A 62,260-nucleotide genomic window follows, 5' to 3' on the forward strand; every position below is an offset into this window, starting at 1 on the left:
ATTCAAAAAACAAAAATCATGGCATCAGGTCCCATCACTTCACGGCAACTGGATGGGGTAACAGTGGAACAGTGATAGACTTTATTTTCTTAGGCTCCAAAATCACTGCAGATGGTGACTGCAGCCGTGAAATTAAGACACTTGCTCCTTGGAAGGCAAGCTATGACAAACCTAGACAGTGTATTAAAAAGCAGAGACAAAGACTCTTCAAGCGTCTTAAAAAGCAGTGACTTTGCTGACAAAGATGTGTATAGTCAAAGCTATGGTTTTTTCCAGTAGTCATGCACAGATGTGACAGTTGGACCATAAAGAAGGGTTAGTGCAAAAGAACTGATGCTTTGGTATGGTGGCCTTGGAGAAGACTCTTAAGAGAGTCCCTTGGACTGCAAGATCAAACCAGTCAATCCTAAAGGAAATCAACCCTGAATATTCATTGGAAGTTAAATGAATGATGCCAAATCTGAAGCTCCAATACTTTGGCTACCTGATGCAAAGAGCTGACTCATTGGAAAAGACCCTGATGCTGGGAAAGATGAAGGCAGGAGCAGGGGGAAGACAGAGGAGAAGATGGTTGGATGGCATCACCGACTCGATGGACATAAGTTTGAGCAAACTCGGGGGAGACAGTGAAGGACCAGGGAAGCCTGGTGTGCTGCAGTCCATGCGGTCGCAAAGGGCTGAGCGACTCAATGACTGAACAACAAAAAAGCAACAGGAGATGCCAATATATGCCTACGATTCATTTTATGCGATAAATTTTTTAAAAGAAAACTACATGTGCCTAGAGATGAGACTGGAAGAAAAGGTATCCAACCGTGAGCTGTGCATCTCTCCAGGTGTTGGGATGAAAGGTGCTTTTTTAGTTTCCATTATTTTTCAGTTTCCGAAAAAAAAAAAAAGGCGGGCTATTTCTACCTTAATAAAACAAAAAAAGACAAAATACAGTTGTTATTCTTTGTAAACTGCAAATCTCTGCCCACCCGGCGCAAAGGCCGGGCACACAGCCGCGGCCCTCACGGCAGCCAGTGGGTCACCAGACCCCACAGCGCTGGCCTTTCCGGCAGGCCGAAGCGCCCCCGCGCGGTCTGTCCCGGGCGGCGGGGAGAGGGGTGGGCGCGGAGGGCTGGAGGCGGTGCCCGGCGTCCCCGCGCTTCCCGCGAGATCCCGCTCCGCCCGCTCCGCCCTGCTCGCCGCGCTCCCGGCTCCCCGCTCCCCGCGCCGCGACACTTCCTGTCTTCAGCTCCCGCGCCGCCCGCCCGCGCCCGCGCCCGCGCCTGCCGCCTGCCGCCCACCGCCCGGCGCCGCGCCCGCCGGCGCCCCCGAAGGTGCCCCCGGCCAGGCCGGGTCGCCGCCCCGCCCGCCGCCCCGCGAGCCGCTTTGTCTCGGGCGGGGCGCGCGGGAGAGGCCGCCAGGTGCCCCCCGCCGCGGGCCCGGGCCCCCCGCCCCGGGGTGGCGGCGGTGGCGCCGGGCCCCGGGGCGGGGGGCGCGCCGGGATGGGCCCCAAGCGGCGGCAGCTGACGTTCCGGGAGAAGTCACGGATCATCCAGGAGGTAGAGGAGAACCCGGACCTGCGCAAGGGCGAGATCGCGCGGCGCTTCAACATCCCACCGTCCACGTTGAGCACCATCCTGAAGAACAAGCGCGCCATCCTGGCGTCGGAGCGCAAGTACGGTGTAGCCTCCACCTGTCGCAAGACCAACAAACTGTCCCCTTACGACAAGCTCGAGGGGCTGCTCATCGCCTGGTTCCAGCAAATCCGCGCCGCTGGCCTGCCGGTCAAGGGCATCATCCTCAAGGAGAAGGCGCTGCGTATAGCCGAGGAGCTGGGCATGGACGATTTCACTGCCTCCAACGGCTGGCTGGACCGCTTCCGCCGGCGCCACGGGGTAGTGTCCTGCAGCGGGGTGGCCCGCGCCAGGTCGCGCAGCGCTGCCCCCCGGACCCCAGCGGCGCCCGCCAGCCCTCCCGCAGTGCCCTCGGAGGGCAGCGGTGGGGGTACCACGGGCTGGCGCGCTCGGGAGGAGCAGCCACCGTCGGTGGCCGAGGGCTACGCTTCCCAGGACGTGTTCAGCGCCACTGAGACCAGTCTGTGGTACGACTTCCTGCCCGACCAAGCGGCGGGGCTGTGTGGCAGTGATGGACGGGCACGCAGGGCCACCCAGCGCCTGAGTGTCCTGCTGTGTGCCAACGCCGATGGTAGTGAGAAGCTGCCCCCACTTGTGGCTGGCAAGTCGGCCAAACCCCGTGCAGGCCAAGCTGGCCTGCCCTGTGACTATACCGCCAACTCTAAGGGTGGTGTCACCACCCAGGCTCTGGCCAAGTACCTGAAGGCCCTGGACACCCGCATGGCTGCAGAATCTCGCCGAGTCCTGCTGCTGGCTGGCCGCCTGGCTGCCCAGTCCCTGGATACCTCGGGCCTGCGGCATGTGCAGCTGGCCTTCTTCCCACCAGGCACCGTGCAGCCGCTGGAGCGTGGCGTGGTCCAACAGGTGAAGGGCCACTACCGCCAGGCTATGCTGCTCAAGGCCATGGCAGCGCTAGAGGGCCAGGATCGCTCAGGCCTGCAGCTGGGCCTCATGGAGGCCCTGCACTTCGTTGCTGCGGCTTGGCAGGCTGTGGAACCTTCGGACATAGCTGCCTGCTTTCGTGAGGCTGGCTTTGGGGGTGGCCCTAATGCTACCATCACTACTGCCCTCAAGAGTGAGGGAGAGGAAGAGGAGGAGGAGGAGGAGGAAGAAGAGGAAGAGGAGGGTGAAGGGGAGGAGGAGGAGGAGGAAGATGGTGAGGAGGAGGAGGAAGCGGGGGAAGGAGAGGAGCTTGGGGAGGAAGAGGAGGTAGAAGAGGAGGGTGATGTTGATGACAGTGAGGAAGAGGAAGAGGAAGAGGAGGAAGAGAGCTCCTCTGAGGGCTTGGAGGCTGAGGACTGGGCCCAGGGTGTAGTGGAGGCTGGTGGCAGCTTCGGAGGTTATGGTGCCCAGGAGGAGGCCCAGTGCCCTACCCTCCATTTCCTGGAAGGTGAGGAGGACTCTGAGTCAGACAGTGAGGAAGAAGAGGAAGATGATGATGAGGATGAAGATGATGAAGATGATGAGGAGGAGGATGATGAGGTGCCTGTACCCAGCTTCGGGGAAGCCATGGCTTACTTTGCTATGGTCAAGAGGTACCTCACCTCCTTCCCCATTGATGACCGTGTGCAAAGCCACATCCTCCACTTGGAACATGATCTGGTTCACGTGACCAGAAAGAACCATGCCAGGCAGGCAGGAGTTAGGGGTCTTGGACATCAAAGCTGAACCACTGAGCTTAGCCATGCCCCTGACCTGGATGTGGCAGCACCAGGGCAGAGGACTCTCTGGGCAGCTGCTGTGGATGGAGCCAGAGTGGGGAACCCCACATCCTTTAGTGATATTCTCCTGGCCCTGTGACAGGCCCAGTCACCTCTGTAGGGCCTGGGGCTGGCATCAGCCTCACTGCCTGCTTTTTGCCTCTTTTTCAGAATCCTCTTTCCTCCCCAGTTGCCCCTGGGCATGGGGGACTAGGTGGGGAGGATGGGGAGCTGTCCGGTGCTACCACACCGTGCCATCAGTGGACTAGGCCACAGTAGCAGCCAGGGATGGACCCTGGAAGCTCCTGGCCAGAGAGTGCCTCTCCCCTCTGCCATCCACACCAGGTCTTTGGTGGTGGGGGGGACCCCAAAGCCATTCTGGGAAGGGCTCCAGAGAAAAGTCCAGCCTAGGACCCCACAAGGCTGGCAGCCCCACATCCCTGTCCCCAGGCCACCTTGAGAAGCACAGTCTAACCACAGGCTCCTAGGCCTGCCTCAGCCTGCTTCCCCACTTCCCAACCCCTTCCTCTGGCCCAGTCCATGTTACTTTGGCCCTTGATTTTCTTTCAGATTGGAGGTTCTCAAGAGGCCCTCCAGAGGAGTGATAATGGGCACTTCCCTTGTGGGCAGCTGCAGGCCCCATGCCTCTCCTCCCTCTCTGGCAGGGCCCTATCCTGGGCAGGGGGCCTGGGGCTGGGCCCAGAGTCCAGCCATCCAGCTGCTCCTTTCCCAGTCTGAATTCAATAAATCTGTCTGCCCCCCTTTTGTGGGAGTGGACGTTTTAACAGCCAAGGGTGCATCCTTCATGGTCTGGGCTTGCGTCTGTCTTGGGGACACTTCGTTTCCCTGTTCCGTTTGATCCTTGCTCTGGTGGGACAAATGTTGAGAGAGTGGCTATAGCCCAGGCCCTGACCAGGGTGAGGGACAACATCTGTATTTAAACGTTGCCTAATCTGCCTGCCTCCTTAAGTGCAGGAGACTTAGAGTTGGGTTCAATCCCTGGGTCGAGAAGATCCCCTGGAAGAGGCAATGGCACCCCACTCCAGTATTCTTGCCAGGAGAATCCCATGGACAGGGGAGCCTGTCATGCTGCAGTCCATAGAGTTGCAAAGAGGCGGACATGACTGAGTGAGCACAGGCTTGGGGGCAGGAGGGATCTTCAATGCACCAATGCCTGGGGGTGGGTTTGAGGAAGCTGGGCCTTGCAGTACTTAGAAGCTTTGGGTCAGTTGGCTAGGATAGAAGGGAGGGAGCCAACAGTCCCTGGAGGGCCAAGTTAAGCTAGGTGCCTGGGAACTAGGCTTATCAAGGCCCATAAGAAGATCCTTGCAGGAGAGGGGCAGGAGGGCAGAAAGAAAAGAATGTTGGGGGCAGCTCCTGTGGTCCAGGTTGGAGTTGCAGGGGTATCCCTTGTATGGTGCCTTAAGAGGGGAGTCGTCTACACCTTTCAGTGTTTGGCATCTCCAGTCCTGGTGGCTATCCTTGGAAACAGTGGCAGGGTAGAGGTGAAATTGCTGGGGACACTTTGCACCCTGAAGAGGTTGAGGATGTCAACCACTCCCTGTGTGGTACCCTCTAGAGGGCCCCCCATCCACAGGTAAGACAGCCTGCTCTGCTGATCCTACCTGCCTTTTCTCACCCCTCCCAGGCCCTTCCTCACTGAGGCCCTCAGGCCCCAGTGGTTCCAGTGAGGGGAGGGCCTAAGCTTGAGCAGGCTGGCAGCTCTGGGCCCCAAACCGGTTTTCCCACCTTGCCTGAGGCTGGCACATCACCCCTCTGTTTCCCTGCCCCCACCTCGTTGCAGTTCCTCCTCTCTCCACCCTGGAATGTGGGGGGTGGGGGGCACTTATCCACATCATCTTTTTAAACCAGAAGGTGGAGGGCTGTTCCACACTTTCCCTTCCACACCTCTGGCACTCAGGGATTCCTTCCAGGCCTTGAAGGCTTCAGAACTAAGTGAGAGCAAAAAGCACCTGGGATTCTCATCCCCACCCTGGCCCACGTCTAGTCCCCATCTGAGGTCTGGAGGATGAGAAAAAGAAGCCCAGTCTACCCCCTCGCCTGTTCTGGAGTAAATGGGCGGGAGCAGTAGCCTTCTCCCTAGGTGCCACTGGCCCATCCAAGTCCCTCACCTCAAATACCAACAAGGCAAATTCCTCCATTTGTCTGCTGCCAACAAGAATGCCTCTTGCTGGAACTGAGATCATGTCTTTAATGATAACACCAATCAACATGAATAGGGCTCTTCCTGTGTGCCAGGCTCTGTGCTAAACACTTTAAATACTCACAAAGCTCCTGTGAGGGGACTTACTTCCCTGGTGGTCCAGTGGCTAAGAGCAGGTCTCTGGTCAGGGAACTAGATCCTACAGGCTGCAACTAAGTTTCATGCTGCAACTAAAGATCCTGCTTGCCTCAACGAAGATAGAAGATCCCCCCCAGGCTGCAACTAAGACCCGACACGTCCAAATAAATAAAATATTCTTTAGAAAAGAAACCCGTATGAGGTAGGTAAAACCATGAGAAAACATGTACAGAAAAGTGCCCAAAGCCAAATCACTAGTCTGTGGCAGAAGCAAGCTCTCTTCCCCAGGCTGATTTAAGTGTCCCTTCACTAAGACATTCCTAGCCCTGTTTTCCTAAAGGAGCTGGTTACTGACTCAGTTTCTAACTTGTAGAATAATAGCTCTTGGAGATGAACGGTGTAGAAGTGTCTACAGGAGCTGAAGCTCCCGTTCTTACAACTAACTCCTGTTCCGCCAGTCCCAAAATACAGATCTGTAAATATCCTTCCCATTCTCCCTATTACTCCTTTGGGACAAATAGATGAGAACCATATCCATTTGATGAAGAAAGAAAAAGGGTTAAGGGTTTAAATGACCTGCAAAGACACTGATCTTGAGGTCTGGTTCTCTCCCTGGGAATCTGGGTTACATGTTAAATGCCCCACCAGGACACTACTGGGGGTGGGGGTGTAAGGGGCAGTGGTATGGAGATGGCCCTATGAGCACAGAGCTTTAAGGAGGGACCTGGCAAGGACTGTCACACAGCCTTCCACAGTCCAGATGTGAACCAGCTGGTGACTAACAATGGACCCCCAGATAAAGCTGACAAAACACTGGGCTGCTGCCTTCACTTGGGACTAATTGCTAAAGGACCCTGACGGGGATCCTTGTTCTGAAGACACTGATGCAAGGATTCTGGAGGCCTGGTTGTCTTCGGCAGTTCCCAGAGTGGGCCAGTGTCTGGTCAGCATTTGGCAGAAGTGGTTTCTTGGGAGGCGGGGAAGAGAAACCGCCTTTTCAAAGTGAGGCCTGAAAGGGGTAGCGGCGGGGTGGGGACTACAACTCCCAGAAGTCCCTGCTCCCCGGCGAGTCAGTTTCGGTTGCCATGGTTTCAGAAAACAATATGGCCGCTCCCAGCTGGGACGTGAGTCTGGGTTAGAGACGCGGCGGCGGATCTGGGTCGCAGCAGTGGCGAGAGAAGAGGGTCTTGAGGGCTCATGAGGTTGGCCCTGGACGCTATACAACTGGAACGGCTTGACCTTTCCGAGGGCGCCAATGGCGGGCAGCGTGGATGAGGAAGCACTGCACCAACTGTATCTGTGGGTAGACAACATCCCTCTGTCCCGGCCCAAGCGAAATCTGTCCCGGGACTTCAGTGATGGAGGTGTGTGCTCCAACGTGTGTAAGTGTGTCCGCACGCACGCCTGGGTATGTCCTGCATGTCTTTGTGTCAACGCCTTCTGTCCTGTATGTACGTGTGTACAGGGTCTATGTGAATACATGTCTCTTGGTGTTTGTGTGCTTGTGGCAGAGGGGTTAGATGTGGGGGTGTCCAACTATCTCCTGAGATTTCAATTGTGGACGTGTGCATCTGTGGGAATGTGAACATGTGTATGTCCATATTTATGTATACATGTTCTGTGTTTATGTTCATGTTTATGTGTGTGGGGTGTGTTGTGTCTGTGTATTTGTCTATGACTCCTTCCCTGGAATTTAATGACTAAGATGTGTATTTGTGCATCTGTGTGTGTGTGTGCACGTGCTTATTCCTGAATTTTATATGTCTTGTGGGAGTCTGAGCATGTGTTTGTTCATATGCAAGTTGATATGTTCTGTCCTATATGTAAGAATGGGGGTGTTGTGTGCATGTGTTTCTTTGTGATTGTTTAGGTGTCTGTGTGTTGAAGACCCTCTCCTGGGATTTTAATGACAGAAGTATGCATTTCCCTGTGTGTATATTGATACATATGTGACACTTTGTGTTTCCATGTATATGTGTGTTGGTAACTGTCTCTTGGGACTCTGGTGATGGCCCTATGTGTCTGTGTGTGTTTCTACATCTCTGTATCATTGTGTGTGTGTGTGTGTGTATTTATGTCAATTCCTAGGATGAGGCCCCAGCCTCCTGAAGGTTTTCTTGGAGACTCATTCTCTAATAGGGGACTAGAGACCTTAGTTTTCAGATGCCCTGAGTTAATGGCAAAGAGATGAAGCTCCTCTGGAGAATCTGTCTCTGGCTGATCACTGTTCTTGGTCTCTTACCTCCCCTCCATATATCCTTCCCCTTTCCACATTTCTACCTCTTCTCTTGGCCCCACCACTCTGCCACCCCTGATTCTCCCACCCCACCCATTCCTTCTCCCTCTTCCTTCTTCCTTACCCATCTCTACACCTTCCATGTCTGCTCCCACCTCCTCTCTCTCAGTCCTGGTAGCAGAGGTCATCAAGTTTTACTTCCCCAAGATGGTGGAGATGCACAATTATGTCCCTGCCAACTCTCTCCAGCAGAAACTGAGCAACTGGAGTCACCTGAACAGGTAACAGAATACCTGGGCACACTAGTGGGATCTCTAGCCCCTAGCCTAGGATCCGAGGAAGGGTTGCCCAGCCCTTCTATCTCCTATGGTCTCCACAGTCCAGGCTGGTGGCTGGGGTGGGGAGGACAATGCAGACAGAATCTATCTGGTAACAATATCAAGGGACTCTTCTCTGGAGGAGGTGACAAGGATCCTTGAGACATACATGCTCTGGGCTCAGGTTGGGTGCCCTTCCGTTCCCCCAGGGCTGTGCACTGAAGGGCTACCACTGCTGCATCTCCTTCCTTCCCCCAACCCCTCACATCATCCACCCAGGAATCAGTCCACCATCCCTGTGTCTACCCCCAGGAAGGTGCTGAACAAACTGAACTTCTCTGTACCAGAGGACGTGATGCGCAAGATAGCACAGTGTGCCCCAGGTGTGGTGGAGCTGGTGCTCATTCCACTGAGGCAGCGCCTGGAGGAGCGTCAGAGACGTAGGAAGCAGGGCATCGGCTCCTTACAGGTGCCTCCTTACTCCAGCTTCTTGCACTGTTCTAGTGGAGTTTCCCAGGCAGCAGAAAGCTCTGCCTCAGTGACAAGTGTGGGAGAAGGGTGCCTGGCTAAAGGGAGCCCACAGCGGGAGGGATGTCCTTGGGAGTGGGCAGCCCAAGTTCACTGCAGACTCTGGGTGGTTCTTACAGGAGCTGGCTCCCCAGGATGGCACTGACTACATAGATGTGGGTAAGGTAGCCTTTACTTGCCTTCCCTTCCAGGAAGAGCTTTTCTCCTGTCCTTCCTTCCCGCGGGGGAAGGGGTGGAACTATGGGGAGGGGCAAGACAGGAAAATAGGACTCCTTCAGGGTTATTCCTATACTTGCCTTGTCTCAGGTTTGTCCCAGAAGGCCCGAGGGGAAGGTGTCCCAGACCCCCAGGGACGGGGGCAACTCAGGTAAGGAAGCTGGGAGCTCCTGACCTTACCAAGCCTGATATTCTCTCTACCTGGGAGGGGAGGGTGAGGGTTGCATCTGGAAAGGTAGGGAAGTCAGGGATGAAGGGATTTCAGGGACAGTGGGAGAGAGGGAAGGCTTGGTTGAGCGACACTGAAAGGGTGATGGTGGGGTCTGAGATCCAAGCCTCAGCTAAGCTGCCTCTCACCCCAGGGAGGGCCGACTGCCTGTGCCCCGGCCTCCAGGGGACAGCCAGGCGCTGCAGAGCGACCCGAGCTTCGTCCTCCAGATCGCTGAAAAGGAGCAGGAGCTGTTGGCCTCGCAGGAGACCGTGCAGGTGAAGGCGCACTGGGAGGGAGCCGGGGAATTGAGGCCTGGGAAGATGGGCAGGGGGCAGCAGGCCACTGGGCTTGACTTCTGTGTGGCTTGGCCTAGGTCCTGCAGATGAAGGTGAGACGCTTGGAGCACTTGCTCCAGCTCAAGAACGTGCGCATAGAAGACCTCTCCCGGAGGCTCCAGCAGGCAGAGCGTAAGCAGCGGTGAGCCTGAGAGATGCCCCCTTATCCGCCAGAGCCCAGATGTAGCAACTGACGCACCCACCTCGAAGGGCAGACGAATGGGCGGGCGGAGCCAGTTGCTCCAGTGAGCCTCCTGGGACACAAGCGCCCCCTTGGGGTGTGAGTGAGCTTGGGGGGGCAGTGGGACAGGAACCTTCCAAGCGGAGCCCAGGAACTGAGCCACTCCTTCCACTCCATCTGGGTCAGGAGAATGGACCGCTTTCCAGAACCCAGAAGCCACATGCAGAGACCTGGCATGCACCCCAAATCAGTGCTTGACACCAGGGACTCTGCCTTGGTGCTCCCAGTGCTGGGCCCTAGGGGGTGGTCCTCTAGCTTGGTCCACACCCCTAGAACCGGGTCCCCACCCAGCTCTGGTGACAGCAGTGTCTACATCCAGGCTAGTTCTCTGTACCATGGGTCAAAGGGGAGGCTGTCCAAGACAGCTGAGGGGCTTCCTTGCCCTTCCTGGGCACTCACCTGGGACCCAGCTGAAGGCTGGAGAACACAGCAGCTGAAGAGGAAGGGGTGAGGTGTGAGCTCAGCCATAGACTGTGCCTTCCAGTTGCCCTCCCCTCCCACAGCATATGTTGAGAATGTTTGGGGGATGTGGAGCTGAGTTGTTCCCATTAAAGTTATGGTATCCTTCCTGTGCCTGCTTTCTGTTCTCTGAGGGAAGTGAGTTCCTGTCCCCCTTGTGTTATCCCCACCCCTTAAGTGAAAGAGCCTTGTGGGCCCAGGCTGGGGCTCAACTCTTGGGGAGCTGGACCCTGCAGTGGCCACTTCTTGGTAGGAGGTTGGTTTTGTGCACTAGGACTGCCTGACTTCTCTTAGAAGTCTAACTCTTAACTAAGTCAGGCCTTAGACTGACCCCCAGACTTACGCTGTCTTCCAACATTGCCCAAACCCAAGCACAAATCCAGGCTTCCGATTCTTCCCAAATGTAGCCACAGAGTCACCCTCAACCTTGCTTATGGACTCACCCCTAAATGTGTATGACTTCTGACCCTGCCCACAGACTGACCCCAAGTTCTGTGGACCAAGACCAAGCTTGACTCCCAACCCTGACCAAGATACCATGGCCCTGGTGTGACCTTAACTTTGATCATTACACTGCCAGTAACATTGAAGATTTGAATATCCTGAGACCCCACAATTCTATTCCTAGGTATATATTCAGCATCACTTCAGTTCAGTTGCTCAGTCGTGTCTGACTCTTTGTGACCCCATGGACTGTAGCACACCAGGCCTCCCTGTCCATCCATAACTCCTGGAGCTTGCTCAAACTCATGTCCATCAAGTCGGTGATCCCATCCAACCTCTCATCCTCTGTCATCCCCTTCTCCTCCTGCCTTCAATCTTTCCCAGCATCGGGGTCTTTTCCAGTGAGTCAGTTCTTCACACCAGGTAGCCAAAGTATTGGAGCTTCAGCTTCAGCATCAGTCCTCCCAATGAATATTCAGGGTTGATTTCCTTTAGGATTGACTGGTTTGATCTCCTTGCAGCACAAGGGACTCTCAAAAGTCTTCTCCATATCCAGCATATCCAGCATATTCAGCATATCCAGGGAAAACTTAAGTTCCTGTGTTTTGTGACATGTGTACTGCGATGTTCATATCAACACTCCTTGTAATAGCAGAACTGAAAAGAACTCCTATTAATTCTCCCATTACAAACTTAGTGACTTGAACAGCACACATTTATTACCTCATATTTTCTGTGAGTGAAGAGTCCAGGCATGGCTTAGTTGGAGCCTCTGGTTCAGGGTTTTTCACAAGGCTGCAGTCAAAGTGTTGGCCAGAGCTACCATCTCATCTGAAAACTGGGGAAAGATTGACTTCTGAGTTCAGTTGGTTGTCGACAGTTAAGTTCTTTGTGGGCTGACAGACTGAGGATTTGTTTTTTGCTGGCTATTGACTGGTGGCTGCCCGCATTTCCTTGCCATGTGACCATCCCCAGTATGATAGCTTACTTTATCAAAGCCAACAAGGGAGTTAATGGAGTCTGTTAGCAAGAGGGAAGTTATAATCTTATCTAATGTAATCGCAGAAGTGACATCCATCACATTTGTGGTAGTCCATTTATTAAAAATCATTAGACTGACTTCCCTGGTGGTCCAGTGGTTAAGAATCCACCTTTCAATGCAGGGGACTCAGGTTCAATCCCTGGTCAGGGAAGGAGCCCACAAGCTGCAGAGCAACTAAGCCTGGGTGCCACAAATAGAGAGCCCGTACTCTGCAACAAAGATCCTATGGGCTGCATCTAAGATCCAAGGCAGCAAAATAAATAATTCATTAAGTCCAGCCCACTTTCAAGGGGAGAGGTACACATAGGTGTGAAAATCAAGAGGCAGGGATAACTGGGAGCCATTTAGAAGCTCATGACCATGAAGATGAAGAAACAATGAAAGGATAAAGTCGAGAATAGTGTTATTTCTGAGAGAAAGCAGAAGACTTATTCTATTGTTGATGGACAAATGGGTGGTTTCCAGTTGGGGGCTATTACAAATGATGCTGCCACAAAGATCTGTATGCATGTCTTTTGATGTGTAATTAAGAGTGGAATTGGTGGGTCACAGGGTTGGCATTTATCAGCTCTATTAGATACTGCCAAGCAGTTTTCCAATGAGGTTATATTGTTTAATTTTTATTAAAAAGAATGAAGTCCAAGGAATTCCCTGGCAGCCCAGTGGTTAGGACTCCAGGTTTTCACTGACAAGGGTGCAGCTTCAGCCCCTGCTTGGGGGAACCAAGATCCCACAAGCTGGGCTGTACAGCCAAAAAAGGAAGAAAAAGGAAAAAAAAAAAATAATGGAGTCCAGAAAACCATGTGTTTGAAGCTGGAGTGGATGCTTTACATATGCTCAATCTGTTCTCCTAACCTGGAGTTGCTCATAAATCCTCCCTTGCTGGCTCACCCTATTCTTGGTACACAGGCTGTTGGACTTTGAGGGGGGGCAGTTGGGTACCTTCTACCCTGACTTCCTCCTGGCATGAAGAGTCTCATTTCCTCCTGGAGGCTTTCTGGAACCATCTGCACTTGCACCGTGGTTTTGGGGCCTTCCCTGGGAGCGTGTAATATCCCCAGATATGGAAAGCTCTGTATTGCAGGTCCTCCCAACTGGCCAGTTAGCCAGACTGCCTAGTGCCTGGGAATGTGAGGAATGTTTGGCAGGGACAGGAGATCACAGTTCTTTTTGTCTTTTATTTCCCACCCTAAACTGTAAGTGCCTTTAATTCCAGAGCCTTGCACAGTAACTTGCTAGTCACATACACTTAGTAAATAGTTATTGAAAGGAGGTGACAATTAAAAGTCCCAAGGGAAAGAAAAGAAATTATACAGTTAGGTGTTAGTCTATATGTCTGAAAGAGTCCATACCAGGGATGATTTTCAGAAGCTGACTAGAAAAATATAAAACAGGAAGGCCTTAACCTGGTCTTGAAGGGAGGGTAGTTTTGCCTATGAGAGGAGGGAAGGTAGTGTAAGGAGGGGATCATAAATTCAGATGTCTACATAGACCCAGAGGTAAAATAAATGTCAGGAAATAGGGACTGGTGAGGACTATGGTAAATCGAGGTGTCAGCCTTTGGTGCCAGGCTAGAATTGAATCCATGTTGTTCAGTCAATAAGAGGAAGAGGAAGCAGAGAAGGAGGAAGAATTAGACTTTTTTTCAAGAGTTTAGTTTTTTTTTAATTAATGTATGGCTGCATTGGGTCTTCCCTCCTGTGTGTAGGCTTTTAGTTGCCCTGAGCAGGGGCTACTAGTGGTGCAAGGGTTTCTCAGTGCAGTGGCTTCTGTTGTTGCGGAGCAGCACGGGCTCTAGGTGTGGGGGCTTCAGTAGTTGCAGCACCCAGGCTCAGTAGCTGTGGCCCAGGCTCAGTTGCCTTGAGGCATGTGGAATCTTCCCAGACCAGGAATCGAACTGTGTCCCCTGCATTGGCAGGTGGGTTCTTAACCACTGCACCACCAGGGAAGTCTGAATTAGAATTTTTTAAAGCCCATATGTGTAGGGAACTAGGTATAAGGAAGGTTGAGAAGTGCTTGCAAACAAGACTCTCAACCAGGGCTGAACATTCTTGCAAACGAGATGTTCAGCTAAGAATCCTGTTTGTTCCCATGGGAAAAGAACATTTCTTGCACACAAGGATGTTTCTCTGATTCCTCAAAAGGAACAGACCCAGGGACAAAACGGATTCTAAGTTGATAAGGAAGTTCCCCAAAACAAAGTCTTAGCAGCAGTAAATAAGTCAAGGTAAAGGTTATCTCGCCCTGCGCCTGCGCACTGTATAGTCTCTGAATCATAGTGCTTGGCAGCTTGCCCTGTAGGGGGTTGTGCAAGGGATATAAAATAAAGCAGCTGTAAGAAGCAAGTGTTAAAATATAAAGATTCAAACCACTCTGCAGTGTTGGTGTTTCATTCCATCACCAGCACATATGGACTAAACAAAATATCTATAGCTTACACATTGTCTGCTACCTTGAAGAACAGACATAGGACTGCAACTGAAGGCGGGACAAGTGGGGCACATGGACTGGTGGGGTTGGGTAAAGAGAAAGCATCTGGCAAGAGTAGATGGGCTGAGATCAGAATGTGGAAATCTCCTGATGACGGTCATCTCAAACACCAGAGGGTTCACGTTTCACCCAAAATGACGCTAAGAAGTTTGAGGTTTTTCTGGACACTCCCAGAGCACTGAGCGCTTTGAAGCAGGGTAGGATTCACTGGAAATGATAGCTCAGGAAGATCTGTCAACAATGTGTTAACCAGGGACCAGAAGATAGGTTAGGGGTCACAGGGATCCAGCAGAGGGTAGGAGCCTTGGAGGTTCCCCAGAGGCAGTGACCGCGGTCTTTCTGAAAAGCTGGCCTTCAGCCGCCCATACCATCTCTCTCCTAGTTATGCTGTTAGAAGGGTTCAATCCCCTCGGGTACTTTAGGGACCCTGATCCAGCCAGCGAAATGCGGAGGGGGGTGTTGTTTGTTCAAGGACATGTAGGCGGAGCAGTGGCTAGAACCCTTAAAGATCCGACGGCTACGTTTCTGCTCCGAAGGTTCTGTGCAGGTGCGCACCCTGGGACGCAGAGCTAGGCGCATCCTTCTGACATTGCGACTGCCTCCATAGAGACAGCAGAGGCTGTGGTCCCCGCAGGCGCCTGCAGAGGTTCTCCCAACCCCCACCCCGTGAGGCCTTCTTTGTTCTGATGCATTTCAGGGCCAGCCGGGCGCCCAAGATGTGTCTCAGATCCTCAAGGGGGCATTCCTCCGAGGCAGGGAGATGAGACGGAAGAGGAAGATGCCGAAACCAGAGATCGCAGAGCGAGAATGGAGGGTTCTTCTGCTCCAGGACAGGACCCAGCGATACCCGTATCAACGGCCAGGCGGGCTTGGAAGCCTAGGGGAAAAGTCAACCTTCAGGTGCCCCACCTAACTCTGAGCCCCACCTTATGGCCACTCCAGGGGGCAGAACCCAAGGAACGCCCCTTCCAGTTGGGCGGAGACGGAAAGTGCAAACCCCAACGCTGAGAGTGGACGCGCGTTCAGCCCATTCAAACTTGCTTCTTCCTTCTCTGGCTTCTGAGCGATTCCGGTCTTTGGTTACGGCGAGCTCGAGGGCTAACCTCATCGCGAGAACTTCTCGGGCCCTGGGGCGTGGGCTCTTACAGCGCAGCCGCAGGGCCTCCTGACGCAGAGGCGCATCACCCGTTGGCGGTTCTCTGGCGCCCGCTTATTGGTTCGAAGCGCCCTCGCCCCACCCCCTCGTCGACCAATGGGCGGGGAAGGGGCGTGCCCTGGCGGCGGGTGGCGGCGGCGCGGGGCTCTCTCATGTTCGGCGTTGAGCCCCGGCTGCTGCCGCGGTCTCCAGAGCTGCCGCCGCTGCGGTCGTCCCTGACCGTCGCGGCCTCAGGGTGCTTCCCGCACGGTGAGACTGCTCTTCCTTCTGCCACCTCCCAGTTTCATCCCGCTCACAGAGATCCCCTCCCAATCGAGCCACTGTTCTAGGTAGTCGGTGCCTGGGACCCCTCCGGCTGGAGCTAGAGGGCTCTGCTGTCGGGGCCGGGCCAGGGAGGGCTCCTTGGCACCGGAGCTGGGGAGGTATTAGGCCCCAGGGCCGCAGGTGACCGTTAGGTGGTAGAGTTGAAGTGTTTTCCGCGGGGCGCTGTCGAGGGCACGTGTGACACAGTGAGGGTGGGGGCGTAGGGTCAGCGCCGTCAGCAACTCCCAGCACCCCTCCCCCGCATTGTCATCGCCTCGCTGGTGACCTTGGACGAGTAGTCTCGCTCTGACGTCGTGTGGCTCGGCACCTTCAGGGGGAAGGGCAGTGATGTTGGGGAGTATGGGCTCGCGAAACTACTGCGTCAGCAGAGGTGATGGTGGGACAGAGGATTATCTCTGAGGGACAGAGCCGCCTTCTCGCAGCCCGGGAGGGATGTGATTGGGGTGGGTGGGGTGGGGGCGGTGTCCAGACTCATTTGTCCACTTAGAAGATGAGGATAGGATGGGGATGGAGGGTGGAGAGGATACAGATTCATATACCCAGGCCCCTGATGTCTCTGGGAGCTTGGCGATTACCACCCTATTGTCACAGAGCAGGAGGCCTTCGTTTAGGTTCTGGACCAGTGTTTCTTTTAGTGAGCAGGGATCCTGGTGGACTGAGAAGGGAGACATTCAGCTGCTTTTCCTCTTGAATCTTGGCTTTGGGAAGTGTGGGTAAGGCGTTTCTCTGCCCAGGGAGCTGAAGCAGGTCAGAGGCAGCTGTTGCCCCCTGGACCTGGCCTTGCCTGGGTGGGGATTCAGTCTGGAGGCTAGAGGTGTCTGAGCACTCTCAGGCTAGAGGGATTGTGGGGAGGAGATGCTGGGGAGAGAAAGGCAGCATTTCTTGGGGAGACAAGAGGATGTGAGATGGTGGGGGTCCTTTCCTCAGTTCAGCCCCGCTCCACCCATTTTTGAGAGAGAGAACACCCATACTTAACCCTTGCAACTGGCCTGCTGGAGAAGGAGGAAACGGAGTCACATCCAGACTGAGTTGCTGTAAAACTGCCACAACCACTCCTGACCTCCAGCCTTGCCTTTCCAGGCCTTATTCTAGGTATGCAGGCCCTAGGCTGGGGCTGCTTTCTTGTTGCAGAGCATAGGCTCTAGGCACATCGGCTTTAGTAGTTGTAGCACGAAGGCTCAGTAGTTGCTGCCTTTGGGCTCTATAGAGCATGGGCTCAGTAGTTGTGCCTCACAGTTGCTCCTCAACAAGTGGGATCTTCCCTGACCAGGAATCAAACCTGTGTCTCCTGCATTGGCAGGCAGATTCTTTACCACTGAGCCACCAGGGAAGCCCCAGCTTGAGCTTTGAGGAACAGCTTCTGTGGGATTGGGTGCTTAAGCCAGGATTGAGCCCAGAGTTGGGGGGAGGGTAGGACTTGTATAGTTCCTGGCTCAGAAAATACTTGAACAGGTTGAGAATGAGAATTGAAGAATGAATGAGAAACAAGGGCCCAAGAAGCATGTCCCTAACCACAAAGCAGAGGACAAGCTGGGGCTGGTCCTGTGATGCCTGGGACTTGGGGGCTGCAGAGAGGTGCTGTGAGCATGAAGCTGTGGTGTATAGGGCAAGAGGGTGGCAGGTCCTGGAGCTCTACTTTGCCGTGGAAAGACTGTCTTTGGCCCCCTCTCCAGCCTTGGGCACCAAGTGTGGGACAGTTTGGAGTAGCAGCTAGCACCCTGTGTGCACAGCGGTAATCTAGGGGGCTGAGAACTCTGAGTTTCTGTGTAACTGTCTCTCTGCCTAGCTGCCATTTCCTTGTTTCTGTTCCTCATGCCAGAAGCACCAGTGGACCTGGCTGAGCCCTACCCTGGGTAGGATAACCTCGAAGCAGCTTTTCTCTCTAAAGCTGAGAGGGACCTGAGCTAGGAGCTCTCTATTTCCCAGAGAGAAGGTTCTAACAGTTTCCCTGAGAGAGTAACTGAGAGCTGAAGAAGACCCCCAAGGCCCTTATTCCAGCTTCTCAACCCTCCCCATCCCATGACTCTCTGTGGTACCACCTCTGACAGCTCATTTAAAGAGGGGGTGTCTTTTTTTTTTTTTCTGGAATGGGGGGAACTTCCCAGGATATATATTCTTCACATTTTCTTTATAAGTCCTTCTGGTTGAGGGAGGTGGACAGTGAGCTCCCAACAGTCTGCTCTCTGGCAATCCCTGGAGAACTTGCTGGCCTGAGAGTGGGGGAGGGGGAAGGCAGATGATGAAAGGGAGAGAGAGGCCCTTCAACCCTTGAGCTGTTTTCTAAGAAGGCTAGAGCCTCGGGCCTGCCCTGAGGGCCATTCCTGACTGTTCAGGATTGGCTTGAAGTGCTTCTTTGATGCTGAAATTGCTGTTGCTTCAGAAAGCAGTCCTTTGGGTGATTTGTTCTACAAAGGTGGGGGCAGAGTGGCAAGTGCTGTCACAGAGCTTCAGGCACCAGCTGCACCAGACCCACGGAGGAAGAGGTCATTGCTGATTTATTCCTATGCTGCAGGTGAGGAAACTGAGGCACTGAGGCATGAAGTAACTTTGCCATGCAGCCTGAATTTAAACCAGGTCTTTGGGGCTCTGCTGCCTCTTGGGGGCTGAGCTGCTTGGGCCACGATCAAGATTTGGCTGGCGCAAGAGGAGGCCTGGGGCTTCAAGCGTGCCTGGTGTTTCTCTTTGGGAACAGCTGCTGCAGGAAGAGGCCTGATGCCGATTCTAATGAAGAATTGTGTGTAGCTCAGGGTCTGGCTCACAGGGGACAGCGACCAATGAGTCTTTCTGCTGGGAAAGGAGGTTTTCCAGCCTTCTCTGGGCCTTCTCATTCTCTGTTCTCAGTGCTCAAGGGTTACAAGGCAGTGCCTGAGTGCTTGCTCTATACTGGGCTCTGGGCAGTGCAAGAGACACAGGTCCTGCCCTCAGTGACCTTCCATTTCAAGGTTGGTGATGGCAGTGGGGAGGTAACAGCTGACTGTGGCCAGGCTAGAAGATGCCCTGTGGGAAGCACCACTCTGAGATGGGGGAAGAGGAATGCCTTCCAGCGCAGGGGTTGCTAAGAGAGCAGAGTGGGGAGCTCTTCTTCTGAGAGCCTCTGGGCTCTGATGTGCTATGTCTGCCTAAAGGGCCCACTGAGGCGCATTCTTGGGCTCTGTTTAGTTTGGTCATTCATTCATTTAATGAATATAAACCTAAAACAGCTGCTCCCTGCCAGATGCTGGGCTGGGTGCTGGGGATACAGGGTTTGGCAAAAGCACAGTCACTACTCTTGTAAGATGGGAGACAGAGATATTAAATGATTCCAGAAGTGAGAAGGAATTCTTTTTGAAGATTTTCAGGCCTATCCTGGAATGGGAGGGGTGAGAATGGGTTGTGCTGCCTTGAAAAGGGTCCCCATGCTGAGATGTGGATGGGAGAACAGAATTATTCCAGGCAGATGGCCTGGGTGAAGGCAGGCAGGCAGGCAGCAGGCAGCGGACAGGGGAGGAAGACAGGTACAGGACCCTGCATATCAAAGCCCTAGGAGCCTTTGCTCACCAGCCAGTTTCATCCAGGCTTCCCAGGAAGTGTCCTGGGAAGGAAGCTGTTTCCCACTCCAGGGATCTTCCCAACCCAGGAATCGAACCCGCATCTCCTGAGTCTCCTGCATTGGCAGGTGGATTCTTTACCACTGCGCCACCTGATAAGCCACAAAATTATGATTGTTGTTGTGTAATCACCAAGTCATGTCCGACTCTTGTATGACCCCGTGGACTGTAGCCCACCAGTTCCTCTGTCCATGGGATTTCCCAGGCAGGAATACTCAAAGGAGTTGCCATTTCCTTCTCCAGAGGATCTTCCTGATCCAGGGATTGAACCCACCTCTCCCGTGTCTCCTGCACTGCAGGCGGATTCTCTACCGCTGAGCCACCTGGGAAGCCCAGGAAATGGGGGGAACTTGTCATTTTTCCTCTGGCTATAGAAATGTGGCTGGAGCAGCCTCTGTGCAAGGTAAGGGGAAGGCCTGGTCCCCTTGCTCTTGGCTGTGTTTCACAGGCTCTGAGTCCACAGCTTCAGGGGGTGGCTGGAGTGGGTAGGTAGGGCAGGCTTCTCTCCAAGGGCCAGACTTTCTGGAGACAGCCTTAGGGGCTGCCCTTCTGGGACTGACCCAGAGTGCTGGCCTGGGGCTGTTCCTGCATTCCTGAGACTCTAGCTTTGCCCTTCCCTGTACCTCCTGAGGCTTCCAATGGGGGTGCTCCTCATACCCAAGCTGTTAGCCCTGCCTTTGAGGTGGGGCTTGAGCCTTGGTGGGCTTTTGCATTGGGAAATGGGGAGGGAGGTAAGGCCTGCTGCCAGGGTAGCTCAGAACCTGAGGGGCCTTGAGGTCATGCCCTCCACAGGCCCAGCGCCAACTCTGAGGCCACTCAGTGGTTTTTCCTCATTCCCTGGACCAGCAGAGGTCATTCATGCATCACTCATCTCTACTGTAGGGTCTATCTCTGACAGATAAGGACACGTGTGTGCATGGGCGCTCAGTCTGTTGTGTCCAACTCTTTGCGACCCCGTGGACTGTAGCCCACCAGGCTCCTCTGTCCATGGCATTCTCCAGGCAAGAACACTGGAGTGGGCTCCCATGTCCTCCTCCAGGGGAAATAAGGACATACTTCTCTACATAATCAAATTCCATTATCTCACCTAGCTGATCAACTCTTATTTCTTAATGTTGTCTAAGATCCAGTCCTGTTTATTAACATTTCCCAAGTATCTCTCATGACTGAGCGACTGAACTGAACTGCACTGAACTGAGAAATGCCCTTCTACATATATTTTTCTTTTTGAAACTGATGTGGTGGGAAAAACCAGGTCAGTTGTCCCATTGAGTATCCTGCCTTCTTAGCCTCTTTGTGTATTAATTTAGCAGAGCATTTGGCAAACTTCTACTGTGAAGGGCAAGATAGTAAATATTTTAGACTTTGCAGGCTATGTGGCCTCTGTGGCAACTACTCAGAGTAGTTTTAATGTGTGTGCTCAGTCATGTCCGACTCTTTGCAGCCCTGTGGACTGTAGCCTGCCAGACTCCTCTGTCCATGGAGTTTTTTTCCAAGTAAAAATACTGGAGTTGGTTGCCATTTTCTCCTCCAGGAGATCTTCCTGAACCAGGGATTGCTTTAGTGCAAAAGCAATTTTAGGTGGCAGTCCAATGGTTAGGACTTTCACTGCCAGGCTTTAATCCCTGGGTCAGGGAATTAAGATCGTGTAAGCCGTGAGGGCACAGCAAAACAAACAGATAAAAGCAGTTTTAGACAACATTAAACAAATGAGCACTTGGTTGTGTGCCAGTAAAACTTTACAAAAAAAACAGGAAACAGTGGCAGCCCGACAGGCTGTAGTTGGCCCATCTCCTATCTAAAGCAACTTCCTTCTTTTATTAAAATTAGGTCACTTGTCTTGCAGAATATCTGGCCCTCTGGGTTTGTCTCCTTGCTTTTTTGTGGAGCCATTTAATTGGTTCTGCTTGCAGGCTAGACATTTGGGGCAGAACTGCCCAGTCAGCGGTGCTGTGGCTTGGTGCCACTTCACATCAGTAGGCATACTTGTGCCGGTGTCCCATTCTGAGTGAGAGGAGACTGACCAGTGCAAGCCTGGCTAATACCACTTTGCTCCATGGCACACTTGTTCCCTTTAACCTGGGTCATCTGTCAGTGGTACTTGTGCATCTGTGAGCATCCATGCCTTCCTGGTTTAGGACCCACTGATTGGTGTTGCTTCCAACATTTGTTTTTGGGGGGGTTGCAGAATTATTTAGCATTCAGTCATTCCTTTGTTAAGGAAGAGCTATCCTTTAACACCAGGGCAATTTGGCTACAAGAAAGACCAAGAGACAGACTGAATTAATTCTCTTTAAGATTGCCAGTTTTCAGAGCAGAGAGTTAGGGTGTTGCTATTGTCGGTAGTGACAAATGAGGGTTTCGATTTGTTTTGCTTTCTTCCTTTTTTCATAATCACTGTGAATGCTCTGATTTTATATAGTTCCATTTGTTAATATTCTCTTTGATGCTGAGATGGTCCCAGCCCAGTGTTTCAGAGCTGTGCTGCTTACACAGACTTCCTGGGGGTACTTGCCATTGCCTCTGCCCTGAGGCTGCCCTTGGGGAGCTGAACTAGAGGGCCTGCCAATCAAGCCAGAGTCTGAACTGTGAGTTCTGATGGGTGGCAACCCTCTCATAGGTGCCTGTTCCGTGTATGGCCCTGTTTGATCATCAGGAGGGAAAGCTCTAAGAACATGTCTTATTATATAGTGAATACTGAAGTCGCTCAGTCATGTCCGACTCTGCGACCCCGTGGACTGTAGCCCACCAGGCTCCTCCGTCCATGGGATTCTCCAGGCAAGAATACTGGTTTGGGTTGCCATTTCCTTCTCCAGGGGATCGTCCGTACCCAGGGATTGAACCCAGGTCTCCTGCATTGCAGGCAGATGCTTTAACCTCTGAACCGTCAGGGCATATAGGCCCCCGTATTTCACCCCCTCGAAGCCTACTGTTAATTCTAACCTGGATTGACTTGTGCAGCAAGAATACTGTGACCTCTGGATGTATGATGGTACAACCTGTGTGTCTGGGCTGGGCCAACTCTTGGGTCACTAGTGCCAGAACTGGCCCCTGGAAAGTGCCAGTGAAGTCCCCTTCCTTTGCTGGCTGCCTCTTCCCACCAGCCTCAGGTCTGCTGGGCACTAGAGTTCTGGGCTCTTGCTTTGACACCCAGAAACTGCAGCTCAGTACATGCTGGCCGGGCTGTGGGTCAGTAGTGTGTCAGGCAAGGGTGAGGGCTCTTGGCAAATGTGGAGTGGGTGGAGGAGTAGGGGGCACAGGTACCACTTGGGCTACTGAGAGCTGCAGGGGTTTGGGTCCTTCCTAAAGGGAAACCTCTGCTCTCCCACCAGCCACAGGCCCATCAGTGGCCCTGACCCTTGCCCTCCCCTCTGCACTCCCCACCTGTCAGGCTCCTGCTGGTGTCCCTGGAGCATGGGCGGCTGCTGAGTGTGACCGGTGGTGTCCGGCAGGAGCTGCGTGTCTCACCCTGTGGCAGGGAGGGCGTCCATGGCTGCAGCCAACAAGGGTGAGTGCCTGCCTGGTCTGCTGGGGTTTGTAGAGTCTTACAGTGCACCCTGGTGGGAAGGGGTATTGTTGCATGTGGGATCTGTGTTGGCTGTGTGTGTGTGTGTGTGTGTGTGTGTGTGTGTGTCTGTCTGTCTGAATGTGAGGTATGAATTATATTACATCAGTAATTACACCAGTGTTTGTGCTGGGGACGCCCAAGCCCTAGCAGGGAACCTTGGTTTGCTGACCTGTGGAGGTGTGCTGCCCTCGTGGCCCCATGTCCCAGTCTCCCAGTTCCACTGTGGAGGTTGGTGGCACAAGGGGCTTGGTGTAAGCACTGAGGCTCTGAAGTGGGTAGGGCTACAGTAGGTTGTGGAAAGGAATTGGGGTTTCATTCAGAGTCCAGAAAGACTCATAGAAGGTTTTAGGTGAGGTAGGATATGAGGGTTAAATCTGAGGGACTCAGCAGGGAAATGTGGAAATGCCAGGTTGACCCCTTGGGCCTCCATTGAGTCTTCATTGTGTGCAAAAACCCAGGCAAGGACTGGCCCAGGCCCTCACCAAGCTCCCACTAATCTGCCTGCCTTAACTCCCTGACTGCCTGGCCTTGGAAAACCTGATCCAGTGAGGGACAGCTCCATGTGAGGAGTTAAGCGGAGGAAGGAAAGGTGTCTCTGGGAGGGGTCCTGGAGCCTCCCCTGGGTTCTTCTTACCTGCCAATGATCAGTGGTGAGGTTTAGAGGAAGCTGCAGCCCCTTCTAGGAGGGCTGAGTGTAGTTTTTGACCCTCTTTGTTTCTCCCACCCCCAGGCAGGTCCCATAGAGCCCAAGCCTATTCCTGTCTCTGCCCTTTTCCCCTCTCAAGGGGGTTAGCAGCAGGGGCAGGCAGAGGGCCTCAGGACTGGCAGACCTAGAAGAAAAGGCCTGAGAGATGGGGAGCTTGGAAATGTGAAGGAGAGCACAGGGCAGGGTATCCTGAGCACTGGGGCTGAGTCCTGCACTGCCCAGGGTTTGGTTAGCATCAGGACTGTCTCTTCCCTGTCAGCCCCATTCCCTTTAAGTGAAGAGTCATATTAGTTAATCCCTAAATCCCCCCATACCCTCTTTGAGGGTGTGCATTTTCTGTGGGAAGACTAAGCAGGCAGGGGCAGATGAGAATCTCAAGCCTTACGATCTCCATTGTCCAGTAGGATGTGGCCTTGCTCAGCAGTGGATGTTGACTGATATGAAGGGGCAGTCACAGGGGCAGGGCAGTGACACGGTGGAGTAGTTTCCTGGGGCTAGGAGAAGGCAACACCACTGGAGCTCTCTCCCACTCTCTTGTAGGCAGCAAGTCCAGAGTCCGGAGTATCCGCTTCGCAGCAAGCCACGATGCAGAAAGCTCCCAGAGTCACGTCCACTTTGATGAGAAGCTGCATGACTCTGTGGTCATGGTCACCCAGGAGAGCGACAGCAGCTTTCTGGTCAAGGTATGTGCATACCTCCCCCCATAGTCATCAGCCTTATTCCCTCTACCTTCTCCCTGGCCCTGCCCAGCTTCCTGGGCCTCTTCCATTTCCTCTAAGCTGGCTCCATCTTTGTCCTTCCCTGGGCCTTGGTTTCCCCATCTGTAAAATGGGAAGTGTGAGACTGTGATGAGATGAGTGCACTTAGGATATTACTTGAATGGGAGTGGAGCTGCTGTTATCATCAGCATCACCCCAGCCATTGCAATTGGAAGGCAGATGTCCAGGCTTTGGTGTCACAGGGCTGGGTTCAGTTCTGGGCCTCCTATTTTGGCTCTGTGACCTTGGGCAGGTCACCTCGGTTTTCCTTCTCTGAAGTAGAGACAAGTGACACCCCAGAGAACTGGAAATGGAAGGGCGTATGTATGTGAGGCTAATTATATTGATAACATGGTGTGACTTTATTTACTCTGCTTTGCCAAACCTTTGGCTGATTGAAGCTCTTTGCAGTAGTATTTATCACCCCTGTGATTTTCCCTTCTCCCTCTCTTCTAGTGTCCATACCTCGTACACCCTTGGCTCCTCCAGCTGCTGGGACACTGTTAGATCCCACATCCATTTGGGAGGGGCAGAAAGAATTCTTTGGAGGGGATGGATTGGAGGGAAACAGGGAGTGAGGCCTTAAGGTTAGACAGTATACCAGGGCTCCCATGTTGAGCCCCAGAAGGCATGGAGGTGAGCATGGTGGTTGGTGTCTGACCTATTGGGACCACCCTGAGGAGGGGCCCAGAGTCATAACCATTTCTGTCCAAGTCTAAAACCCTTGCTCCTTCTCCAAGAGCTGACAGTTTCCCCAAGGGAGCAAACAGAATGAACCCAAACTTTCAAAAATAGCTCCTTGCCTCCCATTGCAAAATCTATTCATGTCCATGGTAGAGAAAATTTGGAAGATAGAGAAAACTATAAAGAAATTTAAAAGTATCTGCAATCATACTATCAAGAAATAACTATGGTTAATATTTTGATGTTATTCCAGTTTCCTTTCTAGCTTTCTTTCCAAAAATGAAAAGCTGGTATACCAGTGTACACACTGTTTTTGGTTGCTTCTGTTGTGATCCATCTCCTGTTTGTTTCAGTAAATAATTTTCCATGAGATTTTACAACTGCCTGATATTCCACTATATCTGTCATCATTGATTTAGCTGGTTCCCTGTTCCTGGTGTTAACAGTTATTTCTATTTTGTACTGTTATAAACAGGGCAGTGATGAGTTTTGTTTTTTTTACATCTGAGTATTTCTCCAGGGAAATACTGCAAGTGGTGCAGCTGGATCACAGGGTACAGCCAGTGATTAGCAAGTACAGCCAGAAAGCCCTCTTGAGAGGTGTGCCCTCTTTTAGCAGAGTGTTGGAGCCATAGGGACTGAGCTTTATCACACAGTGACATCATCCTGATCCTACTGAAAGGCTAAATGCTGCCTCAAAGGACAGGGCCATCCATTTCCTGAAACTAAGCAGGAGAGCGTATGCCCTGTGAGCTGTGGATACGGCACCCACATTGCCCTTCCTGGACTGGCACTCCAGTCAGCCTACCTGCCCAATAGCTACCCTGGCCTGTGACCCGTCACATGACTGAGTTTCTGAGGATGGCAAAGCTGTGTGTATGAACAACAGTTTCCCAGGCTGTGAATCAGGGCTGTTGGACACAGTGAGCCTTTGAATGGACAGGCATTCATGTTCATGTCCCAGCAGGGCAGGCTGGATTCCAGGTTCCATGACTGGTGCCAGTCTTGTGGGCCAGCCCTGGACAAAGCTCGTCTATAGTCTGTTTTTATGATTCTGACCCACCCTGCATCTTGTGCTATCTATGTTGCCTGGTGGCCCCACCATGAGTGACCAGAGGACCAGTGTCCCTGGGCACATGCTGATAGTGGTGGGGGCAAGTGGATAGCCTGTGTAGTGGGGTTTTGAGCCTTCCCTGTAGGCAGTGGCTGGTGCCTTGCTGTGTGGCAGAAGTAGCCAAGAGGTACAGGGAGGACTATAGCTCAACCACACTGTGGCCTTCAGCCAGTCATTTCCTGGCTTCTATTTAATCATCTATAGAATGGGCCACCAAGGAACTTCAGGGCCCATGAGACAGATATGGGACAAGTGATAGGGGTGGGGTCCTTGAGGAAAGGGCCTGGAGCTGCCAGGCCAGGGGTGTGAACCAGCTAGAATGATGGAGGGAGTCAGAATCCCCTGGGATTGTCAAGGACGCAAGTGGAGGGCCCACAGGATCACCAGTGGTACAACCCGGGCGGACCCTGGGGGAGACTGTAAGTGAAGGTGCCTCCATCCCCTACCCCTCCTGCTGCAGGTTGGCTTCCTGAAGATCCTGCACAGGTATGAGATTACCTTCACTCTACCCCCAGTGCACAGGCTGAGCAAGGACGTCCGAGAGACACCTGTCCCCAGCCTGCACCTCAAGCTCCTCAGCGTCATGCCCATCCCAGAAGGTGCGTCCCCTGCTTGGGGTGCTGGAAGCTTGCCCTCCTCTAGTAGAGCCTGGGTGTGAGTAGGAGTGACAGCATGGGTACTTCCTTCCCCCTATCAAGGGCTGATGCGTGGCTCAGAAACCAGAAGACATGATGCCTCTTTATAGGCCTGCTGTGTGGCAACTTGGCAGGTCCCATGCCCCAGCCCTCACTCCTGGACAGAAGTCCACGGGCTCACACAACTGACCTATGTCTGTTCACAATTGACCTATGTCTGCTCACCGCCTGATGGTTACTTCAGGGGGATGGTGGGAGCCCTCTGAGGAACTGCTCTGGGCCTCTAGCCCTTCCTTTGCCAGGGGAAACCTACTGGAACCTCAGGAACTTTGGGCAGCTGCCTCCCAGCCCCCACCAGACCTGAAGTTGCTTTTCCATACCCTGCCACCTTCAGCACCCCTCCTCCCAAAGGCTAGCGAATCAGTTTCACCATTTACAGAAACCCCAGCTTCAGTTTCATGTCTCCCCTACCTCCACTTCATGACTTTGCCCTTAAGTGGGTTGAGCAAGCCTCCTCAGGTCTTTGCCTCTTGCCACCTGATCTGCTCAGTCCCTGCTCTGCTCCTCCCTCCCTCCCCCATCACCCTCTCTCCCTGCCTGTGTTTTTGGGGAATCCCACCTCTTGCAAGCCTGAGTTTGACTTATGGCCTACATGTAGAGCTCATTGAAGAATGGCAAGTTCCAGAGGCCTGTGTACCCAGCCCTGGGGGCAGGGGTGGAGGGGAGTTTGGGCCATCCTTGCTCCTCTAGAGGTCTTGGTGGTGGGTGGGGAACCAGTGAGTGCTGGGGGGCAGGAGGCCACAGAGGTGCTGATCGCCCCGGGCAGGTTACAGCGTCAAGTGTGAGTACTCAGCGCACAAGGAGGGCGTCCTCAAGGAGGAGATGCTGCTAGCCTGTGAAGGTGGCCCCGACACCTGCGTGCGCGTGATGGTGCAGGCACGCGTCATGGGTGAGAGCTTGAGGCCTAGGTCTGGCTAGAGGAGGGAGGCACCAGCTTGGCTACAAGGAGTTTCCACCCTCCTTGAGCCTGAAAAAGGGATCCTTGTTTTGGCCCATTCCCAGTCTCCTTGGTGGGTGCCTTTCTCCCCATCCTCTAGCAGAGCTGGGAGGGAAGGTAGAGGAGTCTCCTTGGAGTAGGTGGGGCCAGGGTCCACCCTGGCATACTGACTTGTCGCCTGTCTTGCAGACCGACACCACGGCACACCCATGCTGCTAGACGGCGTCAGGTGCGTGGGTGCTGAGCTAGAATACGACTCCGAGCATAGTGACTGGCGCGGCTTCGACTGAGGCCCTTGGTGCCACCTGCCTCAGGGCCCTCGGCCTTAAACCCAGCCTCATCCTCCAGATGCTGCATGACGGTGCGGCTTCCTCCCCCTTCCCCAGGGTGGGTGTGCAGGCGGAGGGTCCATGGGCCTCTACGCTAGAGCCTTGCCCACGCCTCTCACCTCATTTAATGTGCCACCTCCCTGCCCCTCCAACGTCCTCTTCTCCCACTTTCTCCTGTGTGCCTCAGCCTCCTGCTGGAAGAAATGGATTGAGCCCCCAAGGAGGCTATCTGAGGAGGGCCAGGGGAGGGCCTGGGGTGGCTTGTACCCACCCCCACCCCAGCCATAAGGGCTCCAGTCAGAGCCTAGGAGAGGAGGGAGCTGGCTCTGTGGTGGAGCTGCCCGTTACTACTGCTGCTGTCTCGCTTTAGCCACCTCTCTTGTCTACTCCGTTTTTTCCACTGCTGTCCACGGTGAGGAGGGAGATGCAGTTCCCAATCCCTACCCCCTAGGTCTGTGTTGTTTTTAAATGACTGGTTGGGATAAAGTCCTGAAGAAATAAAACTTCCAGTGGATACCAGAGGCCAGCAGGGTGTTTGTTCTCCAGGGCCCTGAGAATGCCCAGTCCTTGCAGATGGGCCGAGGAACAGTTTTGGCCCAGGGTTACTTTGGAAGCAGGGTTACTTTGTGGTATTACAGCACCTAGCCCCAAAAAAGGTATGTGCGGGTGGTGGCGTTTTAGGCCTGCCAAAATGAGAGTCTGCACAGGGAGGGGTCTTCCACCCAGGTCAGAGAGGTCTTGTGGAATGGGTGTTCAGTTTGGGAGGCTTGACCAGAGGCAGCAGCACTCCTTTCTAGTCAGTTCCCAGCCCCATGCACAGCTGAAAAGCTCCCTTTGTAGAACCTAGCCACCCTAACCCTTCCACTACTCCACTATTGGAGTCTCCCCTGTGAGGTACCAGAAGGGTATGGTTTCACCTTGAGTTTTATTGTCACCTTAGGGTTCTCAGGCAGGTGGGGCTGCTGCATGTCATGGGAGGGCAGGTACACTAAATTGATGACAGAGCTGGGACCAGTGCTCTTTCTGTCCTCCCTACCCTCTTCCCTCTCCATGGTTGGATCAATATGTGGGTCATTCCCAAGCTGCCCCTGGGGCCTTCTCAGATGGAAAGGAAAGCCCCCCTCAGCATGTTATCCCACATCCCCCTCGCCTGTACCCTTCTCATAGCCTGCTACTGCCCTTTCTACAATTAGCATTCATACTTGGCTGGTCAGTACCACACGCAGGAAGGTCCTGCTGCTTCTGTCCCTCTCCTGTCAGCTCCAGTCCTTGTCCTGCCTGGCTCCCTATACAGGCTGAGCCAGTCAGTCTGTGCACTCTGCCCTTCGGCTCCAGACCCTGCACAACCTCCTCGCTCTTGCTGCCCTGCCTGCAGCTGTACCCCCACCCTCACCCCCAACTCCCACCCTGGCCCCTACTTCAGACCAAGGGTCAAGCCTTCTGATGCAGTCTGCTTTCAGGACCATGTGCTCCCTATGGGGAAGCCTTTGCAAACCTTTTAAGTCTCCTTGGACGTGCCCTTCAGCCTTTCAGTCAGAGAACTGAGGCCCAATCCCAAAGCCTGAGTTTCTGGATGTGTCCCCACCCATTCCTCCTGCGACCTTACCTCCCCGGGCAGGATGGCAGGAAACAGGGTGGATTTATCTGCCCCAGCCCTGGGCAAAGAGTTCTGTTGGGCTGGGGGTGGGGGGGTGCTGGCACTGTGCCCTCAGTTGGAAAGAAAGTCGATGGCGGCGCGCACAGAGCGATTGGTGCTGACATCGATGGCGGTGACCTTAATCTCAGTGTCACCAAACTGCATGGCAGCGCGGATCTCGCGGCGGCCGGGGGGTGCTCCGGCGGCGTCGGGGCCTCCCTCGGCTGGCTCGAGCTCGAGGCTGAGCGCGCCACACTTGCGCACTCCTGGGTCGGTGATGAAGCGCGCGTCCTCTGCGGCGCAGCAGTACAGGTTGATGAGCACTCGCCGCTGTCCTGGGCGTGCTGGGCAGTAGCTGCGCCGCACCTCCTCGCCCAGGGCCACCGATTGTTCGGCGGCCACGAAGCGCTCAAAAACGTCGGTGCACCAGCGGCGACCGTCGCGAACCAGCAGCTTGTCAGGCGGGTGAACACCAGCCACGAAGCGGTTGAGCACGCCCACGCCGTATGTGAGCGGTGATCTACGCACCCGAACCACTCCTGGCGCCTGCCCAAAAAGCACTGCGCCTTTGAGGATAGTGAGGGCTACGTCGTGCGGAACCACCACACGCAGGCCACGGGTGCCCAGAGCTGCCTGCACCGCGTGCTGCAGCATAGCCGACTCGGCGAAGCCGCCCACCAGGAACAACAGCTTGACACCCTGCACCTCAGGGCGGTCCAGCAGTGCTTCTGCGGGGACGGGTCGGGGATCGGGTAAGGAGAACGGACGGGGGAGTGGGCCACTGAGGCTACCGCTGCGCAGCTAGTGGTGCTTCCCCTCTGCCCTCCCGTATCCCTGGGGCAACGAGAAACTAGCCATTTCACTATAAAACCTTAGCCTGGCTTGGATGAAGAACACAGAGCACTTTCATGAGGGACTCTGCCATCCTCGTAGCCTCTGCTTCCTCATCACTATCTCACTTTCCCACTACACTGTGGAGGGCTTGAGTAAGGGTGTGAATTTTCACGGATTAAATGCCTACTGCGTGCAAGACATTGTGTTCACTCTCTAGATACTTAAAGTCATTTAAGTCACTGTGATAACATTTGGGGGGGGTGGCCTAATACTACCTGGGGAGTCAGCCACTAGGGTTTCTTTAACCTGGCAAGACTACACGTCATCCTATTTCTTAATCCCCATGGCACTACATCCTCCAGGTATTCCCAATGATTCTGGGTCTCATTCCAGTGTATGGATTTGGGGAGGTTTCCAGGTACTAATCGGGGGAAATACTCTCGCATATGGGTGTGTATGCTAAGGTGAATGAATGACCCAAGCTTAGGCGCTCACCTATATGCTGGATGATCCCGCTGACGGTGGGCTGAAAGAGTTCGTTCATGGCCTCACAAGACATCCTGAGCATCCCATGTGAGGACCACTTCACGAAGTTCACACTGTAGATGGTGAAGGAGGCACAGGCCGATGGGTCAGGGTCCAGGTCCTACCTCTATTCCAGGCCAGAGTACCTGGGCGCATTCTGTATTGTGCCAACCACACTTATAGGGGCTTTAGACTCAAGTCTGTTCCAGGTCCAAACATGAGGTCCCAGGAGAGGAGCCTCCTTTTGCCTCAAACAGAGGAATACAGACCGGTTGGCTGGCAGGTGTGTGTGTGTGTGTGTGTGTGTGTGTGTGTGTGTGTCTGCAGGGAATGTGTGTGTGTGTGTGTGTGTCTGCAGGGAATGTGTGTGTGTGTATGGCTGCAGGGAATATGAGGTGGATATTGGCCTTTCCGGGTTGGCTGGCAGGTGTGTGTGTGTGTGTGTGTGTGTGTGTGTGGCTGCAGGGAATGTGTGTGTGTGTATGGCTGCAGGGAATATGAGGTGGATATGAGGTGGATATTGGCCTTTCCGGGTTGGCTGGCAGGTGTGTGTGTGTGTGTGTGTGTGTGTGTGTGTGGCTGCAGGGAATGTGTGTGTGTGTATGGCTGCAGGGAATACGAGGTGGATATTGGCCTTTCCGGGTTGGCTGGCAGGTGTGTGTGTGTGTGTGTGTGTGTGTGTGTGTGTGTGTGTGTGTGGCTGCAGGGAATGTGTGTGTGTGTATGGCTGCAGGGAATACGAGGTGGATATTGGCCTTTCCGGGTTGGCTGGCAGGTGTGGGGGTGTGTGTGTGTGTGTGTGTGTGTGTGTGTGTGTGTATGGCTGCAGGGAATATGAGATGGATATTGGCCTTTCCAGAGAAGGCAATGGCAACCCACTCCAGTGTTCTTGCCTGGAGAATCCCAGGGACCGGGGAGCCTGGTGGGCTGCCATCCATGGGGTCACACAGAGTTGGACACTGGCAGGTGTGTGTGTCTGTGTGTGTGTCTGTGTGTGTGTGTCTGTGTGTGTGTCTGTGTCTGTGTGTGTGTCTGTGTCTGTGTGTGTGTCTGTGTCTGTGTGTGTGTAGGTATGGCTGCAGGGAATATGAGATGGATATTGGCCTTTCCGGAGAAGGCAATGGCAACCCACTCCAGTGTTCTTGCCTGGAGAATCCCAGGGACCGGGGAGCCTGGTGGGCTGCCATCCATGGGGTCACACAGAGTTGGACACGACTGAAGCGACTTAGCAGCAGCAGCAGCATTGGCCTTTCCCTGAGGGCTCAAGATTCTCTTGCTTCCGTTTGGGCTGCACATTTCAGCTGGGGTACTCATGCCCCTCCCCCTGCCTCCACCTGGGCTGGCATGACTTGTGCCTGGGCCAGATCAAGTGGATCCTCTACTGCCTCCTGGAGCCCACACCTTTCCCTATAGGGGCGGTCCCCCGCTCACCTGCTCTTGCGCAGGGCCGTCTCCACATTGTGGCCTCCCTGCTTACGGTAGAAGTCAATGAAGGAGAATGGTAGGGAGATGTTGACCGCCCCTGTACGGTGCGGGCCTGCAGTGCGTTTGCGGGCCTCGAAGGCTATAGTCAGATCCACCCAGGCTGCTGGACGCTGCCTTTTGAAGGTGGTGATGAAGTCCTCACCGAAGATGCGGCCCAGCAGCTGCTCGAAAGCCAGGTCCACGCCCACCGCGCCACAGGGGCCGCCTGGTGTCCAGCAGAAAAGGAAGAGGGCAACAGTGCTCATTCCGCTGCCAGGAGGTATTAGCAGGGCAAGGGCTCTGGGCACCAAGGGCACTGACTGGCTACTCACCAGATGCCTTGTAGAGCTCCTTGAGGGTGCCATGGGGCTGCTCCAGCTGGTGCACAGTCAGGTCCACTGTGCCTCCCCCACAGTCTGCCACCACATAGCGATCTCCTGTGGGGGCAAGCATGAGCACACACTTGTGGCCGTTTAGCTCTAGACCCTCTGGAGACTCAACCAGTCTTCAGCCCTGCCCCAGGTCCTGAGCCCTATCTGCAGGGCTATGGGAGTTACGGTTGAAAGGGGCTTCAGGTCACTGGGTAGGGGCACAAGGTGTGAGGGAAAATTATCCCAGGGCTCTGCAGCTTCACCTGCAGAGAATCCCCTGGAGGAAGGGGTTAGTGGCATGGCTGTGAGTGGGGGGTTGGAGTGCAGGTGATGGTGAGGGGGACTACCAGCTTAGGTACAGCTGATGGAGTTGGAAAGGGCAGGGTTCCTAGAGGCTAGAGCTGACTTTGGGACTGTTTACCCACCCTCAGTATCTGGTATCCCGCAGGGCCCAAGGAATATCCCTCCATTGCCCCTCCCTCCCCCACCTGCTTGCATATCAGCCCACAGCTCTCCAACACCCGACTCCACCAGGAATGTCCGGCTGTGGCGGGATCTTCGAAGCTGCTCTCGGGCTGAGTGTTGAGGGACAGCAGGACAGTCAGGTCAGGAGGCTGCAAAACCTTGCCTTAATATAGAGGGGCTCAGGCCATGGCAAAATCAGAATTAGGAAGGTCTAGAGGAACTGGGGAGGAGGGGAGATCCTGAAACCTGTCCCTATCATAGAAGGTTGACACAGCAGTCTCAGTGCCTAGTCCTGGCAGCAGGAGCCTGGGGCTGGTGGAGGTCGGGGGACAGCTGACATTCCAGGAGGGGAGGGAAAACTGATTCAGTGCTGTTTAAGGGAAAGCTGAAGACCTCCACCTTCAGCTTAGAGTATCTTTGTCAGTAACCCCAGCACCTCTTCCTAGGGTAGGCTGTCACCACCCCTACCACCCCTAGCCCCACCCCCACCCCTGCTCCCCACCTCAGATTCAGGGTTGGATTGAGTCCTACCATCCTCAGACAGTGCTACTCCAGGGCACGGTATAGTCTTCAGTGCCTGCCTCCAAGGTCACCACTAGGCAGCACCCCTGGGGTTGGCTCACCCTGACGGAAGCTGGAGTCAATGGAGCGGCGTTCGCCCAGGCACCCTCTGCCTGGAGCTCGGCTACTCAGATCCACGAGCTGGTGCAGACGCAGCTTGCGGCAGTAGACAGAGGCAGCCTCAGGCTCCAGGGCGATGAGTAATTGCTCTGCATCCTCTCTCGACACTAGTCCAGCCTGAGGACGGTGGTTGGCAGGGTTGGGGAGCATCGTGGACCAGGCATCACACTGAAGTGGCACCTCAGTGCGGGCAACCAGGGCCTGTGGGGCTCCTATCTCCTCCCCATTATACTGCAGCCATGCTAGGCCTCTCAAGGCCCTTCCATGCTGCACAGATTTGGAGCTGTCTCAGAGCCACCCTATGACCAGGCTTGGGGTGGGAGGGATGGCTGTGGCCAAGGATGCCATGGGGTTGCCCAGCAGGGAGGGACCTTAGACTGAGTGAAAACCTAGAGCACCCGGGATCTGCCCCAGGCTGCCCAATGTGGCCTGGGCTGCAGGAAGGTCCCCTTCACAAGTCCTGGGTTGGCAGCTGACCACTGGCTGAGGGGGTTAGTGGAGACTCCAGAATAGTGTATTAGGGGGTATAATGGCCAGACCAATCAGAAGGGATGGTGGGGGAGTCCCCTTTAGCTTACTCAACTCCCTTTCTTCACTGGTAATGGACAGTGGCCATGGGCTTCCCCACTCTCTTGAGAACTTTGTTCTCAAGCAATGTGATATAGAAGAAAAGACACTTAAAACAGTGAAATTTCAGGTACCAAGGCAAGCAAGCTAGGGGGGAAAAACACTTTCTGTTACTTCCTGCATCAGGACAGGGGATCCCCATAGGAAGCACTTTATGGTTTTGTGGCATTCCTCAGATTCTGACCAGGTGGGGGGTGGGGATGGATGGGTATCAAGACTTCCTGCCCAGGGCCAGCCCTTTCTGAACTGACAGCCCGGCAACAGTGTGGGAGGAAGCAGGGTGGGTAAACAAGCAGGGGGCTACTGGGGTGGGGGCGTTTGTTTTGGCTGGGAGAGGCCATGCTTTCATTCTGGTCTCTGAAAGGGGGATGGATGCCCACTGACCTTGGGGTTAGCTCCTTCCAGAGACAAGTGAGGGCACCTGCGGATTTGACACCTAGGAAAAGGTATGTTTCTGGGGGGTTGAAGGTTCCGGTTTCTTCCAGGGGAGGGTGCACTGGAATTCCTGAGACTGCTTTTCCAACCTTCCCATCTCCACTGGGGGTGGGGCGGGGGTGGGGGGAGGGTGCCTGAGCTGCAGTCTCCCTTTCTCCAGAACTTTGGGCCTCTCTTATGGTAGGAAGATCAGCAAACATAGGCCAAAATCACCTCCCTTCATAGTTCCATAGTCTTCTTTCCTCTGCTCAAGAACTTAAACTGGTTGGAGCTGTGGTGAAAATACTGATGCTGGCTCAAGTGGACGTTCTTGGCGTCCTGCCCTGCTACTGTCAGTGTTACCTGCTATCAGCTTCCCATTGCCCCTGCTCTGGAGAACTGCCTTCAACTGAATGAGAACTACTCACTTGGCGGGGCTTACTCCAACCAGTTACCAATGACAAACTGATAACGATGGACAAAAAGCCACCCCTCTTGCCTCCCTGTGGCTAACACTAGGGTACAGTCTCCCTCCAGAGCTCTCCGTGGGATCAGGCTGAGGCTAGACTCCAGATGAGACCCATCCCCGTGCAGCTGTTTCTCCTGTCCTGCTTTCCTCACTCCCCTTTCACCTGAGAGTCCTTCTTCAATACACCACATGCACAAGAATTCCCATCTTGGACTCTGCTTCTAGGAAACCTGCATTAAGACAGTGGTTAAGCGGGCCTGGGCTGTCCCTTGTCCCTCAGCTCTCTGTTCCTGCAGGCCCACCCCCTCTCTTGGTGGCAACAACCCTCGAAAATACCCAGCAGGGTGGGGCTGGCAGTCCTTACACAAGGACTCTGTGGTCCCAAGGGTGGTGTATGAATGAGGGTATGGAGCCACGCCCGGGGCCCTTCCGAGCAACACCCACACTCTGCCTGCATGTTCTCACCAGGTAGGCAGCCTCCCGCATGAACTGCTTGGCTGGTTGCTTCCAGATGGCAGGCACGGTCAACACCCAGCGCACACTGTCCTCCTCCAGCAGTGACGGGCACTGCTCCCTCAGCTCCTGGAGCATGATGGGGCAGTGAAGGGGAGGGCTGGCTTGGTCTGGGGGGTGTGTCTTTATAGGAGCTGGAGGAGCTAATCAGGCCTGAGGAACTTCCCAGCTGACTTGGGAGAATCTTAACACCCCCTTTCCCACCACCACCACCTCCCCAACCCCTGACGCAGGGCTACCAGATAGGAAGGCAGAGGACTGGAAAAGATGACCTCTGTCTTCTGACAGTGGCTACTCAGTGGATGGGCTGAGGGGAAAGGATAGGCATGGGGGTTGTCCACCCCAGTAAGCAGAGATAGGGTCACAGCACACCTGAAGGGCATGCTCCTTGAAGAAGCGCAAGGCATGAGCGAACACCTCCAGGGCAGGCATTTTCTTTCCGTTTACTGCCTCTAGCTGGGTCTTCAAAGTGAGATCCTGGGAGGGACATAGGGCAACTCTATAGGAGGCCACAGCTCTCTATTTCCTGACAACCGCTTCTATTTACCCCCATTTCCTGCACTCCCCTCTTTGCTACTGTCCCACTCTGGCTCTAATCTTAGGTCAGTTCCCCCCAGCCCTTCCCTTACCCTATCATACCCCGTGGTCAGGCCTCCATCCCTCATGTGCAAACTCCGCCTCCAGGGCCCCCTCACCTTTCAGCTTTGCCCACCCTCCATGAGGCCGCCCTCCCTGCTTTCCCTCCTAGCCCTGCCTTCCTGGCTGGAGCTGGGCCCTGAGCCAGAATGTGACTCACGGTGGTACTGTGGATCTTCATCTTGAACTTCTCGAAGTAGAGCCAGTCACGAGCCTCCTCAGGGTCCAGATCGTGGTAGTAATCGCGGGCTGTATAGCCAAAGCTGTGAAAGGCACCCTCTGGGGTCAGCAGCAGGCAGGTAGGGGTCTTCTGGTGGGCCACACCTGGGTCCCCACCTTCCCATTTCCTGTGGAGGCAGGAGGCTGTCAGTGTGGTCCGCAGTAATCTTCCCTTCATGGGGTTGGGTGCTGGCTCTGGGACCAGCTGTGTGACTTGGGGCAGCTCACTTGGCTTCCCCAGGCTCCATATGTAAAACGGGAATGATAACGGTACCTACCTTTTAGGGTTCTTGTGAATATGGTGCTTGGCATCCACTTAAATCTCCATAAATGTTGCTCATGGGATCATCTCTATCCATGGAGCCATGGGTCCCATTCGACATCCTCAGCTTCTGCTCCCTCCCATGAAGTACACCCTTTGACTTCACCTCCCTGTCCTTTTAACAAGTAGCAGCAAGCCATCATCCATCTGCCTTGTCTGGCCTTCTGATGAGTCTCTCCAGGACCCTGGCAGAGGCCTTCTCCCAGCTGGCTGGTTGTCCTCCTCTAGGCCACGTTCCACATAGCTAAGCTCTACGATCATTCCTGTCTGGCCCACCTCAGCAGCTACATCCCAGCTGACTACACCTTCAACAGGCCCCCAAACCCTGAGATTCCAAACTTCCCTGTATGCAGTCATCATCTGGACCTCTACCCACAACTCACTGCCCAGGTCATTGGCCTGGCAAATCCTTCTTCCCTTTCCTCTGCCTTTTCTGATGCCCTGACTACTCTAGGCCAAGCTCACCACTGCATCCATTTGGGGGAAGGAACTAGGAATCCAGGAAGAAGGAAGAGCATGTGCAAGTTTATAGAGGTGTCAAAGAGTGGGGAGAACTAGCTATAAGCTGGCTCAAAGCAGCAATGTTAAGATCAACTAAGGAGTATCAAATGTCATATCAGAATTCTGTCTTGGTGGGTTTTAAGGGAGTGAAGAAGCATGACCACATTTGCCTTTAGAAATGTCTTTGGTTCCCATGTAGCAACAGAGTGGAGGAGAGGGAGGGTGGAGAAGGAAAACCAGGGAGGATATTGCAGCCATTCAAGTGAGAGAGGGTGGGGCTGAACTCAGGGGTATGAGTCGGGGAGAGAAGTAGATGGGTATTACAGAGATATCAGGGAGATAGAAATGATGGGGCTTGGTGGCTAGTGGGAGTAGAAAGGGCTTGGGAGGAGGCCAGAATGTCCCCCAGTCACTCCTGTGACTGTTATCTCCATAGTATCCCTTCACGTGTCCTCAGCCCTAGCAACAGGCCCAGCGTGGCCTCAGCTGTGTGTGCTGACAAGCTGGAATGCCATTCAGCTCCTAGAAAGCTCTAAGGTCCTAGGGCCTTTGTGGCCTCAGATGGATGTGGAGGGAGCAGAGAAAGGGGAAGGACAGTCCACATTCATGCAGGTCAAGTCCCCTGTATCACTGGGGCAGTGACCCTTGGCTGTCTTTCCATATAGCCTCCCAGGCCCTGGTGAAGCCTGCCAATCCTCCATCCCAGTCTGAGTTGGGAGCTTTGGCATCTTCCACCTACGGCTACAGTCTCACTAAGATACATTCAAAGGATCAGGGTCTTGAGGCCTGAAGGGAGGTATCAAACAAATGTTTTGTTCAAACAAAACTCAACAAACTTCATCAGAATGGATTTTTCAAACAGCTCTTTCATGACAACTGTGTGACTTGTCAATTCAGCTAACCTCTCTAGTCCTTCATTTCCTTGTATTTCATTTGCAATATTGAACCTAGGACTGCCTCTAGGAACCTACCACATAGAAATTCCAGCACAAGTTTCCAAGGAAGAGTATTCATTGCAACACTTTTTGTAATGGTGTAAGCTTAGAAGGAAAAACTTCCTCAAAACTATCAATAGAATGAATACATTATGATACATCTGAACTGTGGAATACTATGCAACAATGTAAAGAAAATGGTGGCTCTCTCCATATTCACATGAAACATCTACAAAATAGTGCTGAAAGCTTAAAGCAAGTTGTATGTTTTATTTTAAAACCACGTATTTGTGCATACATGTGTGTCCCTATGACTAGCCCAGAAAAAAATAATAGGAAATTTACAATAAAAAATGAAGCCCAACATTTTCTTGCAGAGGTCAAAGGGCTGCCCCAACTGGGGCTGAGGGCCCAGACCTGGGTCCCATCCTCCAAACTTTTGCCCCAGTAGGGAGCCCAGACTAGGGCTGGAAAGCTTCTCTGAGAAGACCCCATGTCTCGTGAGTGACACTACTTCCGGGACTAGGTCTCTCCCAGGGTGTAGGCCTCCCCGCAACCAATCTCCCAGTCCAGCCACTCTCACCTCATCATGTGGATGGCCTCAGGGTCACTGGCAAAGCTGAAGGCATAGCCACTGGATGTGGTGCCAAAGTCAATAGCCACTACCACGGAGAAGGGGGCCTGCTGAGGGCCTCGGGCCTCGGGCTTCTGCAAGTGCAAGAGCTAGTCAGGGAGCGGCCAGAGGGCTAGGCTGACTGCATGTGGAGGTCCTCCCCACCCCTGGCTGTGGTCCAGACCAGCCCTGGCCCACCCCCACCTACCTCCTGCCTGACTTCTCTCCCCTCCTAAGCTCCTGACTGAGCCCTTGAGATGCTAACTGCTCAGAAAGCCCAAGGCCTCTCAGGTAGCCCCATGAAGTTTTGAGCTCAAGTTCCTAACTCCCTGCCCTTCTGCCTGGGCTGCCTTAGCCCCACCCCCATCTTACATCATTTCCAGCCTGGGCCCAGCTGGAAGCAGTTCTGCTGCTCTGAGCAGCTTCATAGCACATGGACCTGTGTATGAGACCCTTCTGCTCTTTGTGGCCACAGTGAAATAGCCCAACTCTGTCCAGGTTTGTGGCAGAGAAGAGAACCCCATGCATGTGCCTCAGAGTGGTCCTTACCTTCTCCCAAGCTAGGCCTGGGCTCCCTGAGAACAATGGGGTCCCCAGGTTGGATCACTAGGGTGAGGCCACCCTGGGTAGGGTGACTTAGGAAATTTGGAGGTGATGGTTATGGCTTAGATATTTCAAGCTAGCAGTTACCAAACTATTTTTTAGCCATGTGTCTCCTCTTCCCTAGATATATCTTTTAATAAGGTGGGGCTGTGGTTGACAGGAGGGGAAGCAAGTCTGGGAGGCCCAGTGCACTGAGGACCTACCAAACTAGTTGCTCAGAAGTACACCTGCCCAGGCAGGCTAGTTGCAATGGTTCCCGGATGTCATCCTGGAGGGGGCTCATCTCAGTAAACCTGTCACTCCTATAGTCCAAGGTCACCTAAGGCTAACCCATCTGGGGAGAACATGAGTGTACAGGGGCAGGAGGCATGGTGGTACTCCCAGCCCAGACCTGCGGGCTCTTCTAGACACCAATGCAACCCTCCCCACCACCTGGGCCCCCCACCACCCTGAGCCCTGCCCTAGGCTTACTGGAGACTGTGAGGGTGTGAGAGGGGCAATGCCACAGCTTTCCTGGGTCCTTGGGGAGGCAGGTGGGCTGGGCACTGGAGACCGCTGTGGGCTGGAGCCTGCAAAGAGAGGATAAATCACTCTGGTACAATTAGGGTAAGGGGCTGTGACTAGGTCCCAGATGTGGGGGTTCCCCATCAGTCACTGCTGGGCCAAGGTGAGCAGTACCCTGCTGGGGAAGAAGGACTAGGGAGGGAAGGTAGGAAGGACAGGACTGAGGTGGGGGTGGGGGATACCTGGGCTCAGGGCCCATTATCAGTTAGAGGTGACCTATTCCTGAAGGGTGACTCATACTTCATCTAGGGACTCACTGTCTTCCTCAGCACCCGTCAGGCATGGTGGGGACGGGGAGGGATAGGGAAGCATTGTGGGGGTGGGAAGGACTGAGCCCAAAGATAGAAGGGCAGGAGAGAGGGGCAGGTGAGCTCCTGGGTGAGGATGGAGAAACCAGAAGAGGTGTGGGAACTACAGACCTGAGTGGGAGGTGGACAGCTGCTCTTCTCCCCGTAAGTTCAGCCTCATGTTCTAATCAGGACCTGGGGGAACTGCCTCTCCTACCAACCCTCTGCCCCCAAGGGTCATGGACAGGCCCAGCCCTGCCCTGAGCAGCCCTGAGCTGAGAGGTGTCTAACCACAGGAGGAAGGCAGAATACAAGCTCCTGTCCCCAACAACACCCACAGACCTGAAGCCAGCATTTGTGTGAGGAGGCTCCCTTGAGACCCTCTCACAGGCCCAGGATGGAGCTGGACCTTTGGTGGGAGGAAGCAGTGCAGCCCGCAGAAGGCAGCTGGCTTGGAGGCTCAGGCAGTTCAGGAGGCAGGAGGGCCTGCCTGGCTGGACATCCCCCAGGTGTGGGCTGATGGCTCAACACCACCACACTGGGCTTTGCTGAGGCCCCTGTGCAGAGCACTGGGGCTGCCCTGGGATCTGTGTGTGGGGACGGGAGGCTGGCCAGGGAGATTGGTGGGGTCTGGCATTTAGACACACTGGAAAATCAAACAGACCTGTCTAGCTTTAGGCTGAGCCAGGGCTGGGGCCTCGACTCCCTCAGCCACAGCCATGGGGCCCTGACAAGTCCCAGGCCACCCCAGCCTTGGGGTACCCTTGGAACATATGTGAGGGGCGGGGCATGAAGGGGACTTTAGGAAGGGCCTGCACAGGGCTGGCATCTGTCTTGCAGTGCTGGAGGGGCAAGGACACGGTGGTCACACTTCCAGAGGCCGTTTTTCTTAGCCAACCGGTTCAGGCTTGGGCCAAGCTGCTGTGGTTTGAGCCTGGGAAGGGAGGCAGGAAGGAAGGCCCAGCCCACCAGGTCTTTGTGAGTGGACTTCCTGAGGCGTGTCTGTCCTGCTGCCTGGCCTCCCACCCCTGCACAAAACCCAGAGCCTGCTCCCAGACCAGGCCAGACATGCATGCACAGAGTTCTGTGCAGATATACACACACCCTCACTTGAGACCCTGTGCCCAGAGACCTGCCCTTAGGCAGACAGGCAGGGACACACACTCACACATACTATATACACACCCTGCACAAAACACATGCACACCCATACAGCCCTGTGCACACAGGCCTGCCCTGCATACACTTACTTGTAGACACTCGGGGGTCCCATGAACAGGCTTGCAGAGTGTGCACACACACACACACTCACATACATAGTCCTGTTGCACTAACCCACCCTGTACACACACACTCACAGAACAGCTCTCAGGAGCCTCTGCTGAGAGAGGCATGTGGACAGACTAGGGGTCAGTCTGAGTGCTGGGGTGACAGGGGCAATGGGCCTAGATGGAGGTGAGGGGGCAGGCCTTACCAATGTACAGCCCCTGTAGGTCCATCTCCGGGACAGCCAGCATCCTTGCAGGCCCTATAGCTGTGAACAAGAATAGACAAGCAGAATGGCATTTATTTGCTCCTTTGTTCCCTTACTGAATAATTATTTATTTACTTTCAGCTGGAGTCCTTTGAAGCAAGTCCCAGACGTCATGTTGCTTGACGTATAAATTCTTTAACATGTCTCTTCAACAGATACAGATTTTTAAAAAGACATTGCCACAACACCACTATCATGTCCAATAAAATCAATAGTAATTCCTTAATCTCATCCAGTGCTCAATCCCACAGTCCTAGTTTGTCTCAAAAATGTTTTTTTTTTTTTTTGGCTGCACTACCTGGCTTGCTGAATTTTAGTTCCCTGAGCAGGGAAAGAACCAGGGCCTGCTGCAGTGGAAGCAGAGTCCTAACCACGGGACTGCAGGGAAGCCCCTCAGAAATGTCTTTTTTTAACAGTTGCTTTGTTGGAACCAGGATGCTCCTAAGTGTTTTCAGGTGCCCATTCTCTGCCAGATGCTGTGGGACACTGTTCCTGTCCTGGGGGCCCATAGCATGGTGGAGAAATTGTTCCTAATCAGATAATCATGTACCTGAATCTGAGATTACAAATGGTGCTATGACGGATACAAGCAGGGCAGAAAGGGTAGCATGGCAAAGCTGGAGAAAGGGGTTGGGCTTGGCTTATCGTGCAGACAGATCCTGGTGGACTCAATTTTAAACCTGGTTTTATATGAAGGACGAGCAAATCCTGCAGGGTTTGAAGTGGCAAAGTGGAGACAGGCGCATGACTAAATCTGTTTTAAAAATCCCACCTGGCTGCATGGAAGTATGGACTGCAGCAGGACAACATGAAACAGGGGCCAACAGTGCTCCAGGCAACAGATGCTGACTGCGTATCTTGAGACATAAGTGCACACATGTACGTTAGAAGTTAAAATCAACAAGCCTGACAGAAGTTGGCTGGATTGGACTTGGGAGATTAGGAAGAAGGTGTTCTTCTTAGACTGACTGACCCAAGCAAGGAGATGGATGGTCAGATGGAGAATCCTGGAGCAGTGCAAGCTGGCAGGGGGAAAGGGGCAGTGTTCCGGGTGCAGTTTTTGAAACTGCTGAGAAAACAGACCAAGGAGTCAGGTGACATATGACCTAGAGGTCAGGGAGAATTCCAAGGTGGAGATTTGTGTTTGGTGTCATTGTCACAGGAAGTTTGGTGGAGAGTAGCGTGGGGGAAGGGAAGAGAGGAGAAGCTCTGAATAAAGGTTGACAGGAGGAAGGTTGGCTGGCCAGGGAGACAGGGATGCCTGCTATGGTTTCATGAAGATCTCGATAAGAGAAGGCCGCGAAGCTAGATCCTTCAGAGATTTTTAGATGAAACTGGAAACACCAGATTTAATGTTTTAAAGGCCCAGGGCATTTTGGTGGAATGAAGGAATGGGGTGGGAGTCTGGTAGGCAAGGAGGGAGCAGAGGATGAGAGAACAGAGCTAGCACTTCCCGCTAGTGCAGCTGAGGTCAGGAGGTGATGTGCATCTTACCTGGAAGAAAATAAAGCTTGAGGAGGGGAGGACAGGATTTTGTTTTCTAAGATGAGAGGAACTTGAGCTTCTGTCCGCCAGCTCCCAAGAGCTGATTCTGTGCATCTCTTCTCAATTTTGCATTTATTGACATCACATTTGATAGTTTGAAATCAGCCATGGTGATTACACCACACAAGCTGGCAAACTGCAAATCAGGTTTTTCTCCCTCTTGGGGAGCAGACTGAAAAACATTTACCAACAAAGACTGGATCAAGGCCACAGGAGAGATGATGGCAGCCGTACTTATAAGTCGTTTCAATTCATCAGCAAAAACATTGAACACTTCTTCCAGCCAGGTTCTACAGCTAAGTGCTGGGGAAATACTGCTCAATGAATGGATTTTCTCAACCAAGGATATTGTATTTGGAGCAGAAACAATCTAGAATAACCAAGAAAAAGACTCAGGGGTTGTCATTCTAAGTTGATTCCTTGTCCAAACCATTGTCTATAATTACCCCAGCTCTTATCTCTGAGCCTGTGATACACTGAGTGCTCTGATACTCAGGGCTGACAAGGGCCTATTAGGCACCTTAAGGACACCTGGCTGGAGTGCATCCTGTTGCCTCTCTGCGCCTCAGTGCCCTTTCCTGTAAAACAGATCATGCAGGTGCTTGTGAGGATCAAGTCCAAGGATGGAAGGTGGTTGGTAAAAAGGCAGATGTGAGCGGTGTTCTTTCCCTTCATGATGTGGATTCTGAAGTTTTTCTTGTCAGAATTTTTGGTCTTATTGAAACTTTTATTCTAGTCATTCTGAGTTCTTTAGAGAAGGAGGGAGGCCCTGAATCAATTTGTGTTAATAAAGGAGGATCCTGCTGATTCTCTGAGAGATGGAGTTAGAAGCAGGTGGCAGCCACACAAGCATGCATACATGCCCCATATTTCTTTGGGACATCCTTACCATGCATACACACCCGTTTACCAGAAACATGTAGGGAGAATGCTGATCATGGGACTCAGGACAACCTCCACTCCCAAAAGCTACATCTGGGCAGGGTCTGCAGCTGGAAATGGGGGGAGGTAGAACCCTGCCCCAGGGGTCCACTAATTTCAGACTGGTGATGCTTATGGGTTTGAGAATAATTGAATGGGCCAGTTTGGCTTACACAGAAAGTAACCATTTCCTGGCTACAAGAGCAGGCTAAACCCTGGCCCCAGCCTGACCCCTGCCCTACCCACAGACACTTAATCCCACCTCCGGTCTGTCCCTTAACCTCACCCATGGACTGACCCATAGCCCTTAGCCTCATATTGACCTCTGATCTTCAGCTTTACCCTGACCCAACAGGCCTGACTGGGGACTAGGACAGGGTGTGGCTGAGGAGGGAGTTGAAACCAGAGATTCCCAACCCACAGTGTTCCCCAGACTACAAAAGCCCAGGACTTTCTGTCCAATGGAGAGAAATCTCCAACGATCTTTTCCTCAGTTGGGCGTGATGAGGCTGGGTCCTTGTGTCCCTTCCCATCCCCCACCAGAGCACTTGGACATGTGGTGCTGCTGGTGTTGCTGGGCTCCACACATACCCATCTTCTGCCCATGAAGGCAAAGAGCCCACCCAACTTTACAGCTCACCTCCATACCCCCACAGGCCTTTTCCCTGCACCCTGCCTCTTCTATCCACTGCTCTCTCTCATCATCCTGCCATTCAGCAAACAAAGACAAGCCACGGGCATTTTTCCCAAACCAGAGACTGAGCCAACCTGGGCCCAAGGGACAGATCAGAAATGGCACCCAAAGGGCTGCCCCCATCTGTCTCTGGAGAGGCGCCCTCAAGGTGAGGGACCAGAGGGAGGCTGTGGGGTGAGAAAGCTGCCTTCTCCTGGGCTGGGGCAGGGAATGACAGAAAAGGCCTCCTGCATCCCCTCCCTGTCCTCCGCTTTTCTTTCCATACATCCTGCCCCACCCCCATGGGTCCCCATCAAGGGAGCAGCCAGCTCACAAACAACCTCTGTCCCACAGAGCCTAGGGCCTAAGCCCCTCCCACCCTCTCGAGCGGTCCCTCATCACCTCTCTTACCTTCTGGGGATCCAGGGCTGCCTTCACTCTCGCAGGGAGTCCATATTTTAGAGCTTCCTCCCTCCCAGTCCCTCTCTCCCATACGAGCTATGCCTCCTGGCTCCACAGCCCCCACAGGGAGCCAGACCCCACTCCACCTGGATCCCCACACTGGCCTCACAGAGAGAAACCAGAGGTCCCTGTTCATGAGGCCAGCCCACAGTCTAGCACTGCAGCACCCCAGCCACTCTTGAACTTCTGAGCCCACAGGCCCTAGGAACTCCCCCTGCAGGCACCCCCAAAGTACACACATATTCAACCCCAGGGTCTCCACCTTCTGGCCTAAGCACCGCGTCCCTCCACAAACTTGCTCCCCTGGAGCAGCCCCCAGCCCCACAGCAGACGCCCAGACACAGAAGTCTCTCGAGCCCCACCCTCACCAGTGTAGGGTCCCAAAGCTCGGATGGGAGCCCTCAGTCGCTGCCCCAGTTGCCTTCCTGAACCCCAGAGCCCTGCTGGAGACAGGGGCTTGCAGCTCTGTGCCAGTCCCGTTCCCGAGGGTCAGGAAGTTTGTGGTGGGGTCTCAGCCGCCAGCCCGCGATGAAACCGCAAATCTTGGCGCCTTTCTCTCTAGGAGCCCAGCAGCGCCCTGCCCAGGACTCACCTCTGCCCTCCCGACAGCTCGACCTCTGTGCAGACGCCTGGAAGCTGGGCCCGCAGCCGGTGGGGTGGCCGTGCCCTGCCGCGGCGGCCACAGCCCTCGACGTGCGTCCAGCCCCGGCCCCGCTCTCCGCCCTGCAACGCCCGACCCCTCTCCCTTCCCCTCCCCCTCCCCCAGGCCGGATGGCCGCGCCGCCGCGCCGCCGGGTGGGCCAGCGCTCCAGCCCAGATGTGCGAGGCCGGGGCGGGGCCGGCAGCGCGGGCCTCCACCGAGGGGCCCCGCCCGGCTCCAGTCCACAGCCCCTCCCCGCGCCCCTCCTGCGCCTCCCACTTCCCAGCCACCCGGGGGGCCTTGAGGGAAGAAGGTTGAGGAGGCGAGGTAGAGGGTAGAAGAGAGGAATTTCAGAGCCCCCCTAGGCCTCCTGCAGCCGGCTGCGGACGGGCCCTCTGCTCACCTCAAGGCCACCGTGAGCCAGCTAGAAAGCCCACCTGCCTAGAGGGAGGGCCCTGCCCCATACCCTCAGAGCCCCTTCACCCAGACACCTACCCCCGCACCACATCCCCACCAAGATCCCTAGCTTGGTCTCCAAGGATCAGAGAAAAGAAGCCGACCTGAGGATGAGCACAGGCCTTCCAGCCCAGACCGGGCCCTAGGTCTTTCCCTGCTGAAGTCTGGGGCAGGGAGGGAAGCGTTCTCACAATCTGGGTCTGCCCTCCTAGCAAAGGGAGCACTCAGAACTCATTCTGCTTCGACAAGGAGCACATGGCCCCTTTCCTGTGAGGGCTGGTGGCCTTCTTTCTAAGCTAGCCTTCTGTCCTAGCCCATGCTTTCGTGAGGGTTTGGGGACCTGGCCTCCAAACAGAAGATTGAAAGAGTGGAGATCTGGTTGCTAGGCCCTTCTAAGGCAGCTAACTTCCCATGCCCTACCCCCCACACCTCCTGGTTCTGGTAGGACCTGGGCCTGACCCATTTCCTTCTGCCCAGTGTGTCCCCACAGAGGCTTAGGCTGGTGTGGGTGGAGTAGGGCCAAGAGTTGCTTCTTAGCTTGTCTCTCTGTGCTAGGGGCGCTGGCCTCTTGTCTGTTCCCTTAGTCCCCTCCTCAAAGAAGGCTTCCATAGTTCTTTAGGTATCAGTTGCCACCACCCACCCCAAACCTTGACATGGCCTATGTTCCCTCCCTGGAATATTCTTTCCTCCTCTCCGTCCATCTGAAAGGCTCCTCAGCTAAGGTATCATCTCTTCCAAACTTCTGGCCCTATTGTCAGGGCCACTGCTCTAGAGGGCTCCCTGCAGTGAGGCTGGGGGTGAGGGGTGTACAGCACCAGTTTTTGATGTTAGCACTGGGCCAGTAAGCCAGCAAGGTATTCAATCAGCAGCCTCCACTGGCTGCTCCAGATGTGTAAGAGTGTGTGTATCTGTTGGTGTGTCTCTGTGTGTGTGTCTGTGTGTATGAGTGTGTCTTTGTGTGTCTGTGAGTGTGTATATATATATGTGTGTGTCCATATGTCTCTTGGGATGTCTGTGTGACTGTGTCTGTGCCTGTGTGTCTGTATGTATTATATATGGGCATGTCTGGTGTCTTACGTCTTTTTGTGTATGTATTTGTCATATTTGTCTGTTTGTGAGTGTGTGACAAGTATGTGATGGGGGCTGGCAGGCCTTCATCTCATTGCAGAGGCTGAGAAAAGCCAGGGAGTGTTGAAGTGTGGCTGTGCATTAGGGGGAAGGGGCACAGGGTCTAGCCCCTTAAACACACCTGCTTCGTGTTTGTTTTTTTTTCCTCTGCTCTAGGTGTTCCTCCACCCTCACCCCCAGCTTCACAGGCTGGCTCATTCCTAAGGGCTATGGCAGCAGGCTTTGAGCAGGAATGGAGAATCGTGGGTGGGGGGTCGCTAGCTCCTGGTGCCCTTCTGCTTAGCAGTCTTCTGTTCCCCCCTATTTTAGGCCCCTCAGGTGTTGCAGTCACCCTTGGGCAGCTTCCAGTCAGACACAAGAGAAGGACGGCAAACAGTCCGTGAATCCTTGCCCACTGGGAGATTCAATTCAATTGCCACCAGAAGATTTGGACCAAGATAGGAATCGAGAAGGCAATAGCACCCCACTCCAGTACTCTTGCCTGGAAAATCCCATGGACGGAGGAGCCTGGTAGGCTGCAGTCCATGGGGTCGCTAAGAGTTGGGCACGACTGAGTGACTTCCCTTTCACTTTTCACTTTCATGCATTGGAGAAGGAAATGGCAACTCACTCCAGTATTCTTGCCTGGAGAATCCCAGGGACAGAGGAGCCTAGTGGGCTGCTGTCTATAGGGTTGCATAGAGTCGGACACGACTGAAGTGACTTAGCAGCAGCAGCAGGCATCGATGAGGGTCCCACAGAGCCCCCAAGGGACCTCTCTGAGCCCTTGCATTCCCTCCTCTCCCCTCCAGTGCCGTGGAGATGCACCCAGTGACCTCACTGGCTTCCTGCTTCTCCCTGGTTGGGGAGGAGGGGGGAAGGATCCACTTAGGAGCAGCCTCTCTCCAGGCCTTGCCTCCCTCCTCTGGCCTGCACTCAGGATCTCCCTCTCTCCATTCTGTTCCCGGCCCTGCTCCTCTAGTTCATCTCTTTCTTGCAACTGGAGGAGACTTTCAAAAGTGCAAATCTGATTCCACTGCTTCACCATTCCAACACCATCCCTTACCTACAGGAGAAGAGCCAGTGATCCAAGGCTTGGACTGCCGTTGGCTGACCTCTCGAGCTCCCTTTCCAGCCCTAAAGTTCAACCCCATCTGCTGCCCTTCAAGCCCAGCTTGCCTTCTCTGCTTCCAAACCTGGGCCAGGCCCCAGCCTGCTGTGCTCAGCAGGCAGCATTCTTCCTCCCTTGGGCTCTTTGGGAAGAACTGGCCCCTGGGAAACTTTTGTGGGTCATGTGTCTGCTCAAAGAGCCCCCAGCCGTGGCCACACCGATCTCGGGTGGCCTTGGCCTGCAATGGCTTGGAACAGGGCTTAGGTTCCCAGCGAGAGATCGGGCTGGGTTGCAGCAGTGAAAGCACCAGTTCCTAGCCACTAGGTCAGTGGCCAGTGACAAGGGCCCTGGCCCTTCAGCTTTGCAGAAAAGAATTCCCACAAAGACAGAAAGTAACAAAGCAAGTAAAGTATTTATTAAGAGAAAAAAGAGTACAGTACTTGTGGAGAGATTCACGGGCAGACTTAAAAGGAGAGTCCCTAAGTTGTGCTCTTGTGATAGTTTGAATTACTTTTGTGGGGTATTTCTTCCCAGTTCCCTTTGGCCACTCATGTTGATTTACCTGGTTCACAGTCCATATTTGGGATATCTCAGGATCCTCCCATGTGTGCCCACTCATCTCTTAGCCTAGATGGATTTTACTGAAAAGACGTATGGTACCCTGGCATTAGTTAGCATTATTCCCCTTTGACCTCCAAGGAGCTTTTCTGTGTATGTATAGTCGAGGAGGTCTCCTGACTTTGAGAATGAGAAATATGTGGTCTGGGCAGGACCCAGTGAAGTGAAAGTTGTTCAGTCACGTCTGACTCTTTGCAAACCGATGGACTTAGCCCTCTAGGCCCCTCTATCTGTGAAAATCTCCAGGCAAGAATACTGGAGTGGGTAGCCATTCTCTTCTCCAGGGAATCTTCCCAACCCAGGAGTTGAACCCCGGGGTCTCCTGCATTGCAGGCAGGTTCTTTAGCGTCTGAGCCACCACCAGAGAGGGCCCAAGAAGGGGCCAGTCTCCTCCTTTAATTGTCCTTTGGACTTTCAGTCAATAGGGAAGGAATCTCCAATTGCTTTATCCTGGCGGGGGGCCCATCTACCTTCTGCCTCAATACCAAGTGGTTTTTAGGAAAACTCTCTGGGTTTGGAAGACAAGAGCAAGGCTCCTCTTGTCTGGTGTCTGAAACGCAAACCAGCAGGCAGTTTTAGGGCAGAGGGCATGTCTGCCTGTCTTTGGGACATGTCATTCCCCACCTAAGCTTATGTGTACTGAGGAGCTGTGGAGAGAACTTCTGTCTCTCCTCCCTTTTGCCTAAGTCTGGCTGCTTGCTCCACCCCAGAGCAAGGCAGACAGACACATCACAGACACACCACACACACACATGCACACACGGCACTTACCACATATACCAGGGGGAAGGAAGGTGTTCCTGCCTTGGGAGTAGAAGGTGGGCAGAGGTTGTTTTTTTGTTTGTTTTTTTTTTCTCATCAGTACCCTGTTAACTGCACCTCTTGGTATGCTGGTGCTACCTGCCATTTATGCTGCCACAACACTGTTGGTGGGGAAGGACTCTCCATCCTCATTCTACAGAGGAGAAAGCTGAGGCTTAGAGAAAACAGGACATTGTCCAATTCAGACCCCTGTTGATTCAGGGCACAGATTGATTCAGTGGGCTGTCTCAGAGTTCGTGCTCTTGCCAATGCCACATGTTGCAAGAGACTGATGAAGGAAAGATGGTATCTGGACACTCAGAGTCAGGCTTCCTGAATAGCTGTCCAGTCCTGCCTGCCCCTCCCTGGGGATGGAAGGTGGGTGGCTCCTGGGACAGAGGGCTCTGGAGTGTTCCTCTACAAGATTCCTGAGGTGTGAGCTTCCTTCCAGGAATGACTTTGCCTGCCCCACCCAGCTGGACTTCCTCTCTGTGGCCTGCTGCCTCCGTCTGCATCATTTCCCTTTTTGGAAATGGGAGCATGGGAGGCCCAGTGTGTTCCTATCTCAGACCTGGTGGCGCTCGGCCTCTGCTGTTGCATGGGCAGCTGGCACTTTCTCCTACATAAAAAGAAAGCCCTGGGGTTCTCCCTTCATGCTGAGCCTCCCTAATACCCTGCCCTAAATGACCCCCAAAGCACCAGAATGGGCCTGGTCTCCCAGAACTCTGCACTGACACGGCTCAATTTGCAGCCCCTTCTCCAGCGTGATGTCATTAGGGCTCCAAATGGGGACCTTGGAAAGACTTCTTGGAGGTGGTCTGTGTCCTGAAGGATGACTGAGAGAGTTCTTGATGTGGAGAGGCAGGAAGGGCCTTCCAAGGGGGAGGAAATTGCAAACAAAAGCATGGAGGGTAGAGTGAGCAGGAGACAGAAGGGGATCAACAGATTCAGCACTGGATGGGGCTGGGTGTGTGTGTCCCTGGTGCTTTCAAGTACAGAGAGACCTCCCTTGTCTCCTTTCCCAGCAGGCACCTTTGTTCTTTGCTCAGGAACCTCAACCCCGCTTGCTCCACTTGGACATCTTCTGTTTGGGATCTTTGACCACTGGGAGTTCAGCTTCATTGCACAACTCTTTCTCTGCTCACCCCTTCACTTTCCTTGAGTGACACCTCCCCTTGTCGACCCCTGCCCCATAGAATAGCCTCTCTGCTAGAGTATAAGGGTACAGAAAAGGACCAAGACTCTAAGGGAAAAAAAGATGTTGAGGGAGAGATAATACTTTCATTTCAGCCATGTCAAGTTGGAGGGAAGGCCATAGGCAGTGCTGGATGCCCTTGCCCTATTACCTAGTCTCCTTTTCTTCATAATAGAATCTTTTTTCAGCTATGCTCATGCCCCAGCATTAAGAATATATCTCCCAGCCTTTCTTGCTGCTAGATGTGGCCTTGTGACTGAGTTTTTACTAACAAGATAAAAGCAGACATGTTCCATGGCACTTTCCAGCCTTTAAACATTGCTGTTGGCTCCCCACTGTCCATGTTCCTTATCCCGCTTTTCTGCATCTTGCCTGGAATGTTGATGGGATGATGGAGCTCTAACCATCACGTTGGACTGTAAGGTTGACAGTCACACCCCAGTGATAGCAGAAAACAACTGGCAAGGAGACTGGCACTCAACGGTAGGCCGTGCCCATCCAGGGCTGTGTACCTGCAGATGTTTCAGGGTGAAAGAAGGAAACTCTTTTGTTTAGGACCTTGTATTTTCAGTCTATAGAGCTGGTCTATAAAGAAAGCTGAGCGCCAAAGAATTGATGCTTTTGAACTGTGGTGTTGGAGAAGACTCTTGAGAGTCCCTTGGACTGCAAGGAGATCAAACCAGTCCATTCTAAAGGAAATCAGTCCTGAATATTCATTGGAAGGACTAGTGCTCAAGCTGAAGCTCCAATACTTTGGCCACCTGGTGCAAAGAACTGACTCATTGGAAAAGACCCTGATGCTGGGAAAGATTGAAGGCAAGAGAAGGGGATGACAGAGGATGAGATGGTTGGATGGCATCACCAACTCAATGGACATGAGTCTGAGCAAGTTCTAGGAGTTGGTGATGGACAGGGAGGCCTGGCGTGCTGCCGTCCATGGGGTAGCAAAGAGTCAGACATGACTGAGCGACTGAACTGAACTGATTTTCAACCTCTGTTACTCATAGCAGCATGTAATCCTATCTTATTTGACCCCAAGGAAAAATGTTGACTAGGCAGTGGATAATGGTTCTGAAGCACAAGCAGAGTCTGGAGTTGAGGGTAGAAATTTGGCAGTCATTCTCATGGAGCTATGAATTGAAGCCACCAGAGTAATGAGATCACCCAGGCAGAAGTATGCTGGGTGGAAGAGCCAACGAGGCCTTCCCAGGAAGCAGTCCGCCCCTTTCTTGCCCAGAATGACTGTTCTGGCTCTGTTGCTCAGTTTCATCCACCCTCTTCCAACACAGATGTCACTGCATGAGGAGGGTTCTGCCTCCTCAGCAGATTTCTTGGCTTTTATGACACAGAATCTGGATGGCAGGAGGCTGAGGGAGGACAAGAAATGTATGAACTAGGATTAGGGGAAATTGTTTTGAAGAGTTTTTGGAGAGATAATTTTAAGAGCAGCTATGGTGTGTGGGGCAAAGTGGATTGGAGAAGGAAAAAAAGCGGTCTTATAATGTGTTGTGAAAACCCCTTTTGTGGTATTCAAGGAAACACACAACTTGAAATGTGTTGAAATTACTTTTTGGTTGCTAGACTGGACCTCATCTGTTATAGCATCACCTGAGACTGGTCCACCTGGATGATGGCTTAAGAAGTGCCACCCAAGTAATAGAAGTCCATTAAAGTGGTGTAAGTAAAGGAGAAACTCACGTCACAGACACGGGGGTTTGTATATTATAGAATCTGGGGGCAGAGGAGTGCAGCTGGGCTCCACAAGAGCCTGGAACAAGGAACTGGAAATAAGCCAGCAGCAGAGAGCTATCGCCCTGGCCACTTTCCTCCTTCTGCTGCTCCCTGTATATCTGCTCAATTCTTCCCTTGCAGCAGACTGTCCTTTAAAACAATTTAGTAGATTTCATTTTCAAAACCAGTTTGAGATTCATAAAAATACTGATCAGATAGTAGGTAGTTTCCATCTATCCCCTCTCTCACACAATTTCCTCTATTAATAAAATCTTGGATTAGTGTGATATATTTGTTACAGTTCATAGTTTACATTAAATTTCACTTTTTTTCTGTTGTGCATCTGTGGGGTTTGCCAAATACATAATATCACATATTCACCATTACAGTTTCATGCAGAGTAATTTCACTGCCCTAAAAATTCCCTGTGCTTTACCTGTTCTTCTGCTGAACACCTTGTGACCACTGATCTTTTTACTATCAATAGTTTTGCCTCTTTCAGAATGTCAAATACTAGGCTTCTTTCACTTAGTAATATGTATTTAAGATTCCTTCATGTTTTTTCATGGATTGACAGCTCATTTCTTTTTGGTACTGAATAATGTTATTCCATTTTACATATGTAACACAGTTGATTTATCCATTCACCCACTGAAGGACAGCTTGGTTGCTTTGGCAATTATAAATAAAGCGTCTATAAACATTTGTGTACTGGGGTTTGTGTAGACATAAGTTTTTAACTTAATTGGGGATATATCTAGAAGTGTGACTATAGATCATATGGTAAGACTATGTTTAGCTTTGTAAGAAGCCACCAAACTATATTCCAAAGTGGCTCTACCATTTTTGCATTCCCACCAGCAGTGCGTGGGAGTTGTTGCTCCACATCTTTGTCAGCATTTGGCGTTGTCAGTGTTCTGGATTTTCACCATTCTAATAGTTGTGTAGTGGTATCTCATTGTTGTTTTAATTTGCAATACCACACATGTTGTTTTAATTTACAATACCACAATGAAATGTGATGTTCGACATCTTTTCATATGCTTATTTGCCATCTATGTCTTCTTTGGTGAAGTATCTGTTCAGATGTTTTGCCCATTTTTATTTATTAATTTTTTAATTTTTATTTTTGGGGCTATGCCTCACAGAACACAGGGTCTTATTTCCCTGGCCAGGGATCAAACCCAGGCCACCTGCATTGGGAGCCTGAAGTCTTAACCACTGGACCACCAGAGAATTCTCTGCCCATTTCTAAATGGAGTTGTTTGATTTCTTCCTTTTTTTAAAGGATTTATTTATGATTTTTGTGTTTTTGGCTGTGGTGGGTCTTTGTTGCTGAATGCAGGCTTTCTCTAGTTGCGATGTGTGGTGGGTTTCTCACTGCGGTGGTTGGCACACGAGCTTCAGCAGTTGCAAGACGTGAGCTCAGTAGTTGTGGCTCACAGACTGGAGCACTGGCTCAGCAGATGTGGAGCACTAGCTTAGTTGCTCCAGGGCGTGTAGTTCGTCCCAGACCAGGGATCTACAGGTGTCTCCTGTACTGCAAGGCAGATTCTTTACCAATGGGCCACCAGGGAAGCTGTTTGATTTCTCATTGTTGAGTTTTAAGAATTCTTTTTGTATTTAAATGCAACCTTTTATCAGATATGTTTTGCAAACATATCTGATAAAACATATCTGTATCTGTGCTTATCTTTTCATTCTCTCAATGGATTGCCTTTTCTTTATGTCTTTTTTCCTTCATGCATATGATCATTCCACAGCTCCTGAGTTTATTTGCCTTCAATTCAGCTACAAGCAGGTGCCAAATAGTGTCTCTTAGTCCCAGTTCCAGATTTTTGGGAGAGACTGTTATTTGACCAGTTTGGTGAAGTGGAAAATTAATTATGGCTGGATGGTGTGGTGACTTTAAGGTAGCTGGAAGGGGATCTGAGAAATATAACTTTAGTTTTCTAGCCTTTCCTCTGCAGTACAGGAAAATAAACCAGAAGGAGGTGGGAGGGGAGTGGGAACCCTCCACGTAAATACAGGAAATAGAGCCTGGTGGGTGGTTGGCAGGTTGCTGCTATGGTGCAGTAATTGTAGGTAAAGAAACTCATCCGATATAGGAGACAAATCGAACAGCAAAATTTCCCACAATCAGTTCCAATCCTCAGAACTTTTTCTATTTTTAGATATTCCAGAGTTTTCACATCATAGTTTTAAATAGTATACTTTACCTTGGTTTCTCAATTTAGCAACTCAGAGAATATCTAATAATGCCTCATCATTAAAGCAAGAATTTAAATCACACTGTCTCTCATCTGAGTCTGAGTGAACTCCGGGAATTGGTGATGGACAGGGAGGCCTGGCGTGCTGCGATTCATTGGGTTGCAAAGAGTCAGACACAACTGAGCGACTGAACTGAACTGATCTCTCATCTATCCATGTCTGCTTTCTCAATTGTGTTAGCTATATTATTACTGCAGTCTTATTTTTTGTGTTATTCAAGTTTTAAATACTCTGTGTTTGAAACTTATTTCCTTTCTCATCAACTTCGGACAGAATTTCTTGAGCCCTGCCCTCTAAGCCGTCTGCCATCTTCCTTCCCGCCTCCTTCTAATTTCTGGTGGTTTTGTCTTTGCATTTCCATGGTCAAAGTTTATAATACTTCTATTCTGTATTATAATTATAACTAAATCTTCCACTGTTTATTTTCAAATTGAAAACCAACCAATTTTATGATTATATAAGCATTATTTACTGCAGATTTAAGTAATAAGATAACTCTGCTGAGAAGGAAATGTATAGCCATTTCCTCCACCCTGTGCTGCTTGAGGCAGAATATTTGCTGCCTCAAATCATGCCTCAGATGCGTTTGCTTCATATTTTATTCCTGGAATAGATTTTGTTGTTTCTGTTTTTCTAATTGCCTTTTTTTTCCTCTCTCTCTTTCTGAGGGAAGAAACAGATGTTGTCTCCATTACGTTACCACAGTCTACTGGCCATAATCACTGTCCCATGCCAGATCCTTCATCTGGGTAGTGAGATGTGGTAGCTGTTGTTGAGTTTATCCAGCATTCCATTCACCTCTCCTTTCTTTTGGTGAACTGCTGCTCCCCACTCCAATGGTGTGACTTGGAGTTTTTTCCCCAATTGCAGTACCTTCAAGGGTGGGCTGTACCCAATGCCTGGCAGTTCACCTTTATGGTGACTGATGAGGGTTGAACACACAACTAATGTGACAATAACTGGAGTCCAATGGAACTTGGTCAGTGGCTATTGAGAATGAGAGGCACTCACCCCTTTAGCTTCAGGTAGGGCTTGACCCAGGAACTCTAATGGTGTCATCAAGGGCCCAGAGTCACTGTATCTTTCTTCTGCTCTCCTGTTTTCGCCATTCCCTGGCTCCCAGGTGGTCTGCCAGGAGCAACATGTTTATCTCATGTAGCGAATGTGGGGGTTGGGGAGTCAATCTCATCCAATTCACAGAACTTGAGAATATAGGTGGGAAATCAGTATTTTTGTTTTTTAATCAAAAAAGAGAATGAATTCATTTTGTACACTCAAACCACAGATGTTCACACTCTTTTGATTGAATTTCTTTTCATTTCAGTGATTCTAGCTTAAATTTCCAAGTATTATTTCTTACTTTATTTTCACAGCTTCCCCTTTTTGGTTTATAAATGTAATAGCATTAGAATCTTTTTATAAATTTTCTTCTGTTCCTTATCTATTTCCTCTGGGATCAGTTTTTCACCTTTTATTTAATTTATTAAAGAGGCAGAACAGTTGAATGATTCAGAGTATAGTGCAAGAAACAGGCTGCCTGGATTCAGATTCTATCTCTCTGCCCTTTACTAGCTAGGTAAGCCTCAGTCAAGTTATGTTGCCTTTTTGTGACTCAGTTTCCCAGAAAGTGATAATAGCACCTAACTCAGAGGGTTGTTACATGAGTTGCATGCATGCTAAGTTGATTCAGTCCTGTCCAACTCTTTGCGACCATATAAACTGTAGCCCGCCAGGCTCCTCTGTCCATGGGATTCTCCAGGCAAGAATATTAGAGTGTGTTGTCATGCTCTCCTCCAGGGAATCTTCCCAACACAGGCCAGGAATTGAACCTGTTTTTCTTACATCTCCATTGGCGGGTTTTTTTTACCACTAGCGCTGCCTGGGAGGCCTCATTACATGCATACTAAATGTAAAATGCTTAGACCATGGACAGGTCCACAATAAACCCTGAAAAGGTATTTACTATTCTTTTCTTTATCTCTCTTTGTTTCCCCACCACCACCACCATCATCTCCTTTCACTAAGAATAATGACAAGGAAACAAGAATTCTTCTTCCAGTCAAATACACTTCTGCTCCCTCTTATTGATATTTTTATGACAACTGCCAGGTAGTACAGAATACATTCAGTTGGTTCCACCCAGATATGTGTCCATTTTATGACCATATATTGTCACCTTGCTTATTTAACTTATATGCAAAGTACATCATGAGAAACGCTGGGCTGGAAGAAGCACAAGCTGGAATCAAGACTACCAGGAGAAATATCAATAACCTCAGATATGCAGATGACACCACCTTTATGGCAGAAAGTGAAGAGGAACTAAAAAGCCTCTTGATGAAAGTGAAAGAGGAGAGTGAAAAAGTTGGCTTAAAGCTCAACATTCAGAAAACTAAGATCAAGGCATCCGGTCCCATCACTTCATGGGAAATAGATGGGGAAACAGTACAAACAGTGTCAGACTTTATTTTTTGGGGGTCCAAAATCACTGCAGATGGTGATTGCAGCCATGAAATTAAAAGACGCTTACTCCTTGGAAGGAAAGTTTTGACCAACCGAGATAGCATATTCAAAAGCAGAGACATTACTTTGCCGACTAAGGTCCATCTAGTCAAGGCTATGGTTTTTCCAGTGGTCATGTATGGATATGAGAGTTGGACTGTGAAGAAGGCTGAGCGCCGAAGAATTGATGCTTTTGAACTGTGGCGTTGAAGACTCTTGAGAGTCCCTTGGACTGCAAGGAGATCCAACCAGTCCATCCTAAAGGAGATCAGTCCTGGGTGTTCTTTGGAAGGAATGATACTAAAGCTGAAACTCTAGTACTTTGGCCACCTCATGCGAAGAGTTGACTCATTGGAAAAGACTCTGATGCTGGGAGGGATTGGGGGCAGGAGGAGAAGGGGACGACAGAGGATGAGATGGCTGGATGGTATCACCGACTTGATGGACATGAGTTTGAATGAAGTCTGGGAGTTGGTGATGGACACGGAGGCCTGGCGTGCTGCAATTCATGGGGTCGCAAAGACTCACACACGACTGAGTGACTGAACTGAACTGAACTGAATGATCCAGTTGCAAGTTCATTAAGATGGGTATATGTGTAGATAAATATAGTGGATACATATATTTATATATGGCTCATATCTGGATAAGGGTTTGGGACGGTGCAAGACCTTAAAATTATACATGCTCAAAATGGGCTCTTTGCCCAGTGCTATTCTTCGTTAATCCTTCTCCTTTTGTTGGTTTTTCTCAGTTGTCTGGTAATACTTGGTAATACAGTGCATCTTTATGACCGAAGGGCAGGGCTGATCGGTATTGGCATTGATGTAGGGTATTTCCCCTGCTCTGGTGCGTAAGCAGTGGGCAGGGTGATGCAGAGTGATCCGTTTGCCACTCACCATCCCTTTAAGGGATGAGGTCTCCCATGGTGGGTCCACTCCCACTTCTGTGCCTGCTTGTTCCTTTGGGGCAGCTTTCTCTCAGAAAGGCTTTGACGATACTTTCCTCTGCCCCCATCTGTGCCTTATTGCAATCTACCCTTCTATCTTCCAGAAGTAAATAAAAATCCCTGGACAGTTGATCTCCCACCTCCAGCCACCAGTCCTCAGGCCTTTGATGGATTTGCTTCCTTTTCCCTTTCTCACTCTGCTTTTGATTGTATTTGAAGGACTAAGAGTGGTAGGGACGTATTCTCAGCCCACCATCTTGAACTGGAAGTTGGTATAGTGGTTTAAATGTTTCTAACTCCATCCAACTCTAAACATATAGGGTCCTTTGGGGCCTGCAATTGTTCACACTGGATGTCCAGACCCTGCACAGGAAGGAAAAAGGGAGAGATAACTTGGGTCTCCTAATTTTCTTGTGAAGCCTCTATGGGCCTGTTGACCTCCAAGCCAGACTCTCAGACCTGTGGCTGTTTGGGGAGGGAATGTGGCCCTTCAGTTTCCCTAAGAACTCCAGAGACTTCAAACTCTCAGGGAATAGAAGTGAGTGAGTACAAGGTGCATGTACTGGGGAGGAGAGCCAGAGGGACAGACAACAGACTTGGAGGGGTGCTTGAAAGACTGAAAGAAAGTCCAGGGTGTATGACTAGAGTGGAAGGCATCTTGGGGGGAGTGGAGCACAGCCTTCAGTCACTCCTACTCTGCACTCACAGAGCTCTTCCGACAGTCCAGGCCCTGTCAGAAGCTTTTCCTACAAGCTCTCGGGAGGCTCTGGATTCTGAGTGGTTTGAGTGACTTCTCCATGATTGCATAGCTGCTGAAGGATATGTTATGGATTTGAACTCAGATCCACACAGGGCCCTGGATCCCAACTACTGGGTTACATGACTGCCATCTGCCCCAAAGCTGACCAGAGCAAGGTCTGAAGGATCTCTCATGGGTCACTTGGGCTGAGCTGTCCACACCTCAGATGTTGCAGTTGGGTCCCAAAGGAGAAAAGCAAGGAAGCAGAGAGCTCTGACGCCCTCTGGGGGAGATAGGAGACTCTGCAGAGTTGCAGCAGTGGAGGTGGTCAGGGGCCTGGGCCTGGGATCCAACTAGGTCCACGAAATAAATGATTGAATTAGGGTACTGATTGTTCTATATGAGAGCAGGACTTTACCTCCCCAACTCCTTAGTAAAGAGCCCCCAATATTTACCTGGGCACATCATCTATAGAAATAAAAACATAAGGCTATGTGTCTAATTTCTGGCTAGTGCAACACAAGCAGAAATGAAGTGCACCATGTAAGAAATTAGCTTTAAATGAAGGGGCATGACCTGCCTTGTTCCTTCCTCCAACCTACTTCCTGGAATACAGATATAATGATGAGCTCAAGCAGCCATTTTGAACCAAGAGTGAAAACAAACCACTGAAGAGGGCAGAGTAAAACATAAGAAAGAAAGTGAAGTCACTCAGTCCTTTCCGACTCTTTGTGACCCCACGGACTGTAGCCTACCAGGCTCATCCATCCATGGGATTTTCCAGTACTGGAGTGGGTTGCCATTTCCTTCTCCAGAGGATCTTCCCGACCCAGGAATCGAACCTGGGTCTCCCCCATTGTAGGCAGACTCTTTATCATCTGAGCCACCTAATTTCAGAATGATCACGAAGTTGCCCTATCAGCCTTGGATGCTAACACTTTACTTGAAGGAGAGGGAGATACGCTTCTATTTTATTTAAATCACTGTTACTTTCCGTTTTCTGTACTTTTAGCCAAGCTTTTTTCTTTTCACTTAAAAAATTAAGCTTGTTCATGCCAGAACAAAAGTAAAATGCATTATCAAAATTTTACTAAGCCTGCAGTATAAGCCATGAAATGAATTCACTTAATAGCCATTTGTTTATGAATAAATGGATTTTTGAATAGAATTTAATTTCATATTCAAGATTTTATATCTCAAGTATTGCCACTGAAAAAACACTGTTTGGTGTCTTTACTTATGTTCTTTCCCAATTCTGGTGTGTTCTGTTGTTTTAGAATCTACCATTCTTAGGATAGTCTGTGATGTGATATGTTTAGTTATGAAGTGGAATTTTTAAGATTACTTTATGTCTTTTCATGGCTTGATAGATAATTCATTTCTCCAAAGAAAATTGCATGGTCTGATGTGCTATAGTTTATTTATCCATTCATCTACTGAAGGATATTCTGGTTGCTACTGACTTTGGACAGTTATGGATAACACTTCTAAAGATATCTGTGTGCAGGTTTCAGTTCAGTTCTATAAGTTCCAAGGGGCACAACTGCTGGATTGTATGGTAAGGGTATGCTTTGTTTTATAAGAAACTGCCAAACTGTCTTCCAAAATGGCTGTGGTAGGGACCATTGTGCATTCCCACCAGTAACGCATGAGAGTTCTGTTGTTCCGTATCTTTACCAGTACCTGGTGTCGTCAGTGTCCTGGATTTTGGCCATTTTAATAGGTATGTAGTGGTCTCTCTTTTTGGCTTTTCATACTGTTCATGGGATTCTCAAGACAAGAATGCTGGTGTGGTTTGTCATTCCCTCCTCCAGTGGACCAAGTTTTGCCAGGACTCTCCACTATGACTGTCCATCTTGGGTGGTCCTGCACAGCATGGCTCATGGCTACAATGAGTTATTGCAAGTCCCTTTGCCATGACAAGGCTGTGATCCACGAAGGGGTGCTGCAGTCCATGGTATCTCAAAGAATCAGACACAGCTAAACTACTGAACAACAACAACAAAGCCTTGGACTGTGTGGGTCACAACGAACCATGGAAAATTCTTAAGAGATGGGAATACCAGACTACCTTAATTCTCTCCTGAGAAATGTGTATGCGGGTCAAGAAGCAACAGTTAGAACCAGACACGAAACAACTGACTGGTTCACAACTGGGAAAGGAATACAATAAGGCTTGATATTGTCACTCAGCTTATTTAACTTCATGCAAAATGCAGAGTACAGCATGCAAAATGCCAGGCTGGATGAATCACAAGCTGGAATCAAGATTGCTGGGAGAAATATCAATAACCTCAGATGTGCAGATGATACCACTCTAAT

At 52.0% G+C, this 62,260-nt stretch overlaps 4 protein-coding genes across 8 annotated transcripts; 3 read left to right on the forward strand and 1 right to left on the reverse strand.

Annotated features, from left to right (window-relative positions):
• The first annotated feature begins 1,228 nt into the window (after positions 1 to 1,228).
• CENPB (centromere protein B) lies at positions 1,229 to 4,117 on the forward strand. The gene has a single exon (XM_069548075.1). The coding sequence runs from the start codon at positions 1,494 to 1,496 to the stop codon at positions 3,291 to 3,293; it is 1,800 nt and encodes a 599-aa protein (XP_069404176.1). The 5' UTR covers positions 1,229 to 1,493; the 3' UTR covers positions 3,294 to 4,117.
• A 1,675-nt stretch (positions 4,118 to 5,792) lies between these two features.
• On the forward strand, positions 5,793 to 10,278 carry SPEF1 (sperm flagellar 1). 4 transcript variants are annotated; one of them, XM_069548077.1, is made up of 8 exons: positions 5,793 to 7,009; positions 8,033 to 8,144; positions 8,493 to 8,649; positions 8,828 to 8,867; positions 9,015 to 9,075; positions 9,287 to 9,410; positions 9,509 to 9,612; positions 9,838 to 10,278. In XM_069548077.1, exons 1-8 carry the CDS (start codon positions 6,883 to 6,885, stop codon positions 10,160 to 10,162), a joined length of 1,050 nt encoding a protein of 349 aa, XP_069404178.1. In that variant the 5' UTR covers positions 5,793 to 6,882; the 3' UTR covers positions 10,163 to 10,278. The 4 variants fall into 4 exon arrangements, with proteins under 4 accessions (XP_069404178.1, XP_069404179.1, XP_069404181.1 ...); XM_069548078.1 differs by having other exon boundaries at positions 5,793 to 6,991; XM_069548079.1 differs by having other exon boundaries at positions 6,731 to 7,035.
• A 4,836-nt stretch (positions 10,279 to 15,114) lies between these two features.
• On the forward strand, positions 15,115 to 30,670 carry ADISSP (adipose secreted signaling protein). 2 transcript variants are annotated; one of them, XM_069548081.1, is made up of 6 exons: positions 15,115 to 15,551; positions 22,605 to 22,721; positions 24,028 to 24,170; positions 26,504 to 26,642; positions 27,505 to 27,627; positions 27,865 to 30,670. In XM_069548081.1, exons 2-6 carry the CDS (start codon positions 22,703 to 22,705, stop codon positions 27,963 to 27,965), a joined length of 525 nt encoding a protein of 174 aa, XP_069404182.1. In that variant the 5' UTR covers positions 15,115 to 15,551; positions 22,605 to 22,702; the 3' UTR covers positions 27,966 to 30,670. The 2 variants fall into 2 exon arrangements, with proteins under 2 accessions (XP_069404182.1, XP_069404183.1); XM_069548082.1 differs by having other exon boundaries at positions 15,402 to 15,551; positions 22,546 to 22,721.
• Positions 28,911 to 46,641, reverse strand: HSPA12B (heat shock protein family A (Hsp70) member 12B). The gene is made up of 13 exons (XM_069548074.1): positions 46,411 to 46,641; positions 42,158 to 42,217; positions 40,304 to 40,401; positions 39,200 to 39,324; positions 36,800 to 36,986; positions 36,376 to 36,480; positions 35,956 to 36,072; positions 33,923 to 34,097; positions 33,323 to 33,409; positions 32,796 to 32,900; positions 32,431 to 32,689; positions 30,970 to 31,073; positions 28,911 to 30,368 (listed from the first exon to the last, which is right to left on the reverse strand). The coding sequence occupies exons 2-13, from the start codon at positions 42,198 to 42,200 to the stop codon at positions 29,713 to 29,715; spliced, it is 2,061 nt and encodes a 686-aa protein (XP_069404175.1). The 5' UTR covers positions 42,201 to 42,217; positions 46,411 to 46,641; the 3' UTR covers positions 28,911 to 29,712.
• Positions 46,642 to 62,260: the final 15,619 nt, after the last annotated feature.

Source organism: Ovis canadensis, chromosome 13 (genome assembly GCF_042477335.2).
Source record: "Ovis canadensis isolate MfBH-ARS-UI-01 breed Bighorn chromosome 13, ARS-UI_OviCan_v2, whole genome shotgun sequence".
Classification (NCBI taxonomy): Eukaryota; Metazoa; Chordata; class Mammalia; order Artiodactyla; family Bovidae; genus Ovis; species Ovis canadensis.

Excerpts from the sequence above, each read along its gene's own strand:
- SPEF1 (XM_069548077.1), top strand. The coding sequence starts at position 6,883 with ATGGCGGGCAGCGTGGATGAGGAAGCACTGCACCAACTGTATCTGTGG. Across the intron at positions 9,076-9,286 it reads CAGGGACGGGGGCAACTCAG|GGAGGGCCGACTGCCTGTGC; the intron begins GTAAGGAAGCTG and ends CTCTCACCCCAG. Across the intron at positions 9,411-9,508 it reads CCTCGCAGGAGACCGTGCAG|GTCCTGCAGATGAAGGTGAG; the intron begins GTGAAGGCGCAC and ends GGCTTGGCCTAG.
- HSPA12B (XM_069548074.1), bottom strand. The coding sequence starts at position 42,200 with ATGCTGGCTGTCCCGGAGATGGACCTACAGGGGCTGTACATTG. Across the intron at positions 36,987-39,199 it reads GAGGCCATCCACATGATGAG|GAAATGGGAAGGTGGGGACC; the intron begins GTGAGAGTGGCT and ends CTGCCTCCACAG. Across the intron at positions 36,481-36,799 it reads TGAAGATCCACAGTACCACC|GATCTCACTTTGAAGACCCA; the intron begins GTGAGTCACATT and ends TGTCCCTCCCAG.
- ADISSP (XM_069548081.1), top strand. Across the intron at positions 24,171-26,503 it reads ACAGCAGCTTTCTGGTCAAG|GTTGGCTTCCTGAAGATCCT; the intron begins GTATGTGCATAC and ends CTCCTGCTGCAG. Across the intron at positions 26,643-27,504 it reads CGTCATGCCCATCCCAGAAG|GTTACAGCGTCAAGTGTGAG; the intron begins GTGCGTCCCCTG and ends CGCCCCGGGCAG.
- CENPB (XM_069548075.1), top strand. The coding sequence starts at position 1,494 with ATGGGCCCCAAGCGGCGGCAGCTGACGTTCCGGGAGAAGTCACGGATC.